The sequence below is a fragment of the Ranitomeya imitator genome, chromosome 3 (genome assembly GCF_032444005.1).
Source record: "Ranitomeya imitator isolate aRanImi1 chromosome 3, aRanImi1.pri, whole genome shotgun sequence".
NCBI lineage: Eukaryota > Metazoa > Chordata > Amphibia > Anura > Dendrobatidae > Ranitomeya > Ranitomeya imitator.
Window position 1 is genome coordinate 119,192,518 of NC_091284.1, and position 72,089 is coordinate 119,264,606.

At 44.7% G+C, this 72,089-nt stretch overlaps 1 protein-coding gene across 1 annotated transcript; it reads right to left on the reverse strand.

The window, feature by feature from the left end:
• Positions 1-25,130: 25,130 nt before the first annotated feature.
• LOC138672908 (uncharacterized) lies at positions 25,131-28,589 on the reverse strand. Its single transcript, XM_069761353.1, has 3 exons — positions 28,498-28,589; positions 28,261-28,417; positions 25,131-28,145 (listed from the first exon to the last, which is right to left on the reverse strand). Exons 2-3 carry the CDS (start codon positions 28,350-28,352, stop codon positions 26,957-26,959), a joined length of 1,281 nt encoding a protein of 426 aa, XP_069617454.1. The 5' UTR covers positions 28,353-28,417; positions 28,498-28,589; the 3' UTR covers positions 25,131-26,956.
• Between the last annotated feature and the right edge of the window lie 43,500 nt (positions 28,590-72,089).

The following is a 72,089-nucleotide window of genomic DNA, read 5'->3' on the forward strand; positions in this document are numbered from 1 at the left end:
CCAAGCTCTCTTGCAATAATGTCCTACAGACAAAAATTACGGCGCGCGGTTTGGTGATGCTTTCGAAGCAGCTGGTCCCGGCTGTACCCAACGATCTTCTAGCTTAGGGAGACTTCGCTTCTCCCAGAAGGCACCTGGAATATGCAAATTAGCCTCCTGAAGCTTGAATCCCTGGTTTGGTGATGCTTTCGAAGCAGCTGGTCCCGGCTGTACCCAACGATCTTCTAGCTTAGGGAGACTTCGCTTCTCCCAGAAGGCACCTGGAATATGCAAATTAGCCTCCTGAAGCTTGAATCCCTGGTTTGGTGATGCTTTCGAAGCAGCTGGTCCCGGCTGTACCCAACGATCTTCTAGCTTAGGGAGACTTCGCTTCTCCCAGAAGGCACCTGGAATATGCAAATTAGCCTCCTGAAGCTTGAATCCCTGGTTTGGTGATGCTTTCGAAGCAGCTGGTCCCGGCTGTACCCAACGATCTTCTAGCTTAGGGAGACTTCGCTTCTCCCAGAAGGCACCTGGAATATGCAAATTAGCCTCCTGAAGCTTGAATCCCTGGTTTGGTGATGCTTTCGAAGCAGCTGGTCCCGGCTGTACCCAACGATCTTCTAGCTTAGGGAGACTTCGCTTCTCCCAGAAGGCACCTGGAATATGCAAATTAGCCTCCTGAAGCTTGAATCCCTGGTTTGGTGATGCTTTCGAAGCAGCTGGTCCCGGCTGTACCCAACGATCTTCTAGCTTAGGGAGACTTCGCTTCTCCCAGAAGGCACCTGGAATATGCAAATATTCAAACTATATACTGTACACTGTGTACCGAGATCCTGTGTATAATGTCACCGGTGGTCACTATATTACCTGTTCACTGACACTATGTACAAAGCTCATGTGTATAATGGCACTGGTGATCACTGTATTATTTGTACACTGACACTATATACAGAGCTCCTGTGTATAATGCCACTGGTGATCACTGTATTATCTGTACACTGACACTATATACAGAGCTCCTGTGTATAAAGTCACTGCTGATAACTATATTACCTGTATACTATATACACAGCTCTTGTGTATAATGTCAATGGTGATCCCTATATTACCTGTACATGGACACTATATGCAGAGCTCCTGTGTATAATGTCACTGGTGAGTTACTGTGTTACCTGTGCACTGAAACTACAGTTAGGTCCATATATATTTGGACAGAGACAACATTTTTCTAATTTTGGTTATAGACATTACCACAATGAATTTTAAACAAAACAATTCAGATGCAGTTGAAGATCAGACTTTCAGCTTTCATTTGAGGGTATCCACATTAAAATTGGATGAAGGGTTTAGGAGTTTCAGCTCCTTAACATGTGCCACCCTGTTTTTAAAGGGACCAAAAGTAATTGGACAATTGACTCCAAGGCTATTTCATGGACAGGTGTGGGCAATCCCTTCGCTATGTCATTCTCAATTAAGCAGATAAAAGGCCTGGAGTTGATTTGAGGTGTGGTGCTTGCATTTGGAAGGTTTTGCTGTGAAGTAAACATGCTGTCAAAGGAGCTCTCCATGCAGGTGAAACAAGCCATCCTTAAGCTGCGAAAACTGAAAAAGCCCATCCGAGAAATTGCTACAATATTAGGAGTGGAAAAATCTACAGTTTAGTACATCCTGAGAAAGAAAGAAAGCACTGGTGAACTCATCAATGCAAAAAGACCTGGGCGCCCACGGAAGACAACAGTGGTGGATCATCGCAGAATTATCTCCATGGTGAAGAGAAACCCCTTCACAACAGCCAACCAAGTGAACAACACTCTCCAGGAGGTCGGCGTATCAATATCCAAATCTACCATAAAGAGAAGACTGCATGAAAGTAAATACAGAGGGTTCACTGCACGGTGCAAGCCACTCATCAGCATCAAGAATAAAAAGACTAGACTGGACTTTGCTAAAAAGCATCTAATAAAGCCAGCACAGTTCTGGAAGAACATTCTTTGGACAGATGAAGCCAAGATCAACCTCTACCAGAATGATGGAAAGAGAAAAGTATGGCGAAGGCGTGGTACAGCTCATAATCCAAAGCATAACACATCATCTGTAAAACACGACGGAATCAGTGTGATGGCTTGGGCATGCATGGCTGCCAGTGGCACTGGGTCACTAGTGTTTATTGATGATGTGACACAGGACAGAAGCAGCCGAATGAATTCTGAGGTATTCAGAGCCATACTGTGTGCTCAGATCCAGCCAAATGCAGCCAAACTGATTGGTCGTCGTTTCATACTACAGATGGACAATGACCCAAAACATAAAGACAAAGCAATCCAGGAGTTTATTATAGCAAAGAAGTGGAATATTTTTGAATGGCCAAGTCAGTCACCTGATCTCAACCCAATTGAGCATGCATTTCATTTGTTAAAGACTAAACTTCAGACAGAAAGGCCCACAAACAAACAGCAACTGAAAACCACCATAGTGAAAGCCTGGCAGAGCATCAAAAAGGAGGAAACACAGCGTCTGGTGATGTCCATGAGTTCAAGACTTCAGGCAGTCATTGCCAACAAAGGGTATTCAACCAAGTACTAAAAATGAATATTTTATTTAAAATTATTGAATCTGCCCAATTACTTTTGGTCCCTTTTAAAACAGGGTGGCACATGTTAAGGAGCTGAAATTCCTAAACCCTTCATCCAATTTTAATGTGGATACCCTCAAATGAAAGCTGAAAGTCTGAACTTCAACTGCACCAGAATTGTTTATGTACAGAGTTCCTGTGTATAATGTCACTGGTGATTACTGCATTATCTATGCACTGAAACTATATACAGATCTCCCGTGTATAATGTCTCCAGTGGTAATATTAGTGTTGTTAGTATTGTGTTTTTTATTAATCATCAGTATTGTAGTACTTGATCACTATGTGGTGGTAATATGTGATCCGGTCATGATGTGGTGGTATTTATCACTTGCATGTGGTATTATTTGATCACTATGTAGTCTGGTCATGGTGTGACTGTATTTGGTCCCTATATGTGGTATTATTCGATCATTATGTAGTGGTAACATGTGGCCTGGTCATGGTGTGGTGGTATTTGTCCCCTGTATGTGATATTGTTTGGTCACTATGTGGTGATAATATGTGGTCTGGAAACAGTGTGGCAGTATTTGTTGCTTGTATGTGGTATTATTCAGTCACTATGTGGTGGTAATATGTGATCTAGTCATGGTGTGGTGGTATTTGTTCCTTTTATGTGGTATTATTGGTCTTGGTATAGGGGATTGTGTTGTGTATGGAGGTCACTTGCTCTCTCTGATATCAATAAGGGGAAGATTCTTGATTTCCAACAGAGATTAAATGCTTGGACATTTAACCCCTCCCTGACCTGTGACTATTACACAGTAGCAAATATGCACTTACAGGGGTTCTACGGTGAAAACAAGTAATCATCTATCCTAAAGCCATGGTCACACATTCAGTATTTGGTCAGTATTTTGCGTAAGTATTTATAAGCCAAAATCAAGTGTAGGTGATAAATTCAGAAGTAGTATTTCTATTATACTTTTCCTCTGATTGTTCCACTCCTGGTTTTACCTTGCAAATACTGATATAAAATGCTGACCAAATACTGAACGTGTGAACGTGGCCAAAGGATAAGTGATAAGTGATTATAGATTGGTGGGGGGTCCGACTGCTGGGACCTGCACCGATCTGCAGAATGTCAACTTTTATCCCCATTAATATGGAGCGTCATATACGACTCGACAACTAATCCATTCATTCCCTAAGGGGTTTCACTTTGCTTTTAATTGCAGCCCCCTTAACTATTATCACCTACCTAACCTGTGGATCGATGATAACTTGTTTTCATCAAAGAACAACTTTACTGCAAACTATCGTAATTGTACATCCCAGTTATGGTGGTGCACAGTAGATGTACAGGAGCCACCTGTGTTTTACAATCGACGCTCTACTATATCGGGGATAACGGCTAAATGATATTTGCAGATAGCTGTAGGGTGGGCCCCTAGAGTCAATTCCCCCTGTGGGCACCAGACACCTCAGTCCGACTCTGGCTACATGCACATATAAATAGTTTAGAGCAGGGGTCTCAAACTCGGCTGGGTATATGGACCACATATATAAAAAAATTTAATTTGGGGAGTCGCATTTTTTGAAGGATAAAGTGACATTTTTACTGATACCATTTTTTTATATACACCACAGTATTAAATAAGGTCTCTGTTGTAGGTTAAAGTAGGTAACGTTTTGACCCCGTGGTGGGTCTTTATCAAACCTCACTTTAGAAGAGATAAGAGTATAAAAAGGGAGCTGCAGTGGAGAAAAATCTTAAAGTTTCCCAGTATGGGCTATAAGAGATACATGTAGGGTTCGGGTATGGTCACCACAGGCACCGCTACTGCCTTCACAGTGCTCTCAGGGACCTACCCCCTCCGTGACACCATATAAAGTTCTTTAAAGGTTTATGTTCGTGACGCCACCTCTGGTATTGTGTGTACCCCCAAAATGTCTCGCCTTAAGGTGATACATTCAGTTTTATTGCTAAGGGAGGAGATTGAGTGGAACCCATTCCTTCACCAGAACATTTCTTGATGAAGAAGTAGCTAGCTGCTGCTGTATTAATCTTCAGGACTCCATTAAGATAAAATGTACAGATGACTGCTAATTTGGAAATGGTATGGTGGTGTCAATTATATTCATGGTATTTGGGAACTGTATGCCACTCAGATTTGGATGCTGTATACAATCATTACTTGGTCACAGTAAAGCACTGTTGTTAGGTTAATTAATTTATGATTTGTGGTGATTGACTGCCAAGACCCCAGTAGATCCTGAGAATGTTGGGTTTATGACTGCCAGCACAACTGTCAAATGACAAAACTACTGGGTCTAACTAGGGAACGCCACATGCATCTAGGAGACTGGAGCGCCCCCAAGGGCTGTGGGGTACTCGGATCCGGGCCCTTCTGTTCTCAGTGGGGATGTCACGGTGGCTGACCCGGTCCATGGCCCTCGGGAGGTCCATTGATGAAATGGGGGAAATTTCTTTAAAGGGATAATGTTTGTGATGCCACCTGTGGTATTCGGTCAGGGTGACCGACGCTGCTTAGGGGTCTGCTGGGGTGATGTTATGGCAGCTAGATGGTATACCTTCCCACAGGTGAAGTATATCCCCAGGGCTTCCCGGTGTGTAGATGGTGAATGATGAATGGCGCAATGAAGAACGAGGACACAAGGTTGCAGTCTCTTTACCTTTAGTGAAGACTTCAGTATCCACAGTCCAGGGCAGCAGATCACAGGGCAGGCAGAGTCTGGCCGGTTTGGAGGCAAGTCCAGAGTCCCATTGTCCAGGTGGAAATCAGTAGCCTTTCCTTGCGCTGCAGTGGTGTAGTCCTTTACTGCCTATGGCTTCACATAAGGATCTCACAGATGTGGTGTTTTGTTCTCTCTGTCCCCCATATAGGATAGGACAAAACCTGTATGACTGGTGACTTGAGCCTGTTTATAGGGTCTCTTAGATAACCCGGCTCTGTAGGTGTCACCGTGCCTCCTGGGTGTAGGTGCGAACAGGTAACCTGCAATTAGCTGTCCTGCTGGTCTCTGAAATAAGGCGTAGAGGTCCTTACTCCCTCAGTGTTCCGGTTACCAGGATGTTGCGCCTCAGAAGGAGACAGCTTGAGCGGAGCTGGTCCCCTTCTGGTATCCTCTCCTTTGCTTCAACTTCTGGCTTTCAATGTCTCTTTCCGGGAGCTGCAGGTCTGAGGGCATGCACAGCTCCGTTAACCTTGTGTCCTTCTCAGACTCTGGTCTGAAACTAACTGAGCTGAGCCCAGCCAGCAACTGACTAACTTTCCCTACAGACTACGAGTTATTCCTATGTATGGAGTGACCTAATAAATAGGAGCAGAAGCTCCCCCTGGTGGTCTGAAGTGTGAACTGTGTGGCATGTTTGTGATACCTGGATGCAGTTATCCTTCTTTGCCTCCAAACGTAGCATCACTCTCCCCGAGAGGAAAGCAATACCACTGTGACGACCTGGACCCTGGGGCGCCGCATTTGCAAGAAGTAGCAACAAAAAGTGGACCCCATGGTTTGTTACCCACTTTCTAGTGTAGGTGGGTTTGTTTGAACAAACATCAGGGCTTCGTACGGAAGCAGCAATATTTGGATTTTGGAAAACAAATTGGCTGAAATAGATTGTGGCATGTTACATTTGCAGAGCCCCTAAGGTGCTTAAACATCAAAAACCCCTCAGAACTGATGCCATTTTGGAAACTACCTCCATGAAGTTTTTTATCCAGTGAGGATTTTGATAACATTAGGTCATCATATTGAATATATCGTCATAATTTTTTTACATTTTGAAAAAACCTCAACCCTATATCCAATCCTAATTCTAACCCTAAGCCCAGCACTAAATATAAGCCCAACCATAACTTTAAGCCTAAGCCCAACCCTAACCCTAAGCCCAATCCTAACCCTAAACCCAAATCTAACCAAAGCCTAACCTTCATGGCAAAAAATGAAAGAAAAATTATAAAATAAAAAAAAATAATCTAACTAAGGGGGTGATACAGGGGTGATTAATTACTAATTGTTGGTTTTTGATCACTATGATAGGCTCTATCACAGTGATCAAAAGGTCAGGAACCAATAAGAAAAATCCCTGCTGTTGCTGGGTGCCAGAGGCAGATTTCGACAGGCACACTGCACACTGCGCATGCGCCCACCATTTTTGTATTTTTCTTCATGAAGACTCAGCTGAGTGCTGGGGGATGGAGCAGGCGGGTCGTGGGATGGCTGAGGTACATGGTCGCCGTTACTCATTTAAAAATAGGGATTGCCGTTATTCATTGAATAACACCAATCACGTGTTCGGGGACTGGAAAAACCACTTGACCTTGTGTTCTCCACGGTCTCAGATACCCCCGCTAGTATTAATCACTTATTCCCCATCACCATTTTAAAATGACGATGAGGGAACAAGGTCCCTTAGTGGCTGCTGTTTGAATGTGTATCGGCATTTAAGGGGGTAAAGAACTTACTGGTTCATTCCATCTGCCTTCTCCAGCCATACTATATGTTACCATCATTGAAATGTAGCTCCCTGACATCAGCAGCACTCATGCAGGCCCACATAAGGACACTGCCATCACCACGTTTTACTGTAGTCACCATGCATTTTTGTAAATTCATTTTTTCAAATACATGCTGCCTATAGTGACAAATGGTGGTGGCAGTATTCTTATGTAGGGTTGCATGAGTGCTGCTGGTGTCGGGGAGCTACATTTCATTCATGTTATTATGAATTCACAGATGTATTGCTCTATACCGAAAGATAAGATACTACTATCACTCCATGCCCTTGGTAGACGTGCACTTTTCCAACATGACAATGTTTTAAAACACACATCTGTTGCATTTCTGAAGAAGAACAGGGTGAAAGTGATTCAGTGGCCAAATATGTTTCCTGATTTAAACCCAATCGAACACCTATGGGGAATTCTGAAGAGAAAAGTTGAGCATCACTCTCCATCTAGCATCCAGGCACTAAACAAGGGCGTTCTTTAAGAATGGAAAAAGATGTTGGGCGTGTCCTTAAAAATTATGGAAGTTATATAAAATACTAGATGCAATAGTTTTGGTGTGGGGTGTATTAATTTTTGCCTCCGCTAATTTGAGTAAAGCTAAAGATGAATGTTATTTTATGGGTTAGAAAATGTTCTATGAAACTGTCATGTCAAAATTTTGGAAATTGTGTTCATTGATATATTAATCAAAATCTTACTTTTCAAAAGGAGTGTACTCATTTATGCTGATCTCTGTAGCAGGGAAGGTGCACTGAGGTGCTAAGCTGAGAAAAGGGAGCACCAAGCACCTGTGCTATTCATTTTGTTCTGACAGACTCCCTTTAAATTTGGCAATATAGTATGATTACAGATTTATCAGGTCAAAGGTGTCCTTATTTTATTCCATCTGCTCCCCTGAACATTCCGTGTTTTGTTGTTGTCTTTTTTTCTCTTTTCAATCCACCATTGAATTTCATAAATATCATAATTTTTATATAGTGCAATTTTTTTGGTCTTTATAAGAGGTCATAAAACTTTATGGGGGAGTGTCTTTAGGCTGCGCTGTATTATTTCCCTGTGAGTACTGTCCTCTTGGTAAAGACCATGCAAAGAAGTGCTAAATAAAAAGACCCACATCACTGGAGCCATATGACAGATTCTAAAAGAAAATTAAAAACGGAATATTCAGGGGAGCAGCGGGAATAAAATAAGAGGAAACACTGGACACTTTTGACCTGACGACAGGTCTATTTTAGGGGAGTTTAAGTGTCTAATATGTGACTGCTGAGAGCACCACTAAAGAGATGCCAATGATCACTGTTACTGGGGTCCCGTATCCACCCTTTCTCCTCACCTGCTTAAGTACTTTGAGGGCAAGAGTTAATGGCAGAGCAGTTGAGAACTCTATGGGTGTCATAAAGATAAAAATTAAATGCCAGCTGCGGAGAGGGGACATATCACTCGCAAATTGAACATATGGGATTAATTATAACTGGGGAAGTGAGAAAGAGCTGATGCTTCCACCTCTATTGAAGTAGAACCTCTTGCAGAGATCTGCTCTGAGAACTAGTCACCAAGACTAGGATTTGTGTATTCAGAGGCTGAGAAGTACAATTTTGAGGCAAGAGCATCCTCTGCTCAAAGGACAGGTCTCAAACTTTATGGAGCTATGGGTCAATGATGAATAATGGAGGATTGCATCGATCTTATATTTATAGGAGATATATTTTCAGTATTGTAGCAAAGGGATGAACATAACACATTAACTCAACTCACATCACCGCAAGGCCAGCCAAATACCTCCCACGTAATATCGGTAAGAGGAATGATGCTAGCCATGCCATGTTTCATCTCTTTAGAAAGGTAAAATCGTGTTAAGAAACATGACATCAATATCTCCTGCCTGGGACCTCCAGGGGCGAAGATATCCTGATAGTTGGGGATCATATAATCTTTGAAAGGCCTAGCACATCCCACGACCATATGAGCTCACCAAGGAAAGGTATGTGGGCATAACTTTGATCTAATAAAAATCAAGAGTTTGGGTTTCTGTCAATGTTCATTTCCTGAAAAGCACAGTTTGCTGTGACTGTGTTCTTTTTTCTAATTAGAGCGCTTCCCTCCACAAAGTTAACCCCTCTGTGACCTTAGACGTACTATCCCGTCGAGGTGCCCTGGGCTTATCTGACCCTGGACGGGATAGTACGTCATAGCCGATCGGCCGCGCTCACAGGGGGAGCGCGGCCGATCGCGGCCGGGTGTCAGCTGCTTATCGCAGCTGACATCCGGCACTATGTGCCAGGAGCGGTCACGGACCGCCCCCGGCACATTAACCCCTGGCACACCGCGATCAAAGATGATCGCGATGTGCCGGCGGTGCAGGGAAGCACCGCGCAGGGAGGGGGCTCCCTGCGGGCTTCCCTGAGACCCCCGGAGCAACGCGATATGATCGCGTTGCTGCGAGGGTCTCACCTCCCTCCCTGCTCCCTCCAGCCCCGGATCCAAGATGGCCGCGGATCCGGGTCCTGCAGGGAGGGAGGTGGCTTCACAGAGCCTGCTCAGAGCAGGCACTGTGAAGGCTGCAGCGCTGCATGTCAGATCAGTGATCTGACAGAGTGCTGTGCACACTGTCAGATCACTGATCTGTGATGTCCCCCCCTGGGACAAAGTAAAAAAGTAAAAAAAAATTTTTCCAAATGTGTAAAAAAAAAAAAAAATATTCCAAAATAATGAAAAAAAAAAAATATTATTCCCATAAATACATTTCTTCATCTAAATAAAAAAAAAAACAATAAAAGTACACATATTTAGTATCGCCGTGTCCGTAACGACCCGACCTATAAAACTGTCCCACTAGTTAACCCCTTCAGTAAACACCGTAAGAAAAAAAAAAAAAAAACGAGGCAAAAAACAACGCTTTATTATCATACCGCCAAACAAAAAGTGGAATAACACGCGATCAAAAGGACAGATATAAATAACCATGGTACCGCTGAAAGCGTCATATTGTCCCGCAAAAAACGAGCCGCCATACAGCATCATCAGCAAAAAAATAAAAAAGTTATAGTCCTGAGAATAAAGCGATGCAAAAATAATTATTTTTTCTGTAAAATAGTTTTTATCGTATAAAAGCGCCAAAACATAAAAAAATGATATAAATGAGGTGTTGCTGTAATCTTACTGACCCGAAGAATAAAACTGCTTTGTCAATTTTACCAAACGCGGAATGGTATAAACGCCTCCCCCAATAGAAATTCATGAATAGCTGGTTTTTGGTCATTCTTCCTCACAAAAATCGGAATAAAAAGCGATCAAAAAATGTCACGTGCTCGAAAATGTTTTCAATAAAAACGTCAACTCGTCCCGCAAAAAACAAGACCTCACATGACTCTGTGGACCAAAATATGGAAAAATTATAGCTCTCAAAATGTGGTATTGCAAAAAATATTTTTTGCAATAAAAAGGGTCTTTCAGTGTGTGACGGCTGCCAATCATAAAAATCCGCTAAAAAACTCGCTATAAAAGTAAATCAAACCCCCCTTCATCACCCCCTTAGTTAGGGAAAAATAAAAAAAAATGTATTTATTTCCATTTTCCCATTAGGGCTAGGGCTAGGGTTAGGGCTAGGGTTAGGGTTAGGGCTAGGGTTAGGGCTAGGGCTAGGGTTAGGGCTAGGGTTAGGGCTAGGGCTAGGGTTAGGGCTAGGGTTAGGGCTAGGGTTAGGGTTAGGGCTAGGGCTAGGGTTAGGGTTAGGGCTAGGGTTAGGGCTAGGGCTAGGGTTAGGGCTAGGGTTAGGGCTAGGGTTAGGGCTAGGGTTAGGGTTAGGGCTAGGGTTAGGGCTAGGGTTAGGGCTAGGGTTAGGGTTGGGGCTACAGTTAGGGTTGGGGCTAAAGTTAGGGTTAGGGTTTAGATTACATTTACAGTTGGGAATAGGGTTGGGATTAGGGTTAGGGGTGTGTCAGGGTTAGAGGTGTGGTTAGGGTTACCGTTGGAATTAGGGTTAGGGGTGTGTTTAGATTAGGGTTTCAGTTATAATTGGGGGGTTTCCACTGTTTCGGCACATCAGGGGCTCTCCAAACACGACATGGCGTCCGATCTAAATTCCAGCCAATTCTGCGTTGAAAAAGTAAAACAGTGCTCCTTCCCTTCCGAGCTCTCCTGTGTGCCCAAACAGGGGTTTACCCTCACATATGGGGTATCAGCGTACTCAGGACAAATTGGACAACAACTTTTGTGGACCAATTTCTCCTGTTACCCGTGGGAAAATACAGAACTGGGGGCTAAAAAATCATTTTTGTGGGAAAACAAAAAGATTTTTTATTTTCACGGCTCTGCGTTATAAACTGTAGTGAAACACTTGGGGGTTCAAAGTTCTCACAACACATCTAGATAAGTTCATTGAGGGGTCTAGTTTCCAATATGGGGTCACTTGTGGGGGGTTTCTACTGTTTAGGTACATTAGGGGCTCTGCAAACGCAATGTGACGCCTGCAGACCAATCCATCTAAGTCTGCATTCCAAATGATGCTCCTTCCCTTCCGAGCCCTCCCATGCGCCCAAACGGTGGTTCCCCCCCCACATATCGGGTATCAGCGTACTCAGGACAAATTGGACAACAACATTTAGGGTCCAATTTCTCCTGCTAACCTTGGAAAAATACAAAACTGGGGGCTAAAATATAATTTTTGTGGAAAAAAAAATATTTTTTATTTGCACGGCTCTGCGTTATAAACTGTAGTGAAATACTTGGGGGTTCAAAGCTCTCACAACACATCAAGATGAGTTCCTTAGGGGGTCTACTTTCCAAAATGGTGTCACTTGTGGGGGGTTTCTACTTTTTAGGTACATTAGGGGCTCTGCAAACGCAATGTGACGCCTGCAGACCATTCCATCTAAGTCTGCATTCCAAATGGCGCTCCTTCCCTTCCGAGCCCTCCCATGCGCCCAAACGGTGGTTCCCCCCCACATATGGGGTATCAGCGTACTCAGGACAAATTGGACAACAACTTTTGGGGTCCAATTTCTCCTGTTACCCTAGGGAAAATACAAAACTGGGGGCTAAAAATTTTGTTTTATTTTTATGGCTCTGCATTATAAACTTCTGTGAAGCCCTTGATGGGTCAAAGTGCGCACCACACATCCAGATAAGTTCCTTAGGGGGTCTACTTTCCAAAATGGTGTCACTTGTGGGGGGTTTCAATGTTTAGGCACATCAGTGGCTCTCCAAACGCAACATGGCGTCCCATCTCAATTCCTGTCAATTTTGCATTGAAAAGTCAAACGGCGCTCCTTCCCTTCCGAGCTCTCCCATGCGCCCAAACAGTGGTTTACTGCCACATATGGGGTATCAGCGTACTCAGGACAAATTGGACAACAACTTTTGAGGTCCAATTTCTTCTCTTACCCTTGGAAAAATAAAAAATTGGGGGCAAAAATATAATTTTTGTGAAAAAATATGATTTTTTATTTTTACGGTTCTGCATTATAAACTTCTGTGAAGCACTTGGTGGGTCAAAGTGCTCACCACACCTCTAGATAAGTTCCTTAGGGGGTCTACTTTCCAAAATGGTGTCACTTGTGGGGGGTTTCAATGTTTAGGCACATCAGTGGCTCTCCAAACGCAACATGGCGTCCCATCTCAATTTCTGTCAATTTTGCATTGAAAAGTCAAACGGCGCTCCTTCCCTTCCGAGCTCTCCCATGCGCCCAAACAGTGGTTTACTGCCACATATGGGGTATCAGCGTACTCAGGACAAATTGGACAACAACTTTTGAGGTCCAATTTCTTCTCTTACCCTTGGAAAAATAAAAAATTGGGGGCAAAAATATAATTTTTGTGAAAAAATATGATTTTTTATTTTTACGGTTCTGCATTATAAACTTCTGTGAAGCACTTGGTGGGTCAAAGTGCTCACCACACATCCAGATAAGTTCCTTAGGGGGTCTACTTTCCAAAATTGTGTCACTTGTGGGGGGTTTCAATGTTTAGGCACATCAGGGGCTCTCCAAACGCAACATGGCGTCCCATCTCAATTCCTGTCAATTTTGCATTGAAAAGTCAAACGGCGCTCCTTCCCTTCCGAGCTCTCCCATGCGCCCAAACAGTGGTTTACTGCCACATATGGGGTATCAGCATACTCAGGACAAATTGGACAACAACTTTTGGGGTCCATTTTCTCCTGTTACCCTTGGTAAAATAAAACAAATTACAGCTGAAGTAAATTTTTTGTGTAAAAAAGTTAAATGTTCATTTTTATTTAAACATTCCAAAAATTCCTTTTAAACACCTGAAGGGTTAATAAACTTCATGAATGTGGTTTTGAGCACCTTGAGGGGTGCAGTTTTTAGAATGGTGTCACACTTGGGCATTTTCTATCATATAGACCCCTCAAAATGACTTCAAATGAGACGTGGTCCCTAAAAAAAAATGGTGTTGTAAAAGTGAGAAATTGCTGGTCAACTTTTAACCCTTATAACTCCCTAACAAAAAAAAAAATTGGTTCCAAAATTATGCTGATGTAAAGGAGACATGTGGGAAATGTTACTTATTAAGTATTTTGTGTGACATATATCTGTGATTTAATTGCATAAAAATTCAAAGTTTGAAAATTGCGAAATTTTCAAAATTTTTGCCAAATTTCCGTTTTTTTCACAAATAAACGCAGGTACTATCAAAGAAATTTTACCACTATCATGAAGTACAATATGTCATGAGAAAACAATGTCAGAATCACCAGGATCCGTTGAAGCGTTTCGGAGTTATAACCTCATAAAGGGACAGTGGTCAGAATTGTAAAAATTGGCCTGGTCATTGACGTGCAAACCACCCTTGGGGGTAAAGGGGTTAAAAGCCATCCCTATAACATCAGGTATAGTATTTCTCTTTTGTTATCCTTTTTATTTTATGTAATTGTATATACTGTTTTTTTATTTTTTTATTTTATAAATGCTGCCTACCTTTCAAGAATAAATACATAAAATGTAATAGCTCTATTCCTCTTGCTCTCTAAACTGCACCCCTGAAGCCATATGCTACCTGTAACAGGTGTCCAATCGGCCTGTATAAATGATTGGTGTATACTGTATATATATTTTATATATACATTCCACGTGTTGAAATCGAAGGTGGATATATCATACGTTCACTGTGAGTTCCCCAATAACTGACCTACTTGGGAAAACAGCAACAGCCTCGTTCATCACTTGCCAGTCAATTGTGTAATTGTCTGTTATGAACTGGTGATTCAGAAACACAATGGACCTGGTGGTTAAGAGCACACAAAGTGACCTGATAGTTACTAATAACATAGGACGAGCTCTGAGACGTGGGAACTCTGCTGACCGCAATCCCTAATCCTATCACACCACATTAGAGGTAGCCGTGGAGCGCTCCTGACCAGACCTAGGCGCCTCGGGCACAGCCTGAGAAACTAGCAAGCCCTGAAGATAGAAAAATAAGCCTACCTTGCCTCAGAGAAACTCCCCAAAGGAAAAGGTAGCCCCCCACATATAATGACTGTGAGTAAAGATGAAAATACAAACACAGAGATGAAATAGGTTTTAGCAAAGTGAGGCCCGACTTACTGAATAGACCGAGGATAGTAAAGATAGCTTTGCGGTCAGCACAAAAACCTACAAACAACCACGCAGAGGGCGCAAAAAGACCCTCCGTACCGACTAACGGCACGGAGGTGCTCCCTCTGCGTCCCAGAGCTTCCAGCAAGCAAGAAAAACCAATAAAGCAAGCTGGACAGAAAAAATAGCAAACAAAAGTAACACAAGCAGAACTTAGCTTATGCAGGGCAGACAGGCCACAAGACGATCCAGGAGAGAGCAAGACCAATACTGGAACATTGACTGGAGGCCAGGAACAAAGAACTAGGTGGAGTTAAATAGAGCAGCACCTAACGACTTGACCTCGTCACCTGAGGAAGGAAACTCAGAAGCTGCAGCCCCACTCACATCCACCAGAGGAAGCTCATAGACAGAACCAGCCGAAGTACCACTCATGACCACAGGAGGGAGCTTGACCACAGAATTCACAAAAGTACCCCCCCCCCCCTTGAGTAGGGGTCACCGAACTCTCACCAGAGCCCCCAGGCCGACCAGGATGAGCCAAATGAAAGGCACGAACCAGATCGGCAGCATGAACATCAGAGGCAAAGACCCAGGAATTATCCCCCTGACCATAACCCTTCCACTTAACCAGGTACTGGAGTTTCCGTCTCGAAATACGAGAATCCAAAATCTTCTCCACTATATACTCCAACTCCCCCTCAACCAAAACCGGGGCAGGAGGATCAACGGATGGAACCACAGGTGCCACGTATCTCCGCAACAATGACCTATGGAATACATTATGGATGGAAAAAGAAGCTGGAAGGGTCAAACGAAAAGACACAGGATTAAGAACCTCAGAAATCCTATACAGACCAATGAAACGAGGCTTAAACTTAGGAGAGGAAACTTTCATAGGAATATAACGAGACGACAACCAAACCAAATCCCCAACACAAAGTCGGGGACCCACACATCGCCTACGGTTAGCGAAACGTTGAGCCTTCTGGGACAATGTCAAATTGTCCACTACATGAGTCCAAATCTGATGCAACCTATCCACCACAGTATCCACACCAGGACAGTCCGAAGACTCAACCTGCCCTGAAGAGAAACGAGGATGGAAACCAGAATTGCAGAAAAACGGCGAAACCAAAGTAGCCGAGCTGGCCCGATTATTAAGGGCGAACTCAGCCAAAGGCAAAAAGGACACCCAATCATCCTGATCAGCAGAAACAAAACATCTCAGATATGTTTCCAAGGTCTGATTGGTTCGTTCAGTTTGGCCATTTGTTTGAGGATGGAAAGCCGAGGAAAAAGACAAATCAATGCCCATCCTAGCACAAAAGGCTCGCCAAAACCTCGAAACAAACTGGGAACCTCTGTCAGAAACGATGTTCTCCGGAATGCCATGTAAACGAACCACATACTGGAAAAACAATGGCACCAAATCAGAGGAGGAAGGCAATTTAGACAAGGGTACCAAAATGGACCATCTTAGAGAAGCGATCACAAACCACCCAAATGACCGACATCTTTTGAGAGACGGGGAGATCCGAAATAAAATCCATAGAGATATGTGTCCAGGGCCTCTTCGGGACCGGCAAGGGCAAAAGCAACCCACTGGCACGAGAACAGCAGGGCTTAGCCCGAGCACAAATCCCACAGGACTGCACAAACGAACGCACATCCCGCGACAGAGACGGCCACCAAAAGGATCTAGCCACCAAATCTCTGGTACCAAAGATTCCAGGATGACCAGCCAACACCGAACAATGAACCTCAGAGATAACTCTACTCGTCCATTTATCAGGGACAAACAGTTTCTCCGCTGGGCAACGGTCAGGTCTATTAGACTGAAATTTTTGCAGCACCCGCCGCAAATCAGGGGAGATGGCAGACAAAATTACCCCCTCTTTGAGAATACCCTCCGGCTCAGGCAAACCCGGAGAGTCGGGCACAAAACTCCTAGACAGGGCATCCGCCTTCACATTCTTAGAGCCCGGAAGGTACGAAACCACAAAGTCAAAACGGGAGAAAAACAGCGACAAACGAGCCTGTCTAGGATTCAACCGTTTGGCAGACTCGAGATAAGTCAAGTTCTTGTGATCAGTCAAGACCACCACGCGATGCTTAGCTCCTTCAAGCCAATGATGCCACTCCTCGAATGCCCACTTCATGGCCAACAACTCTCGATTGCCAACATCATAATTACGCTCAGCAGGCGAAAACTTCCTGGAAAAGAAGGCACATGGTTTCATCACCGAGCCATCAGAACTTCTTTGCGACAAAACAGCCCCTGCTCCAATCTCAGAAGCATCAACCTCAACCTGGAACGGGAGCGAAACATCTGGCTGGCATAACACAGGGGCAGGAGAAAAACGACGCTTCAACTCCTGAAAAGCTTCTACAGCAGCAGAAGACCAATTGACCACATCAGCACCCTTCTTGGTTAAATCAGTCAACGGTTTAGCAATACTAGAAAAATTATTGATGAAGCGACGATAAAAATTAGCAAAGCCCAGGAAATTTTGCAGACTCTTCAGAGATGTCGGCTGAGTCCAATCATAAATGGCCTGAACTTTTACAGGGTCCATCTCGATAGTAGAAGGGGAAAAAATGAAACCCAAAAATGAATCCTTCTGAACACCAAAGAGACACTTTGACCCCTTCACAAACAAAGAATTCGCACGCAGGACCTGGAACACCATTCTAACCTGCTTCACGTGAGACTCCCAATCATCCGAGAAGACCAAAATATCATCCAAGTATACAATCAGGAATTTATCCAGGTACTCTCGGAAGATGTCATGCATAAAGGACTGAAATACTGATGGAGCATTGGAAAGCCCGAATGGCATAACCAGGTACTCAAAATGGCCCTCGGGCATATTAAATGCTGTTTTCCATTCATCGCCCTGTTTAATACGCACAAGATTATACGCACCACGAAGATCTATCTTGGTGAACCAACTAGCCCCCTTAATCCGAGCAAACAAATCAGACAGCAGCGGCAAGGGGTACTGAAATTTGACTGTGAATTTATTTAGAAGGCGGTAATCAATACAAGGTCTCAACGAACCATCCTTCTTGGCCACAAAAAAGAACCCTGCTCCCAATGGCGACGACGACGGGCGAATATGACCCTTCTCCAAGGATTCCTTTACGTAACTCGGCATAGCGGCGTGCTCAGGCACAGACAAATTAAACAGTCGACCCTTAGGGAACTTACTACCAGGAATCAAATCGATAGCACAATCGCAATCCCTATGCGGAGGTAGGGCACTGGACTTGGGCTCATCAAATACATCCCGGTAATCCGACAAGAACTCTGGGACCTCAGAAGGGGTGGATGATGAAATAGACAGAACTGGAACATCACCATGTACCCCCTGACAACCCCAGCTGGACACAGACATAGATTTCCAATCCAATACTGGGTTATGGACTTGTAGCCATGGCAACCCCAACACGACCACATCATGCAGATTATGCAACACCAAAAAGCGAATATCCTCCTGATGCGCAGGAGCCATGCACATGGTCAGTTGGGTCCAGTACTGAGGCTTATTGTTGGCCAAAGGCGTAGCATCAATTCCTCTCAATGAAATAGGATACTGCAAGGGCTCCAAGAAAAACCCACAGCGCCTAGCAAAGTCCAAGTCCATCAAATTCAGGGCAGCGCCTGAATCCACAAATGCCATGACAGAATAGGATGACAAAGAGCAGATCAAAGTAACGGACAAAATAAATTTCGACTGTACCGTACCAATGGTGGCAGACCTAGCGAACCGCTTAGTGCGCTTAGGACAATCGGAGATAGCATGAGTGGAATCACCACAATAAAAACACAGCCCATTCCGACGTCTGTGTTCTTGCCGTTCAGCTCTGGTCAAAGTCCTATCACATTGCATAGGCTCAGGTTTATGCTCAGATAATACCGCCAAATGGTGCACATTTTTATGCTCACGTAAGCGTCGATCGATCTGAATGGCCAAAGACATAGACTCATTCAGACCAGCAGGCATAGGAAATCCCACCATGACATCCTTAAGGGCTTCAGAGAGACCCTTTCTGAAAATTGCTGCCAGCGCACATTCATTCCATTGAGTGAGCACAGACCACTTCCTAAACTTCTGACAATATATCTCTACCTCATCCTGACCCTGACACAGAGCCAGCAAATTTTTCTCTGCCTGATCCACTGAATTAGGTTCATCATACAGCAATCCGAGCGCCAGAAAAAACGCATCAATATCGCATAATGCAGGATCTCCTGGCACAAGGGAAAATGCTCAGTCTTGAGGGTCGCCACGTAATAAAGAAATAATGATCTTAACTTGTTGAACTGGGTCACCAGAGGAGCGGGGTTTCAAAGCCAGAAACAGTTTAAAATTATTTTTGAAATTCAGAAACTTAGCTCTATCTCCAGAAAATAAGTCAGGAATAGGAATTCTAGGTTCTAACATAGATTTCTGAACCACAATGTCTTGAATATTTTGTACTCTTGCAGCGAGATAATCCACACAAGAAAACAGACCTTTAATGTCCAGCACTACACCTGTGTCCTGAACCACCCAAATGTCTAGGGGAAAAGAAAGACAAAACACAGTGCAGAGAAAAAAAAATGGTCTCAGAACTTCTCTTTTCCCTCTATTGAGAAGCATTAGTACTTTGGGCCTCCAGTACTGTTATGAACTGGTGATTCAGAAACACAATGGACCTGGTGGTTAAGAGCACACAAAGTGACCTGATACTTACTAATAACATAGGACGAGCTCTGAGACGTGGGAACTCTGCTGACCGCAATCCCTAATCCTATCACACCACACTAGAGGTAGCCGTGGAGCGCTCCTGACCAGACCTAGGCGCCTCGGGCACAGCCTGAGAAACTAGCAAGCCCTGAAGATAGAAAAATAAGCCTACCTTGCCTCAGAGAAACTCCCCAAAGGAAAAGGCAGCCCCCCACATATAATGACTGTGAGTAAAGATGAAAATACAAACACAGAGATGAAATAGGTTTTAGCAAAGTGAGGCCCGACTTACTGAATAGACCGAGGATAGTAAAGATAGCTTTGCGGTCAGCACAAAAACCTACAAACAACCACGCAGAGGGCGCAAAAAGACCCTCCGTACTGACTAACGGCACGGAGGTGCTCCCTCTGCGTCCCAGAGCTTCCAGCAAGCAAGAAAAACCAATAAAGCAAGCTGGACAGAAAAAATAGCAAACAAAAGTAACACAAGCAGAACTTAGCTTATGCAGGGCAGACAGGCCACAAGACGATCCAGGAGAGAGCAAGACCAATACTGGAACATTGACTGGAGGCCAGGAACAAAGAACTAGGTGGAGTTAAATAGAGCAGCACCTAACGACTTGACCTCGTCACCTGAGGAAGGAAACTCAGAAGCCGCAGCCCCACTCACATCCACCAGAGGAAGCTCATAGACAGAACCAGCCGAAGTACCACTCATGACCACAGGAGGGAGCTTGACCACAGAATTCACAACAATTGTCCAGACGATTGAAGGCAGCAGAATTGCGTTCCCTGACAAATTGGTGGCAGCGGTGGGATCTGCGTGATCTCTCCAGTGTCCTCCTTGACAATGGGCATTTTTGAAAAAGATCACAGGGCTGTGCTAGTGCGGCGCCCCAGGATCTTGGTCGTCGCAGTGGTATTGCTTTCCTCTCGGGGAGAGTGATGCTACGTTTGGAGGCTAAGAAGGATAACCGCATCCAGGTATCACAAACATGCAACACATTTCACACTCCAGGCCACCATGGGGAGCTCTTACTCCTATTTATTAGGTGACTCCCCACATAGGTAAAACTGGTCGCCTGTAGGGAAAGTTAGTTAGTTGCTGGCTGAGCTCCGCTCCGTTAGTTGGTCCCTGACAGGGGTGGGATCCTGTCAGAGAATGAAGGAGAAGGACACGGAGCTGTGCATGCCCTCAGAGCTGCAGCTCCTAGGAAGAGACTCGAAGGCAGAATTGTATTGCAGCGAGCGTGCAAGGAAGTCATAGCAAAGGAGTGGATACCAGAAGGGGACCAGCCCTACACAGGCTGCCTCCTTCTGAGGTGCAGAATCCCGGTAGCCGGAACACCGAGGGAGTAAGGACCTTTATGCTTTGCTCCAGAGATCGGCAGGACAGCTAATTTCATGTTACCTGTCTGCCCCTACACCCAGGAGGTACGGTGGCACCCCTTAGAGGCTGGGGCATGATAGAGTCCCTATAAACCACCTCAAGCCACCAGTCATACGGGTTTGTCCTATCCTATCCGGGGGACAGAGAAAGACAGAACATCTACAACAGTTGTGAGGACCTTATGAGAAGCTTAGCAGTAAGGGACTACAACACCACGGTGCTAGAGGAAGGTTTTTATTTCCACCTGGACAAGGGGACTCTGGACTTGCCTCCAAACCAGCTGGACTCTGCCTGCCCTGTGATCTGGTGCACTGGACTGTGGATGCTGAAGTCTTCAGTAAAGGTAAAAAGATTGCAACCCCGTGTCCTTGTTCTTCACTGCGCCATTCATCATTCACAATCTACACACTGGGAAGCCCTGGGGTTGCACTTCACCTGTGGGAAGTTATACTATCTAGCTGCCATAACATCACCCCAGCGGACGCCTTAAAGCAGCGTCGGTCACCCTGACAGAATAGCACAGGTGGCATCATGAACATAAACTCTATCCCTTTAAAGACCTTTCCCTTTTACACAGACGTCCCAGGGCCACGGACCCGGTCAGCCACTATGACATCCCCCTGTGAACCTCATGACCCAGTACTGAGTACCCCATGGCCCCATGGGGGCGATCCAAACTTTGGAGTCACGAACAGGATCTACTAAAGCCTGAAAATCGGGTAATGTGCGCCTAAGAGACTGTGCCTAACTGATTTGTGCTAAAAGACTGTGTGACTAATGAACAGTGATTTACCGCCAAAAATTCCCGCCAAACCCGCCGCCATTACAGCGCGACAAGGAGCGCTGGAGAACAAGGGGGCGTGCCATCATGGGAGGAGACTACCCAATCGGCGCCAAAGGTGATGAACGCCCCCTCCGACTGCTGCTATGTGAGGGGGACGTGCCCATCAGCCAGGGGGGTCCGCCTCCTGATTTGCAATGGCGGGAACTAGAAGAAGGAGCCCCGCACCCAGGAAATGGAGGAGCAGCGTGCATGTGCCGCAGACCGAGGAGCAGGGATGGCGACCAGTGGGTACCTGAACGACGACGAAGTGACCCAGGAACATCCCAGGCGACCGGAGGCGAACCCGGACTCGTCGCTACAGGAGGAACCAAACTTCTTGGAACCGCAGGTGGAGGAGCTGAGCCACCAACTCCTGGATGCAGAACTGACCGCGGTGAAGAAATGGAAGTCGGCCCTGTGCAGGAAGATCGCGCTGGAAGAATCGTGGTCCGGGCAGCAGTGGACTGCAGCGTCCTCATCAGCGGAGCCGACCGGCATCGGTGAAACCACATCAGACGCATGTACAGAAAACGACTCTGCCCCGGTGACCGATCCTGCTCCAGTGACAGTTCCTCTCCCAGACTGTGACCGGACTCCCATCTTTGCTCCTGCTCCAGTGACTACCCACACCACTGACGAGACACTACTCCCTCTCCTAGCATCCGTGGGCATGCCGCTGGACGTGAACCCTGAGGGGGTGATCTTTTGATGGGACACTCTGGGAGACAGTTTGAACGGATCCATAGGAGAGGCCCAAAAGGGAGGATCCTATATCGGAGCCCTCACCTGGGAGCACTATAGACGATGCCTGATCTTACAGTGGAAAGAAAGGAACAGGAAGCCCAACATAAAGTGCAGAATCATAAAACCAAATGCTGTAATAGGAGTCCAGTGAAGCGGGGGATAGTAGTAGCCTTTTACCCGAAAAGGTGTTGGGGCTTCATTCAGGAATCGGGACTGCTGGCAGAAGTCTCTGTCACCAGCTGTGACGTGGAATCCCATCTCCGGGAAGGACATCCTGACCGAGATTTGTGCCGAAGGGATCATGTGAACTACACCCGCCACTGGAGGGAAAAAGGCTGGTACGCCAAGAACGTTAAACGATGTGCACCAACAGGGGTGCCACCTGGTGCCAAAACTAAGACCTACAGCGCTATGCCTCAAGCCACCAGTCATACGGGTTTGTCCTATCCGGGGGACAGAGAAAGACAGAACATCTACAACAGTTGTGAGGACCTTATGAGAAGCTTAGCAGTAAGGGACTACAACACCACGGCACTAGAGGAAGGCTTTTATTTCCACCTGGACAAGGGGACTCTGGACTTGCCTCCAAACCGCCTGGACTCTGCCTGCCCTGTGATCTGGTGTCCTGGACTGTGGATGCTGAAGTCTTCAGTAAAGGTAAAGAGACTGCAACCCTGTGTCCTCGTTCTTCACTGCACCATTCATCATTCACCATCTACACACTGGGAAGCCCTGGGGATACACTTCACCTGTGGGAAGGTATACCATCTAGCTGCCATAACATCACCCCAGTGGACCCCTTAAAGCAGCGTTGCTCACCCTGACCGAATACCACAGGTCGCGTCACGAACATAAACGCTATCCCTTTAAAGACCTTTCCCTTTTACACGGACACCCCAGGGCCACGGACTGGGTCAGCCACTGTGACATCCCCCTGTGAACCGCAGGACCCAGTATCAAGTACCCCAGGGCCCCATGGGGGCGATCCAAACTAGTACCTTGCATGCCTGTCAGTTAGAATTACTATTGTAGTTGATTAGTAGGGTATGGACTGCTGAAACCTAACCATTTTCAATTCTAACAAACGGTCCACATTCTCAGTGTAAATGAAATGACAGGCCATAACCCATATCGATTCAAGCTAATCAAGCATATGGAAACAGGTAAATAAGTGCCAATGAATCAATACATTATTAATTCAATGACAAGAAAATTGCCGTAAAATCCATGCGACTTTAGCATTTGACAGGTATGTCTGTAATGATTATAAGGTGTAATCCAGCACATTTTTGGTGTATAATAAATTGTCACTTCTGATTTGCAGCCTTTGTAACTAAAAAGAATCTTTGGATATTTTACCACTGCCAAGTCCTCCCACTCTTTATAAATCCAAAGGTCAGGTGTTAAGTAACCAAGGCCCATTGCACAAGAACCATTGCATAATTCTAAACTTGGAGCAAGGAAAGACCTTGTAGCTGGAACATAGCAATGATCCAGCAAAAAATCATACTTTGTAATGGATACTATCTGTGTCATCCTAGAGGGTGGCATGCTCACTCAGGGTAATTTCATGGTGGTTGTTACAATGGAAACAATGAGTCATTCGCGGAGGCATCAAATATTGTTAATAAAGCATCTGTTTCCTAAAGGCCTTCAGAATGTGGAACACTAAAGATGATAGTCTTGGAGAAACGAATTGGATACTTCTCAGGGATTTTAACTGTGATAATACAAGGTTTAGTTCCTTCGTGGAAATAATGATTTGACCCTTCTGTAATAATCAGTCACAGTCTGCAGAGCAGGAACTTGGAAGTCCATGGTGAATGAATAAAATGTTGACCCTTATTACCCTTGCATAGCTTTCATAAATGTAGTTTTGGGATTTCCTGGGATCTGGAAAAATTACCGTAGGTCTAAAATAACAGATACTATTAAATAATTGATCAGCTGCTACAACTTTGCTCTGGTGGTCTTCTCCAGCCTCTGCTTCCCTAAAGCAAAAATGTGTAATTCCACAGCGCTTTACAGACATCATTGGCACTGTCCCTATTGGGGCTCATAATCTAGATTCCCTATTAGTATGTCTTTGGAGTGTGGGAGGATACTGTAGAACCTGTAGGAACGAACCCAAGCAAACATAAGGAGAAAATACAAACACCTCTTACAGATGTTGACTTTGGTTGGATTTGAACCCAGGATCAGAGCGCTGCAAGGCTACAGTATTAACCACTGAGCCACCGTGCTGCTTTCACCCTAAGCTCCCTGCCCGTCTTACACTCACCCTCTGGCATTTTGACTTTTTTTTTTCAGCCCACACTGATTCTACAGCACCATCTTGTGACTATAACTTCTGAATGGCCGGAAGTCAGAAGCTACGTCACAAGCTCTCAATGCAAGTTTATGAACGGCAGAAAAAGGCTTGTTCTGAACAAGACTTGTATTGAAGAGTGATTACCAGTTCATTCCATGAAATACTTGAGCAATCGGTACATCACAAATTTCCGGAGACCGATAGGAGTGGTGGCGATAATAGATGAATATGCTGGAAGGTGAGTATAACACAGGTGGTAGGGGACTTAGATTTGAAGCACCACTCCTGCAGTAAAATAAAAAAGTGGCGATTTAGAGAATCTCTCCCATCAAAGTTTTTATCCTCTTAGGCTGCTTTCACACATCAGGTTTTTTGCCGGATGCCGGATGCGGCGTCGCGCCGCATCACCGGATCCGTTTTTTTTAAAGAAACCGGATGCAACCGGACGAGCCGGATCCGGTTTTTTAGCCGGATCCGTTGTCCGGATCCGGCAAAAAACCTGATCCGGCTCGTCCGGTCGCATCCGTTTCGTCCGTTTTTCTTTCCGGTTTTTTACGGATCCGGCTTTAAAAAACGCCCCCTGAAAGGCTAAAAAGGTGATTGGCCGGCTGAAAACTATATATACAGTGTTCTTAACATCTGTGACGGGTTGGAGAGGAGCAAGCTACAGAGCAAGATGGAGGGCATTATTGCAAAGATTCTGCAGAACAACGTGGATTTCATCACAGAGGCGAATCGATTAAAAGCTATTGTGATTGAGAAAGAGGAAGAGAGACAGCGTGTCATGCGTCTGCGACGACGCCGTTTGTGGATCCACCCCATCACGGCACAGAGAATGACCCGGGGAGTCTTTTCAACGTTGTATATGGAGCTTCGAGGTGACCCTGAAAAGTTTTTCTGCTATGTTCGGATGAAAGCGGAGAACTTTGATATATTGGTGGAGCGGGTTCAACATCTGATAAGAAGGAGTGATACCTATTGCCGATTCTCCATTACCCCAGCTGAGCGTCTGATGGTGACTCTTCGGTAAGCATTCTTTTTGCATCAACTTTTGTTGTGGACTCTTTATTTGATATTTTGAATTTGTAGTAATTTCTTCCTTCCTTTTCTTCACAGATTCCTAGCAACCGGTGAATCCCTGTCTTCCCTACATTTTCAATTCAGACTGGGCATTTCCACAATATCAGGAATAGTGAGGCACACTTGCCGTGCACTGTGGGACTGTTTGCATGAAGAATACATTCCACATCCCACAATGCAGACATGGTTGGAAGTAGCTGACAGATTCCTGGAAGTGTGCCAGTTTCCCAATTGCTTGGGTGCGGTGGACGGGAAACACATCCGTATCGTGAAACCGGATGGTTCTGGATCTCAGTATTTCAACTACAAGAAGTACTTTTCCATCGTGCTGATGGCCATCACCGATGCGGATTACAAATTTGTAGCGGTGGACATTGGGGCGTATGGTCGTTCTAATGATTCGCAAGTTTTCAAACTGTCTTCTATGGGGCGGCATTTATATGGAAAAACCTTTCAATTTCCCCCCCCCAAGACCACTGCCTCAAACTTCCGATCCACCAATGCCATTTGTATGTGTTGGGGATGAAGCTTTTCAGCTTTCAGAGCATCTTTTGAAACCCTACTCCAGCCGTGGTTTAACCAATACCAAAAAAATTTTCAACTACAGACTCACACGTGCAAGGAGAATGGTGGAGTGTGCGTTTGGGATCCTAACCGCCAAATGGAGAGTTCTCTTGACATCCATAAACTTAAACACAAACACTGTGGATGAGGTGGTGAAAGCGTGTGTTGTCCTCCACAATTATGTTATATCCAAGGAACAACTTTCCATTGAGGACCATTCTGCCGAAACCACCTTGATGGATTACAGCATCCATACATACAGAAGTTCTGCCACAGTGTCCAGAATACGGGATCACTTTGCAGAATATTTTATTTCACCCCAAGGAAGAATACACTGGCAGGATGATATAGTTTAAACACTTTGTGTATACCTAGTAATAACTTTAACCTTTACCCATGTTGCGTACCTGTTGTTTTTACCTTACCCATGTTGTATACCAGTTTGGTTTTTACCCTCATGTTGCGTACCTGTTTGGGTTTACCTTTTAACCATGTTGGGTACCTGTTTGAGTTTATTTTTAAATCAAGATGTGCATACCCAAAGTTCTACTGTTACCAATAAACCTTTTTTTTACAAAAGTGTTATTTGTTCCTAATGAATAAATACAAGAGATTTTTCAACCAAAAACTTTTATTAACAATGTAAACACACAAAAAAATGGGGTACTAAATGTTTTCATACGTCGGGGTGGAGATACTATCGGAGGCACTGTCTGATAGGGACACTTCGACAGTGGGAGTGTGGAGAGAGGAATGTGATGGTGGTGGAGAATGTTCATCGGTTAGGGGTGAAGGAGTGGAGAAAGCTATTGAGCGGGTGGACAAGAAAGTGGGATTGGGGTTAGAAATTTGGTAGGGTGGAGGGGTGTACGAAATGTTTTGGGAGGACTGGGTGGCAGAATGAGTGATGTGTGTAGAAGATGTTTGGGAAGAGGGTGATACAGTCTGTTGGAAGTGGGCAGGGAGAGGAGGTGAGGATGAAGTAGATGGGAAGTTGTATGGGTCTGGATCATCATATGGGTGTGAAGTGGCACGGGAGGGATGCTGATAGTGTGGATGGTGGGAAGGGGCACGGGGCTGGTGGTGTGGCTGGTGGGACGGGGCACGATGTGGATGATGGCGAGTTGGGCGTGATGGGGCAATGTCTGTTTGGCGATACGGGTCAGGAGGATGGTACTGGCTGTAGTGGTGGACAGTGGAGGAAGGGGGGCAAGTTGGAGGATGGTTGGAAGAACTATCTGCTCTAGAGGCAATTAGCGCTAGAGTAGACTGGCAGGATTCCATTACTTGCATCTGCTGAGAAGTAGATAGCGTCTCCATTTGCTCAAGCACCGACTGAAAAAAAGTGTTGTTCGGGGACTGTTTTGCCTCTGAACGCATCGTTACCAGAAGTGTATGCATCTCGAGCATACTTTTATTTATGAAATTGAATCCTGCAGCCATTTGCTCGGACAAAACTTTCAGACAGTTCTGGAACGATGCGTTCAGGTGCAAGAACTCGGGAGCATAACTATGTATCTGACCCCTCTGGCGAAACCGCCCCGATGCTACAGGTGTACTAGAGGTGGCTGCAGCAGAAGGGTGGGGTACAGGAAACGCTATGTTCTCACCAGCAGCTACATGCAATGGAACCGGCCAGGATGCTCCAGTGCTCGTGGATGGGAAAGAGGGATCGGTAGAGTGGGAAGGTGCAGAGTGGAAAGGTGCAGAGTGGGAAAATGCAGAGTGGGAAGGTGCAGAGTGGGAAGGTGCAGAGGGTTCCTCACTGTCAAAGTGTCCCTCGGTGGCGGCCTCTTGAGGGATCGCCCCAGAAGTGTTCAATTGTGCTGCAGGCTCCAGAGTGCTCCCAACGGTACTGTGGAAAAAGAGAGAAACAAACAATTAATATACTGTCATTGCATGGCCCTGGCTGAAAGAGCAAAAGAGGTTAGACATGTAAAACATTAGTGCATGTGGTGGGTAATATTTACCTTCGGGTGACCATCGTTGACCTGAGGAACGACAGGGCCCTTGCGTATTTGTACGTGCTCCTGCGTCCTCCAGATCCACTCCGGGCCTGCATCTCTTTATTGAACTCCTTCTTAAAGCGATCCCTGATTGACCGCCACCTTTTCACAATCCGCTCACCTGTTAAAATAGGAGAAAGACAACTTGGTTAGAAACAGCATTTTAGAATGCATCACCAAAACTGAACTGAGGATACTTACGTTCTTGAATCTGGGCCTGAACATCTAGGTCCTCCCACCTCGGAATCAGTTCACAGCAGATTTGCTCCCAGAGTCGACGGGTCACTGAGAGATCAGCATGGCGGTGGTCACCCATATTCCACAACGGCTCCCTGTCTCTGACAAGATCGATGAGGAGGTCAATATCAAGGCCGACCTCCTCACCGTCCGAATCTGGAGCACGCTGTGAAACCTGTTTGAAAAGGGGGAAAAAATTAACACCAAATTTGAAACATTGCTAACCTGCACCCAAAAAATAACAAAAAACCTACATGACGACGGCCGCCACGTGAATGTCGCCGACGACCCCGGGAGCCACTGGAAGGACCTATTGCTTGGGCACCAGATTCAGAACTCTAGAATACAAAAATAAAAAATTATGGGGTTGTTGGTAGCCATTCTATGTGTTGTGTGCCATGTGATATATATGTTTTGTATGTGTTGTGTGTGGTTTGAAAGTATCAGTTTCTATGTATTTTGTTGTAAGCATCTAGTGTTATGTTTTGTGTGTAGTGTAGGGTGTGTTTCCGCAATACATCACAGATACATACCAATTGTGAGCCCTCTCCGTGGGTTTCTCCACCCCTTCCCTCATCTTCGGGGACCACCTCTTCTCCGGGGGACTCAGCCTCATCAGCTTCCTACGATGAAACATAAAAGAATAGATGATACACACACACACACACACCTTTGGTTCATACTAACCTCTGTGCGTGGACGGCGAGGCGGAGGAGGCCTCCCCGGAGACATGGCTCTCAGCTCTGTGGAAGTCTCTCGGCTCTCGGCTCTGTGGCAGGCTCTCGGCTCCCGGCTCTGTGGCAGGCTCTCAGCTCTGTGGCAGGCTCTCAGCTCTGTGGCAGGCTCTCAGCTCTGTGGCAGGCTCTCAGCTCTGTGGCAGGCTCTTGGCTCTGTGGCAGGCTCTCGGCTCCCGGCTCTGTGGCAGGCTCTCAGCTCTGTGGCAGGCTCTCAGCTCTGTGGCAGGCTCTCGGCTCTGTGGCAGGCTCTCGGCTCCCGGCTCTGTGGCAGGCTCTCAGCTCTGTGGCAGGCTCTCAGCTCTGTGGCAGGCTCTCGGCTCTGTGGCAGGCTCTCGGCTCCCGGCTCTGTGGCAGGCTCTCAGCTCTGTGGCAGGCTCTCAGCTCTGTGGAAGGCTCTCAGCTCTGTGGCAGGCTCTCGGCTCCCGGCTCTGTGGCAGGCTCTCAGCTCTGTGGAAGTCTCTCGGCTCCCGGCTCTGTGGAAGGCTCCCGGCTCTGTGGCAGGCTCTCAGGTCTGAAGCAGGCTCTAGCTCTGTGGCAGGCTCTCAGCTCTGTGGCAGGCTCTCTGGCTCCTTCCGTCTTGGCAGGGTGTTGGCTCTTCTGCTTTTGGGCTGGAAATGGCTGAAGGCCTCATGGCCCTGCTTTATATATAGTCCAGGGGGCTGATCAAAGTTTTTTGAGCATGCTCAGTGTAAAAAGCCGGATACGGCCGCCGGATCCGATTTTTTCCGGATCCGGCGCTTTCCGGCATCCATAGACATGCATTGTTGTAAAAAGCCGGAAAGACCGGATCCGGCCTTTCCGGCTTTTTCGCCGGAGACAAAAAACGTTACAGTACACGTTTTTTCCAGACGCCGGAATCGACTTGACGCCGGATCCGGCATCAAACCGGAAGGAACGCTGGGCTATCAGGCGCCATCCGGCACCAATAATATTCAATGGGGGAAATGCCGGATCCGGCTTCTCCGGTTTTCTATTCCGTTTTTTGTCGGAAGAGCCGGAATTCGCCTGAAACAAAAAACCTGATGTGTGAAAGCAGCCTTAATATATTGCAACCATCATATTATATGTATTATATGGCACTGTGTACTTACAATTGCTCATTTTTGTCTTCTACCCAGATAATTCTCTTTTCCATTACGTCCATGACATCACATGAGCTAAAAACAGACTAGCTGAATCCTTCTAAGCTCCATGTAGAAACAGGAGGTCTCTTCTCTCTGCATGACCCATCATTAAAACTACAATACCACATCACTACAAAGTCCCTGGCAGAGAGGGAGGAGTGGATCAGCTGGGTCAAGCTCGAGAGTTGAAGAGTTGGTGGAGCTGGGCTGCCAGGGACTTTACTGTTATGTAGTATTGTAGTTCCAATGATGACTTGTGCAGGAAAAAGAGACTTCCTGTTTCTAAATAAAGTTTAGAAGGATTCAGCTAATCTGTTTCAGTTGCAGAGATTGGATCCAGCCAAGACTGGACCCATTCGATCCCCCTCTTCACAATCAGAGTAACAGTAAAAAACAAGCTAGAGGTCTATGGCACATTTATCTCATAAAAGGGATGAGAAAGGAGTGCAAGTTCTGTGCATTTCTTAGAAGTGTCAGAGCATAAATGAAAGGCTTTGTCCCCTACTTACATATTGATGAAGTGAATATGAGGTGAGCTGCAGTACCTTAGAACGTCCACTTCACAGTGAATGGAGCTGCTCTGTTCAGCAACATACATTTTTTACATTCAGAAGCCACTTGGGCAACAAAACAACCGATTTGTAGGAGAATCAGGTTTCAGACCCCCACCAATCTGATAGGCCATCTCTATCTTAACTCCTTTACGACCTATGACGTATACGTACCTCATAGGTCACCTCCCCATTTGATGCATGCTCCATTGATGAGCCCGCAACTTTTCCAGCACGTCAGCTGATTTCATCAGCTGACACGTGCCCCTGCCAGCCATGGGTGGACTCGTGAGCCACCCACGGCTGTTAACATGTTAAATGCTGCTGTCAATCTCTAACAGCAGCATTTAACATGATTGCGTTGGAAGCACATCACAAACGCCTCCCATCGGCACAAGGTGTCACATGACCGTAGGTCGCTGATGAGTTGGCATGACAACCTGGGGTCTGCAGGAGACCCCTGTGGTTGTCATGCTGTATCGCTCAGGGCGGCGCTCATAGCAGATGAGCATTTTAGCTACAAATAGCAGGGCTTCCATGGAGACTATTGAAGTCAGTAAAAAGTCAAAACAAAAGTTTTTAAAAATCTAAAAAAACTGTAAAAGTTTAAATCACTCTCTATTCAAAATAAAACAAAAAAAATCACCCCCAAAAACTCATATTTGTTATCGCCGCATTCAGAATCGCCTGATCTATCAGTATATTAAAATAGTTATCCAATCGGTAAATGGCGTAACAAAAAAAAATCAAAATGCAAGAATTAGTGATGAGCGAATAGCATTGTTGCTCGGGTGATCTCTGAGTATTTGTTAGTGCTCAGACATTTAGTTTTCGTCCCCACAGCTGCATGATTTACGGCTGCTGGACAGCCAGAATACATGTGAGAATTTCCTAACAAACAGGCATTCCCCACATGTATTCAGCCTGGCTAGCAGCCGTAAATCATGGAGCTGAGGAGAAAACTAAATGTCCAAGCACTACAAAATACTCGGAGATCACCCGAGCATGCTCAGGGAGACCCGAGCAACAATGCTATTCGCTCATCACTAGTAAGAATTACATTTTTTTGGTTACCACAACATTGCAATAATATGCAATAATGAGCGATCAAAAGATTGTATCTACACCAACATGGTATAAATAAATAAGCCCTCGCCCCATACAAGATCATGAAAAATAGGTCTTGGAAAATTGCGACTTTTTTTTTAAACCTCTTTGATAAAAAAAAACGTATACATGTTTGGTATATATGACTTCATAATGACCTGGAGAAGCCTAATGGCAGGTCAGTTTTAGCATTTAGAGAACATGGTAAAAGGAAACAAAAAAAAATTGTGGAATTGCACTTTTTTTGCAATTTCACTGTGCTTTAATTATTTTTTCCCATTTTACAGTACACGATATGGTAAAACCAATGGTGTCATTCAAATGTACTACTCGTCCCACAAGAAACAAGCCCTCACATGGCCATAGTGACGGAAAAAATAAAAAAAGTTATTGCTTTGGGAAGAAGGCGAGAAAAAAACGAAAATGCAAAAACAGAAAAAAACAAGGTGGTGAAGGGGTTTTCCCAAACAAAATACATTTTAATCAACATTTTAATCATTAGATCTCTCGGAATAATAATTTCCACAATTGGATGTGATTAAATAAAATGTCCCTGTGCCGAGATAATCTTATAAATGTGCCCCTGCTGTGTACTGTGTAATGGCTGTGTCTGACCGTGCAGGAACATGGTCTGATCGTACCGCAGCCCTGAGCACGGGGAGGAGAGAAAGATTCCATCTGCTCTATGCATGCTCTTACCTCATTGGATACTGCCAACCCTATAGGTATGGGCTACATGGTTTTATGAATTTGGTCTTCTAATAAAATGTAAACAAAAATTGAGAAGCTTTTATTCCAGAATATTATATAATGCCAGAGAATCTCTTCAGTATGTTTTGCTTTAGCAGGCGGAAGGTTTTAAGGATAACATATAGCATTCACCCTTTGCACACCCATACAGAAAACTCCCTTCTAATATTTGGAATTTCATGCATGTTATTCATTGCCTAAGACAGACTGAGAGGTTGCTCAAAAAGTATAACGTCCTGTCTCCACCCTAGAATTTCTGTAATCTGCGGAGACCAATACTTACTGTCTATAATGCAGTGATTACAGTTAGTGGCTGGATTCATTACAAGTTATGTTTGCTGCTGATCATCAAATGTTTCAGGTACTTTTTTTGCTTTTATTTAAGAGAGCTGAAAACACTAATAATAAGATTAATTCATTCTGAGCTTAGGACCGCTCAGTTTGCTCCTATCGGTGAATGACTACTATTGATAGTAATCAATGAGCGCAGGACCACTGACTGGACTCCAAAGCCCAGACTGAAGAGGGGTTTAAATTATTCAAATAAAAAAATGATACATTAAACTGAATATATCAGTCTGCTCACTTATGTAAGCTACATCAATTGCTGCTTCCAGATCAGAATGCCTGTTCAAACGTCAGATCTGTGTTTACAGCAAGCAAATAATTCGATAATTATTGCACCATGGGAAAGATATCTAATTCTATGACGAGTTTGTGGGGGAAAATGATAATTTCTCCTATCAACCTTGGCTAAAATAACTTACGAACACTGTATGCGACTCTCCTACTTGTGTTAGCAGCATTAAGTGAGATATACATAAGATATGAGTGAATCTCATCCTATGTGTATCAACATATCGGTTGGTAAAATAGGGACAATTAAAGGGGTATTACTATCTACAAGATCATATCTCAATACATATTAGGAATCATAATAATATTAGCAAATATCTACAATTAGAAATGCAGTACAGTTCTTCTGATAAGCTATGTCGCTTACCCCATGTGCAGTGCATTGTAGTAGATTATGTATCTATGGTTATGACCACTAACAACTAACTAATTAACTGTCACTGAATGAGTGGTTGTAGCCATGAACGCCTAAGCTACTGCAACGCCCTGCATATAAGGTAAGCGACATAGCTAGTCAGAACTATCATTTATAATTGGAAGTATTTGCTAATATTATTACACCTGCTACATAATGGGATAGGATCTTGGAGATGGGCATACCTCTTTAAGTCCTGCCCCCCGAACCGCCCATGGAAACACCAAAACTGGACAAGAATACATAGTTTTAGGATGTGTTTACGTAAACCCCACTGCTTTTTAAACTGAGATAGGCCAAATTTGCCATGGTTGTAATACAAAGTTAAGACTGGGTTATAAACCGTGACAGAGCTCATTCTGACCTTAATGACCAGGCCAAATTTTAGAAATCTCACCAGCGTCACTTTAACCCCTTTCTGACATGTGACGTACTATGCCGTCGAGGTGGGGTGGGCCTGTATGCCTACCGACGGGATAGTACGTCATAGCGATCGGCTGCGCTCACGGGGGGAGTGCGGCCGATCGCGGACGGGTGCCAGCTGGCTATCGCAGCTGACATCTGGCACTATGTGCCAGGAGCGGTCTGTGACCACTCCTGGCACATTAACCCCCAAAACACTGCGATCAAACATGATCACAGTGTTCCAGGGCAAAGGGAAGCATCGCCCAGGGAGGGGGCTGTTATGGCTGGCAATCAGGCAACACAGCGTGCAGTAATCAGCGCACATACAGAGATCTGGCAATAACCCAAAACAATAGGACGAGCTCTGAGACGTGGAATCTCTGTAGACTGCAGTACCTGATCTATCCTCACACAACTGGAAGCAGCAGTGGATTGCGCCTATCCACTACCTATGCAACTCGGCACTGCCTGAGGAGCTGACTAGCCTGAAGATAGAAATACAAGCCTGACTTACCTCAGAGAAATACCCCAAAGGAATAGGCAGCCCCCACACATAATGACTGTTAGCAAGATGAAAAGACAAACGTAGGAATGAAATAGATTCAGCAAAGTGAGGCCCGATATTCTAGACAGAGCGAGGATAGCAAAGAGAACTATGCAGTCTACAAAAAACCCTAAAACGAAAACCACGCAAAGGGGCAAAAAGACCCACCGTGCCGAACTAACAGCACGGCGGTGCACCCCTTTGCTTCTCAGAGCTTCCAGCAAAAGATAATAACAAGCTGGACAGAAAAAACAGAAAACAAACTAGAAGCACTTATCTAGCAGAGCAGCAGGCCCAAGGAAAGATGCAGTAGCTCAGATCCAACACTGGAACATTGACAAGGAGCAAGGAAGACAGACTCAGGTGGAGCTAAATAGCAAGGCAGCCAACGAGCTCACCAAAACACCTGAGGGAGGAAGCCCAGAGACTGCAATACCACTTGTGACCACAGAAGTGAACTCAGCCACAGAATTCACAACAGTACCCCCCCCTTGAGGAGGGGTCACCGAACCCTCACCAGAACCCCCAGGCCGACCAGGATGAGCCACATGAAAGGCACGAACAAGATCTGGGGCATGGACATCAGAGGCAAAAACCCAGGAATTATCTTCCTGAGCATAACCCTTCCATTTGACCAGATACTGGAGTTTCCGTCTAGAGACACGAGAATCCAAAATCTTCTCCACAATATACTCCAATTCCCCCTCCACCAAAACAGGGGCAGGAGGCTCGACAGATGGAACCATAGGTGCCACGTATCTCCTCAACAACGACCTATGGAATACATTATGTATGGAAAAGGAGTCTGGGAGGGTCAGACGAAAAGACACCGGATTGAGAATCTCAGAAATCCTATACGGACCAATAAAACGAGGTTTAAATTTAGGAGAGGAAACCTTCATAGGTATATGACGAGAAGATAACCAAACCAGATCCCCAACACGAAGTCGGGGTCCCACACGGCGTCTGCGATTAGCGAAAAGCTGAGCCTTCTCCTGGGACAAGGTCAAATTGTCCACTACCTGAGTCCAGATCTGCTGCAACCTGTCCACCACATTATCCACACCAGGACAGTCCGAAGACTCAACCTGTCCTGAAGAGAAACGAGGATGGAACCCAGAATTGCAGAAAAATGGAGAGACCAAGGTAGCCGAGCTGGCCCGATTATTAAGGGCGAACTCAGCCAACGGCAAAAATGACACCCAATCATCCTGGTCAGCGGAAACAAAACATCTCAGATATGTTTCCAAGGTCTGATTGGTTCGTTCGGTCTGGCCATTAGTCTGAGGATGGAAGGCCGAGGAAAAAGATAGGTCAATGCCCATCCTACCACAAAAGGCTCGCCAGAACCTCGAGACAAACTGGGAACCTCTGTCAGAAACAATATTCTCAGGAATGCCATGTAAACGAACCACATGCTGGAAGAACAAAGGCACCAAATCAGAGGAGGAAGGCAATTTAACCAAGGGCACCAGATGGACCATTTTAGAAAAGCGATCACAGACCACCCAAATGACAGACATCTTTTGAGAAACGGGAAGGTCAGAAATGAAATCCATCGAAATATGTGTCCAAGGCCTCTTCGGGACCGGCAAGGGCAAAAGCAACCCACTGGCACGTGAACAGCAGGGCTTAGCCCTAGCACAAATTCCACAGGACTGCACAAAAGCACGCACATCCCGTGACAGAGATGGCCACCAGAAGGATCTAGCAACCAACTCCCTGGTACCAAAGATTCCTGGATGACCGGCCAGCACCGAACAATGAAGTTCAGAGATAACTTTACTAGTCCACCTATCAGGGACGAACAGTTTCTCGGCCGGACAACGATCAGGTTTATTAGCCTGAAATTTCTGCAACACTCTCCGCAAATCAGGGGAGATGGCAGACACAATGACTCCTTCCTTGAGGATACTCGCCGGCTCAGATAACCCCGGAGAGTCGGGCACAAAACTCCTAGACAGAGCATCCGCCTTCACATTTTTAGAGCCCGGAAGGTATGAAATCACAAAATCAAAACGAGCAAAAAACAACGACCAACGGGCCTGTCTAGGATTCAAGCGCTTGGCATACTCAAGATAAGTAAGGTTCTTATGATCAGTCAAAACCACCACGCGATGCTTAGCACCCTCAAGCCAATGACGCCACTCCTCGAATGCCCACTTCATGGCCAGCAACTCTCGGTTGCCCACATCATAATTACGCTCAGCAGCAGAAAATTTCCTGGAAAAGAAAGCACATGGTTTGAACACTGAGCAACCAGAACCTCTCTGTGACAAAACCGCCCCTGCACCAATCTCAGAAGCATCAACCTCGACCTGGAACGGAAGAGAAACATCAGGTTGACACAACACAGGGGCACAGCAAAAACGACGCTTCAACTCCTGAAAAGCTTCCACGGCAGCAGAAGACCAATTAACCAAATCAGCACCCTTCTTGGTCAAATCGGTCAATGGTCTGGCAATGCTAGAAAAATTACAGATGAAGCGACGATAAAAATTAGCAAAGCCCAGGAATTTCTGCAAACTCTTTAGAGATGTCGGCTGAGTCCAATCCTGGATGGCCTGAACCTTAACCGGATCCATCTCGATAGTAGAAGGGGAAAAGATGAACCCCAAAAATGAAACTTTCTGCACACCGAAGAGACACTTTGATCCCTTCACGAACAAGGAATTAGCACGCAGTACCTGGAAAACCATTCTGACTTGCTTCACATGAGACTCCCAATCATCTGAGAAGATCAAAATGTCATCCAAGTAAACAATCAAGAATTTATCCAGATACTCACGGAAAATGTCATGCATAAAAGACTGAAAAACAGATGGAGCATTGGCAAGTCCGAACGGCATCACCAGATACTCAAAATGACCCTCGGGCGTATTAAATGCCGTTTTCCATTCATCTCCCTGCCTGATTCTCACCAGATTATACGCACCACGAAGATCAATCTTAGTAAACCAACTAGCCCCCTTAATCCGAGCAAACAAGTCAGAAATCAATGGCAAGGGATACTGAAACTTAACAGTGATCTTATTAAGAAGGCGGTAATCAATACACGGTCTTAGCGAACCATCCTTCTTGGCTACAAAAAAGAACCCTGCTCCCAATGGTGACGACGATGGGCGAATATGTCCCTTCTCCAGGGACTCCTTCACATAACTGCGCATAGCGGTGTGTTCAGGTACGGACAAATTAAATAAACGACCCTTAGGGAATTTACTACCAGGAATCAAATCGATAGCACAATCACAATTCCTATGCGGAGGAAGGGCATCAGACTTGGACTCTTCAAATACATCCTGAAAGTCCGACAAGAACTCTGGGATGTCAGAAGGAATGGATGACGAAATAGACAAAAATGGAACATCACCATGTACTCCCTGACAACCCCAGCTGGTTACCGACATAGAGTTCCAATCCAATACTGGATTATGGGTTTGTAGCCATGGCAACCCCAACACGACCACATCATGCAAATTATGCAGTACCAAAAAGCGAATAACTTCCTGATGTGCAGGAGCCATGCACATGGTCAGCTGGGCCCAGTACTGAGGCTTATTCTTGGCCAGAGGTGTAGCATCAATTCCTCTCAACGGAATAGGACACCGCAAAGGCTCCAAGAAAAATCCACAACGTTTAGCATAATCCAAATCCATCAGATTCAGGGCAGCGCCTGAATCCACAAACGCCATGACAGAATATGATGACAAAGAGCACATTAAGGTAATGGACAAAAGGAATTTGGACTGTACAGTACCAATAACGGCAGAGCTATCGAACCGCCTAGTGCGTTTAGGACAATTAGAAATAGCATGAGTAGAATCACCACAATAGAAACACAGTCTGTTCAGACGTCTGTGTTCGTGCCGTTCTACTTTAGTCATAGTCCTGTCGCACTGCATAGGCTCAGGTTTACTCTCAGACAATACCGCCAGATGGTGCACAGATTTACGCTCGCGCAAGCGACGACCGATCTGAATGGCCAAGGACATAGACTCATTCAAACCAGCAGGCATAGGAAATCCCACCATTACATCCTTAAGAGCTTCAGAGAGACCCTTTCTGAACAAAGCCGCTAGTGCAGATTCATTCCACAGAGTGAGTACTGACCATTTTCTAAATTTCTGACAATATACTTCTACATCATCCTGACCCTGGCATAAAGCCAGCAGATTTTTCTCAGCTTGATCCACTGAATTAGGCTCATCGTAAAGCAATCCCAGCGCCTGGAAAAATGCATCAACATTACTCAATGCAGAATCTCCTGGTGCAAGAGAAAACGCCCAGTCCTGTGGGTCGCCGCGCAAAAAAGAAATAATAATCAAAACCTGTTGAATAGGATTACCAGAAGAATGAGGTTTCAAGGCCAAAAATAGCTTACAATTATTTCTGAAGCTCAGGAACTTAGTTCTGTCACCAAAAAACAAATCAGGAATCGGAATTCTTGGTTCTAGCATCGATTTCTGATCAATAGTATCTTGAATCTTTTGTACATTTACAACGAGATTATCCATTGAGGAGCACAGAGCCTGAATATCCATGTCCACAGCTGTGTCCTGAAGCACTCTAATGTCTAGGGGAAAAAAAAGACTGAAGACAGAGCTAAGAAAAAAAAAATGATGTCAGGATTTCTTTTTTCCCTCTATTGGAAATCATTGAATGGCTCCTTGTACTGTTATGGCTGGCAATCAGGCAACACAGCGTGCAGTAATCAGCGCACATACAGAGATCTGGCAATAACCCAAAACAATAGGACGAGCTCTGAGACGTGGAATCTCTGTAGACTGCAGTACCTGATCTATCCTCACACAACTGGAAGCAGCAGTGGATTGCGCCTATCCACTACCTATGCAACTCGGCACTGCCTGAGGAGCTGACTAGCCTGAAGATAGAAATACAAGCCTGACTTACCTCAGAGAAATACCCCAAAGGAATAGGCAGCCCCCACACATAATGACTGTTAGCAAGATGAAAAGACAAACGTAGGAATGAAATAGATTCAGCAAAGTGAGGCCCGATATTCTAGACAGAGCGAGGATAGCAAAGAGAACTATGCAGTCTACAAAAAACCCTAAAACGAAAACCACGCAAAGGGGCAAAAAGACCCACCGTGCCGAACTAACAGCACGGCGGTGCACCCCTTTGCTTCTCAGAGCTTCCAGCAAAAGATAATAACAAGCTGGACAGAAAAAACAGAAAACAAACTAGAAGCACTTATCTAGCAGAGCAGCAGGCCCAAGGAAAGATGCAGTAGCTCAGATCCAACACTGGAACATTGACAAGGAGCAAGGAAGACAGACTCAGGTGGAGCTAAATAGCAAGGCAGCCAACGAGCTCACCAAAACACCTGAGGGAGGAAGCCCAGAGACTGCAATACCACTTGTGACCACAGAAGTGAACTCAGCCACAGAATTCACAACAGGGGGCTCCCTGCGGGCTTCCCTGAGACCCTCGATACAACGCGATGTGCTCGCGTTGTACCGAGCATCTCCCTGCAGGCCCCGGATTCAAAATGGCCATGGGGCTGCATCGGGTCCTGCAGGGAGGTGGCTTACCAGCGCCTGCTCAGAGCAGGTGCCGAGAAGCTTCTCTGCAGTGCACGTCAGATCGCTGATCTGACACAGTGCTCTGCAAAGTGTCAGATCAGCGATCTTACACTATAACATGATGCCCCCCCCCCTTGCAATGTTATAGTGTAAAAAAAAAATTTCAGATGTGTAAAAAAAAATTAAAAAAAATTCCTAAATAAAAAAAACACATATATATATATTGTTCCCATAAATACATTTCTTTATTTAAATAATAAAAAACAATAAAAGTACACATATTTAGTATCGCTGCATCCATAACGACCCGACCTATAAAACTAGTTAACCGCTTCAGTGAACACCGTAAAAAAAAAAAAATGAGGCAAAAAACAACGCTTTATTATCATACCGCCGAACAAAAAGTGGAATAACACACGATCAAAAAGACGGATATAAATAACCATGGTACCGCTGAAAATGTCATCTTGTCCCGCAAAAAACGAGCCACCATTCAGCATCATCAGCGAAAAAATAAAAAAGTTATAGTCCTCCAACTCGTCCTGCAAAAAAAAAGACCTCACATGACTCTGTGGACCAAAATATGGAAAAATTATAGCTCTCAAAATGTAGTAACGCAAAAAATATTTTTTGCAATAAAAAGCGTCTTTTAGTGTGTGACAGCTGCCAGTCATAAAAATCCGATAAAAACCCGCTATAAATAGTAAATCAAACTCCCCTTCATCACCCCCTTAGTTAGGGAAAAATTAAAAAAATGTATTTCCATTTTCCCATTAGGGTTAGGGCTAGGGCTATGGTTAGTGCTAGGGTTAGGGCTAGGGTTAGGGTTGGGGCTAGGGTTAGGGTTTGGATCACATTTATGGTTGGGATTTTGGTTAGGGGTGTGTCAGGGTTAGGGTTGGGATTAGGGTTGGGGTGTGGTTAGGGTTGGGATTAGGGTTAGGGGTGTGTTGGGGTTAGGGGTGTGGTTGGGGTTAGGGGTGTGGTTGGGATTAGAGTTAGGGGTGTGTTTGGGTTAGGGTTTCAGTTAGAATTGGGGGTTTCCACTGTTTAGGCACATCAGGGGCTCTCCAAATGGCGTCCTATCTCAATTCCAGTCAATTTTGCATTGAAAAAGTCAAATGGCACTACTTCCCTTCCGAGCTCTACCATGCGCCCAAACAGTAGTTTACCCCCACATATGGTGTATCGGCGTAATCAGGATAAATTGTACAACAACTTTTGGCATCCAATTTCTCCTGTTACCCTTGGTAAAATAAAACAAATTGGAGCTGAAGTAAATTTTTTGTGAAAAAAAGTTAAATGTTCATTTTTTTAAACATTCCAAAAATTCCTGTGAAACACCTGAAGGGTTAATAAACGTCGTGAATGTGGTTTTGAGCACCTTGAGGGGTGCAGTTTTTAGAATGGTGTCACATATAGTGTCAATCATATAGACCACTCAAAATGACTTCAAATGTGATGTGGTCCCTAAAAAAAATGGTGTTGTAAAAATGAGAAATTGCTGGTCAACTTTTAACCCTTATAACTCCCTAACAAAAAAAATTTTGGTTCCAAAATTGTGCTGATGTAAAGTAGACATGTGGTAAATGTTACTTATTAAGTATTTTGTGTGACATATCTCTGCATAAAAATTCAAATTTGGAAAATTGCGAAATTTTCAAAATTTTTGCCAAATTTCCATTTTTTTCACAAATAAACACAGGTAATATCAAAGAAATTTTACCACTATCATGAAGTACAATATGTCATGAGAAAACAATGTCAGAATCACCAGGATTCATTAAAGTGTTCCAGAGTTATAACCTCATAAAGGGACAATGGTCAGAAATGTAAAAATTGGCCCGGTCATTAACGTGCAAACCACCCTTGGGAGTAAAGGGGTTAAGTGGTAATAACTCTGGAACGCTTCAACATATTGCAGTGATTCTGAGACTGTTTTTTCGTGACACATTGAACTTCATGATAGTGGTAAAATTTGTTTGATATGACTTGCTTTATTTCAGAAAATATCACAATTTTGGTGAATTTTATCTCTTTTTTAAAAATCGCAAATTTCAAACTTTCAATCTTTATAACCTTATGCTGCCCAAAATAATTAATAAATAACATTTCCCATGTGTTACTTTACATCTGCATCATTTTCCAAACGTCATTTTATTTTGTTAGGATGGTAGAAGAGTTAAAAGACCTATTCAGATTTAAATAGACTTTGAGGAGCCTAAATATTGCATGCTCCCCAAAAGTGATACCTTTTTAAAAACTGAACCCCTCCAGTACTTTAAAACTGTTTTTTAACACTTCAGGTGCTTCACAAGAATTAATGCAAAGTGAAATGAAAAAAAATAAATAAAATTTTACCTCTAAATTATTGCTCTAGCCACAATTTTTTAACTTTTGCAAGAGGTAACAACAAAAAGTCGATCCCACAGTTTGTTACCCACTTTCTTATGAGCACATGTAGTGAAAAAGTTCTGTTTGGGAAAGCGGCAGAGCTTGGAGTGGAAGGTGTAATATTTCAATTTTGGAACAGAAATTTGGCTGAAAGAGATGTCGGGTGCTATGTTGAATTTTCAGGGCCTTGAGGAAGCCACAAATTGGTGGCGATACGTGTAGGGCCTCTTTTTCCATTTCCTTTGCCTCTTTTATCTTTCGTGGACAGTCCAGTATTTGCTGTACCTTTAGGGTTGTCTGTCACATAGCGCTGGTAGTATACATGTCTTTTGTGATTTCAATTGTGGCTTATAGACCTTTTCGGCATTATCATGTATGTTTACATAGGATTATTCGATTTTGCATTTACACTTTGTGTGTCTGGTATACACTTGTACACAGGTGCTCTTAAAAATTATATTTACAATTGATATCTTTTATATGCACATGGTTGTATTGTAAAATATATTTTCCTTCAATATTGCTAGGCACTTTAGGCTATACCTTTTGACATATTTTGTACTGTCCCAAATAGGTACTGGACGTTTGTGACTTTTTGCTTTATTGTAAGCAGGTCATAGATTGTGATTGTGATTCCCAACTTTTGGGATTTTAATTGTTTTCAATAAGTTTGTGTTTGCTCTGTCTATTTTGATCACTAAATATTTTGTCTATCCCAGGTGTATTCCCATTCTAGCATGTTTTTTCTTTTTCTCTTTTATTCTGGATTAACTTTACATGCTTTGGGTTGATCCATGTTATATAATATGTGTTAATGCCCTATATGTCTCTATTTCATAATGTGTGCAAACTGTAAAGCGCTGCGGAATATGTTAGCGCTATATAAAAATAAAGATTATTATTATTATTTCATTCCATATGATTTTCCTGCTGCATAACCCAGGTGCTCTTCAGCTTGAGGTGACAAACAGATGGCCGGACATTCTTCTTCAGGATTTTGTGCTAGACAGCAGAATTCATGGTTCCACTTACCACATCAAGTCTTCTAGGTCCTGAAGCAGCAAAACAGGCCCAGATCATCACACTACCACCAACATATTTTACTGTTAGTATGATGTTCATTTTCTGAAATGTTTGTGTTACTTCTACACCAGATGTAATGGGATATACACCTTTCAAAAAGTTAAACTTTTGTCTCATCAGTCCACAGAGTAGTGTCAAAAAAGTCTTGGGGAGCATCCAGATGTTGTCTGGCAAAACTGAGACCAGCCTTAATGTTCTTATTGCTCAGCAGTGGTTTCATCTTGGAACTCTGCCATGCAGACCATTTTTGCCCAGTCTCTTTCTTGTGGTGAAGTCATGAACACAGACCTTAACTGAGGCAAGTGAGGCCTGTGGTTCTTTGGATGTTGTTGTGGGGTCTTTTGTGACCTCTTGGATGAGTTGTTGCTGTGCTATTCTTGTAATTTTGGTCATCCGGCCTCTCCTTGGAAGGTTCACCATTGCTTATTGTTTTTGTCATTTGTAGATAATAATAATAATAACAGTCATGAGTAACAACGTTAACAATACAATAATTAAAGCAAAATAAGACGACCCTGCTCGTGAGAGTGTACAATCTATAATGAGGTCCGGGAGATACAAAGTACAGGTGTGTATTTACAATGATGTATTTACAATGATGGTCCAGCCATCTTCAGGTGGTGGGGGATAGATGGAGATAGTAAATGGGCTACACACACAAACATAAAATGACTTTGATTACTGAACGTGGTAGGCGCGCTCTGAACAAATGTGTTTTGAGGGAGCTCCTAAAACTATACAAATTGTGGATGGTCCTAATATCTTGGGGTAGAGCATACCAGAGGATTGGCGCAGCACAGGAGAAGTCTTGGAGTTGGGAGTGGGAGGTACGGATTAGTGCAGAGGTTAGTCGAAAGTCATTTGCAGAGCGCAGTGGGTGGTTAGGAAGATAGACCGAAATGAGGGACGAGATGTATTGGGTTGCCGCACTGTGGAGAGCTTTATGGGTGAGAATAAGTACTTTGAATTGTGTCCTGTAATGAATGGGCGGCCAGTGTAATGACTGGTGAAGAACGGATGCGTCCGAGTAACGATTAGCTAGATGGACAACCCTGGCTGCTGCATTAAAGATAGACTGGAGACAAAAAAGTTGAGTAAGGGGGAGGCCAATTAATAGAGCATTGCAGTAGTCCAGGCGGGAGTGGATCAAGGCAACAGTGAGGGTTTTTGTTGTTTCCATGAGAAACGGGCGGATTCTAGAGATGTTCTTTAGGTGTAAGCCGCACGAGAGGGCAAGAGATTGTATATGGGAGGTGAAGGAGAGATCGGAGTCAAACATAACACCCAGACAGCGTGCCTGCTGCCGCGGTGTTATTATGGTGCCACCCACGGAGAGGGAAATGTCAGATTTAGGGAGGTTAGTAGATGGCAGGAGCAGAAGGAGTTCAGTTTTGGAGAGGTTGAGTTTCAGATAGAGAGTGGACATGATGTTGGAGCCTGCAGACAGACAGTCAGTGGCGTTCTGTAGTACAGCGGGGGTAAGGTCAGGGGATGATGTGTATAGTTGTCTGTCATCAGCATAAAGATGGTACTGACTCTCACTGTGGTTCGCTGGCGTCCCAAAGCTTTAGAAATGCCTTTAAAACTTTTTCCAGACTGATAGATCTCAGTTACTTTGTTTCTCATTTGTTTCAGAATTTCTTTGGATCGCGGCTTGATATCTAACTTTTGAGCATCTTTTGTCTACTTCACTTTGTTAGGCAGATCCTATTTAAGTGATTTCTTGATTGAGAACAAGTATGGCAGTAGTCCAGCTTAGGTGAGGCTAGGGAATTTGATCTTAACTTCCTAAGGATGTGATTAACCACAGTTAACTTATGTTTTAAGGGGGACAGGGGCAATCACTTTTTCACACAGGGCCATGTAGATTTTGAATTTTTTTCCCCTTAATAATAAAGACCTTAATTTAAAAAATGCATTTTGCGTTTACTTGTGTTATCTTTATCTAATATTTAAATTTGTTTGGTGATCTGAAACATTTAAGTGTGACAAACATGCAAAAGAATAGGAAATCGGGAAGGGGGCAAACACTTTTTCACACACCTAGAGCTGTGCACATTTATTTCTCTTGACTCTACTACCATAAGTGTAAATTCCCTCTACAGGTTTATTGCAACATATACTGTTTATCAGGGCTGCCACTAGGAATTTCGGGGCACCATACTGGCAAAATTTTCAGGGCCCTCCGAGACTCCGCCCAGGCTCCACCCCAGCCTCACCTCCACCCCTCGAACTGGCCACAGCCCCACCGCTCTCTCTTGGAAAGACTCCACTTCTCACCAATCACACATTAACAGTTCCCATCACCAGATCACACATATAGCCAAGAGCTTTTGTTTTAGCCAAAAGATTTTTTAAGCCGCCACCACGACAAGGTACACTCTTTTGGCCGAGGTCTACGCTACTCTATCCTATTAATCATTTGATAAAATATCCACTACAAGTTAGGTATTTTTCAATTTATTTTTCAATTTTAAAAATGACCAATAATATCATATACAAGGGACAAATACCGCCGCACCATGACCAGACACCATATTACCACCACAGTGACTGAATAATATCACATACAAGGGACAAATACCACAGCACCATGTCCAGATCACATATTACCAGCACATGGTGACCAATAATACCACATAAAAGGAACAAATACTACAGTGATCACTTGTGACATTGTACAGAGGACCGATGTATATAGTATACAGTGTATAGTGTAAGCGTACAGGTAACACACTGACTCACCAGTGACGTCTCTAGATGAAGTCCTTCATCTTTGCTTTTCATCTTCATCCAGCACAGACCGCCATCACTTCCAGCCAGGGCTCGTCTATGCAGGAAATAACACAGTTAGCTAAAGCACCGCTTGCACAACACATTACTTAATTTTTTCCCAACTTCTAAACTACACCAGATGAAGAAAAAAAGGTGATATAGTGTCACTCTGCACAGTAACAGGACCGCCTCCCGCGTGTAAAACAGTATCCTCCAAAAATAAAATAAATACATCACTGCAGTAATAATATCCCTTAATTAGCCCTTATGGTAATAATATCCCCCATCCTGGCCCTGTGTGTCTCATTCCTGGCTCCAGTCATATGTTATCCCATCCTGGCCCCATATGATCTCCCATTCTGCCCTCATGAGTATCCATTCTGCCCCATGTGATGTTTGATCCTGCCCCATCTGTCCCGTGATCCTGCCCCATCTGCCCCGTGATCTTGTCCCATCTGTCTCCATTGTATCCATCCTGCACCATGTGTCTCCATCCTGCCCCATGTCACCATCCTGCCCCATGATCCTGCCCCATCTGTCTCCATCCTGCCCCATGATCCTGCCCCATCTGTCTCCATCCTTCCCCATGATCCTGCCCCATCTGTCTCCATCCTGCCCCATCTGTTTCCATCCTGTCAATGATCCTGCCCCATCTGTCTCCATCCTGCCCTGTGTCTCCGTCCTGCTGTCGAAACATATTGTGGCTTGCCGCTTTCAATAAAAATAAAAAAAAACCTTTCTCCTTACCTGACCACACCATCTGTCTCCATCCTGCCCCATCTGTCTCCATTCTGCCCCCTGTGTCTCCCATTCTGCCCCGTGTCTGCCATCCTGCCCCGTCTCCCATACTGCCTCATATCTCCCATCCTGTCCCCTGTGTCTCCCATCCTGCCCCTGTGTCTCCTATCCTGCCCCCTGTGTCTCCATCCTGCTATCGAAACATATTGCGGCTTGCCACTTTCAATAAAAATAAAAAACCCTTTCTCCTTACCTGACCGCACCATCTGTCTCCATCCTGCCCCCTGTGTCTCCCGTCCTGCCCCCTGTGTCTCAGATCCTGCTCCCTGTGTCTCCATTCTTCCCCCTGTCTCCATTCATCCCCCTGTATCTCCATTCTTCTCCATGTCTCCATACTTCCCCCTGTGTCTCCATTCTGCCCCCTGTGTCTCCATACTTCCCCCTGTGTCTCTATTCAGCCCCTTGTGTCTCCATACTTCTCCCTGTGTCTCCATTCTGCCCCGTGTCTGCATACTTCCCCCTGTGTCTCCATACTTCCCCGTGTCTCCATATTTCCCCATGTCTCCATTCTTTCCCCGTATCTCAATTCTTCCCCCTGTGTCTCCCATCCTGCCCCCTGTGTTTCCATTCTGCCCCGTTTCTCCATTCTTCCCCCTGTATCTCCATTCTTCCCCGTGTCTCCATTCTCCATGATTCTGCAGTAAATCCAGAGTGAAATCTACAGTAGAATATGGATTTTAATAATATATATGTTCATTTTTTCCTCGTCTGAACTCGCCTTAAACAAATAATGCTTTATCCTAGAGAGACAGTCCTCTAATTTAGAATTAGGGGACCACATTTTAGCATTCTGTAAACTAAGAATGCAGACTTATAAGTTACACTTAGTAAATCATTGAGAACCATTTTAAAGTTTGAGAAAAGCAACTAATAACTTGGCGTTAGAGGAGTCCAAAAATATCTAATGATTTCTTAAAAAGGAGTTCCCTTCATCAGATCACTGCCTTCAGGAGTAGGAAGAAACATAAATTTGAAGGCAATTATATATGGTGGCTCCAAAGCAGAATTAAGTCGGTCTTCAAGCTGACAATCAACAAGGTTATCTATCCATAAAAATATTCAGGCCTGATGCCTAGGAATGCACTATCCAAAATCAAACCATCCACAAGACTCAAGAGGTGCATTATATGGATATTTAAAAAAGCACTCCCATCAAAGTTTTAATCCTCTTAATACTGTATATTGCAGTCATCATATTATATAGCACAGTGTGGAGACTTCATATATAATATGGTATAAGATAAAGAAAGCCAATTTTTGTATTACTCATGGATTCTGTGTCAAGGTACATTCAAATATTGGCTCTACCTATATATTGTATTCTGCAGTGTGAAGTTTGGAGAAGAACATTTCCAAGAATACCAAAAATATAGTATATTAAAGGACATTCACAATTTTACACTGATTTCTTAAACAGTTCATATGCTTCCTAAAATCCAAAATTTGTCTATTTTCTGAGCAGTGTTCATCAAAAATTTCCTACTGTTTTGTTATAGAGTCTGTGCAACTCCTTTATATATCTGGCAGTGCTGCTGCTTGTGACTGCTGTCCGCTTAAGGTACCGTTACACTAAACGACTTACCAACGATCACAACCAGCGATACGACCTGGCCGTGATCATTGGTAAGTCGTTGTGTGGTCGCTGGGGAGCTGTCACACAGACAGCTCTCTCCAGCGACCAATGATCAGGGGAACGACTTCGGCATCGTTGAAACTGTCTTCAACGATGCCGAAGTCCCCGGGTAACCAGGGTAAACATCGGGCTACTAAGTGCAGGGCCGCGCTTAGTAACCCGATATTTACCCTGGTTACCATTGTAAAAGTTAAAAAAAAAACCCACTACATACTCACATTCTGATGTCTGTCACGTCCCCCGCTGTCAGCTTCTCGCACTGACTGTATCAGCGCCGGCCGTAAAGCAGAGCACAGCGGTGACGTCACGTGTTTTTTTTTTACTTTTACAATGGTAACCAGGGTAAATATCGGGTTACTAAGCGTGGCCCTGCACTTAGTAACCCGATATTTACCCTGGTTACAGGTGAACACATCGCTAGATCGGCGTCACACACGCCGATCTAGCGATGACAATGGGGTGATCAGCGACCAAAAAAAGGTCCTGATCATTCCCCACGACCAACGATCTCCCAGCAGGGGCCTGATCGTTGGTCGCTGTCACACATAAAGATATCGTTAGCGGGATCGTTGCTACGTCACAAAAAGCGTGACGTTGCAACGATATCGTTAACAAAATCGTTATGTGTGAAGGTACCTTTACCTGCAACTTGGATACCCCGAATACAGTGTCTAGTTTTAGAGATACCACAAAGGGAGAAGAAGGAAATTGTACATAGACAAGCAAGCTTTATTAAAGAGAGAGAAGAAAACCTGCTGAATCTGCAATGAGAGGGAGGGGATCACACAAGCTGCATCAGCATATAGACAGAGCCTTTGGCAGAATTTTAAGAGGTAAGAAGTATTGATCGCATACAAACAAAGCATTAGTGTTGGCAAAGATTTTTCATGAATCAATTTATTCATCAATTTAGAGATATTTGGTGAATTTTAAAATATACAGGCCTAAGAATACTTGACCTTGTGGTTTAGATAAATATGAAAAGCAAATACAGATTTATAATGCTGATATCATGTGACCTAAACCCAAAATTCCCCCCATAGACTCTAGATAGCTCTGCCATATACAGGACTGCTCGATTTACCAAGCACCCCTGAGTTTTCTATAAAGCCGTCATGCATCTCTGGTGGCGGCTTATCTCTTAGGTAAAAAGAATCGATAGTCCGAAATCAGGCACGCCGCATCCTTATCTTCTACAACATCATCTGGTGGGGGAATGTTGGGGCGCTCATTAGACTATCGGTCGAACATGTCAATATGTGTTTGAAGGGAGAAGAAAACAGCGCGGTCTTGTGAGAAGCGCTAAGGCAGAAATTAAATCCAGGCAATGTAAGTTAAAAGGCACAAACCTTTATTATCCACTATTATCCACAACGCGTTTCGACAGCACTGCACTGTCTTCATCAGTTGACATACCAATATGTGTTTGAGGTCCTTAAGAGTACAGGTCCAAACATATTACTGCAGTTCAGAGCTGGTGAGATTTAGGCCAGAAATATTGTTGCATGGTTAAAGCATAAAATCGCATTAATAAATAAAGCTTTCAACATATGTATATATCAGTACTACGTGCTGTAAAACAAGAATCTCAACATTGTAAACTTTACAGCTGCTTGCCTGTGCTAAAAAAATGGAGGATCTTCTGCTACCAGGCAGACAGAATGCTGATCTATGAATGTCTGATGTGAGCAGACAAGGCCTTGAGTCAGCGCAGTGCCTGGGGAGCGCGTTAGGAAGCATGTGTCAGTCACAAATATTGGGTGAGGCTTTGGTCGGAGATTATGACTTACTCACAGTTTTCTAATTCTTTGCATTCATAGAAAAAAAATCAACGAGGCAAGTTTAGCCTAAGGAGAGAAAAGTGTAGAGGCTTCAAAATCTGCAAATACATAAATATAATTTCTTATAAGGAAGAACAACATGATTGAGTGTCGATTTATGAACAACTAAAGTATTTCTGTATATTGTACTCTCTTCCGAAAATAAGATTCTAAGGCATTGTACTACTCAAAAATTTTAGATAGGTGTAGACCGAATGCTGCAAAGTAAGAAAGCCTTAAAAAATAGAAGTGGTTAGAGGGAACCGGTCACCTGAAAAAACGGTGTTAATCTGGAGATATTGGGTTAATCTGCAGGTTAATAGCATTGTGAACCTGCCTGGCGCCCAAACTTAGACCCACGCTGCTGGGAGGAAATTAACTTTATTCCTCCCAGCAGTGTTTCAGTCAGGGGTTGGCATTGGCACGGGTTCAGTCACCGCTCTGTGTGCATGTAAGCATGGCACTGGATGCAGCACGCTGACAAGGCGGAAGTAACCAACTTAACTAATTATTCTCCGGGTGCTAATACAGGAAGCGGCATGGTTGGAACAAAGAATAACTCGTGAATAACAGGGTATTTACAGAGTAGAATATACAATATACAGTAATAGCACGGTTATAATTAACGCACTGTAACTCCTGCAACACAATTTCACTACTTTATACAGTGAAGAGCAAAAGGGTAACAATGTTTTAAACTTTTGACTTTCAGGCTCCATATCTTATCATCCACAACTGATTTGAACATGAGACTAGCATCATTTTATAGACAATCATCTTGGATATCTCATACTTAAACTTGACTTGCAACTATTTAGGATATGATTAGTTATGCAGATTCTTGTCATGTCACTGCATTGTTACTGTTTTGCTACTGGTGGTGGAAAAATATTTTTCTTCCTGAAAACTACAAAATGCTCTTCGCTGTATATATCTGGTTTCTAATGACAACAATATTCACAGTAGCAAGGGTGTAGCTATAACGATCCCCTTTATCTTCTGGACCCTAATGGGGGTCTAAGGTTCTTCATGCAAGGCTGCAAGCCCTTTTGACAAAGTCAATCAATGCTCTCTGAGTCTCCCACACTCTGGTAGGTCCCCATCCTCTCTGCTGCACCACCCCAGACTGCTTCCTGTACTGTACATCAATGTCTGTAGTAACGGTCCGATTCACTTGCGCCTCTTGGTCACTGCTGCAGTCGTTCCCTTCCGGATTACGGTCCTCGCTGCATCTTCAGGGCTTATCCTGCATTGGTCACCTGTAGAGTCTGGACGGATGAGGGCTGGGCTTTGGATCTTGCCTGGCTTAGTCTGGTCTCTGGATCTTGACTGACGCAAGGCTAGGCATCAGGTCTTAAATGGCGTGGTCTGTATGTCACTTGCAGGCATGCAGCAGCCGCTGGTCTGGTTTCTCGAGTGCATCCTGGTATATTGGCAGTGACGTCTCCCTGAAGCTACATCCTGCTACTCTCTCTAATTCGTGCCAAGTCTCTTCCCGCCTAGACACTCCGATTTTTTTTTGTCAGGGAACTGCGTCATGAAAGTCACCTGAGCTGGTGCTCCATCTAGACTTGTCCTTCTTAAAACACACCCCTGTGGTTCCGCAGGGTCATGGTTGGACAGTAGGTGACAGTCTCTGGTCAGAAATGCCACACAGCTCTGATGAATTTCATCTTTCACGGCACACCGTCCTAGATATAGTGAGCTGCGGCTATAACTTTGCCTCCGGTACTGACTGATGGCTGGGTCTAATGCTGAGCCGCTGTCAGTCAGTGCCAGTCGTGCAGGTACAGCCACCGCTCTTTATACACAGAGTGGTGACTGAACCCACATCATTGCCATTCCCATGACTGCAACCGGACCGCTGCTGGGGGGAATAAAGTTTATTTCGTTCCAGCAGCATGGATCTAATTGCAGGTGCTGGGCAGGTTCACAGCGCTATTAACCTGGAGATTAACCTCATATCTGCAGGTTATTAGCATTTTTAAGGTGACAGGTTACCTTTAATAGGTTAATTTTGTCAATTAATAAAATGCAAAGTGAATGAACAATAGATAAATCTAAATCAAATCAATATTTGCTGTGGCCGCACTTTGCCTTCAAACCAGCATCAATTCTAAGTACACTTGTACGTGCACACATCTTTTGAAGGATCTCAGCAGGGAGGTTGTTCCAAACATCTTGGAGAACTAACCACAGATGTTCTGTGGATGAAGGCTTGTGCAAATTCTTCTGTCTCTACAAGTAATCCCATATGATGCTGAGATCAGGGTTTTAAGGGGGACAAATCATCACTTCCACACTCTTTGTTCTTCTTTTCTCTGATGATAGTTCATAATGACATAAGCTGTATGTTTGGGATCCTTTTCCTGCTACAGAATAAATTTGGAGCCAATCAGTCAACTCCCTGATGCTATTGTATGAATACAATGTATTGTATTTGCTCGTTTATCTTACCAGCGAGAACATCATTAATCCTAAACATTCCCACTACCAAAATATCAGTACTTGGATTTAATTTTTCAAAAAAGTTATACAAGAGACACCAACATGGTCTTAGTGAATGGAGCTGGCAGGCACAACTCATGCTGTTTTTCACATTGCCCATTTGCAATGTAGTGTCTCTGCAAGTGATTTCTGCTCAGCTTGATGGCTGCATCTGGTTGCTAAGTAACAGGATGCTTCTTCTTTTCCTTCAGTGTCTGTTTTCCACAATGGCCTTGTTGGTTTGGATCATGGCTAGTTCTTTGTTTTGGCCTACTTGTTCCTCATTTAGGATCACTATGCATTGGCCTCTCTTCCTGACCTTGACCTTATTTCCTGACTAGGCATTTTCTTCAAACACCATGCCTGGTACTTGTAGCACTTCTGAGTTTGTCTCCTCTTTTGCCCACCATGCTTAGTTCCCATGATGCTACTGCTAGTCCTCACCTACAGTTTGATCTACATTTCGATCCTGACTTGTCCCTCGGTTTGTTGCATCCTGAATGCTATCGTGGAGACAAACCTTGAGTCTTTGGAGCTGACTTTGTCTTGTTCTGACAGTGTCGCCAATGGCAATCTGTTAGGCATTGTGCACATGTTGAATATTTTATGACATTTTTACCTCAGTATTTAAGCTAAAACCAGGAGTGGAACAGTCAGAAGAAAAATATAATAAAAGCACATTATCACTTCTGTATTTTATTCCCATTACCGGTTTTAGCTTACAAACACTGAGGTAAAAACTCACCAAACACTAAATGTGTGCATGTGGCCTTATTATTCATGGGACTAAAATTTGGGTATTTAAAAATTTAGGAATTTAAAGAAGCGCTCACTTATTTTATGCCGGAGTCACTTACCTCCTTATGCTCCTATCTTAAACCTTATCTATTCCCTCCCACTCCCAAGGAGGTGTGAGGCTGAAGTGTATAGGATAACACTAACCAGACAAGGGAAGACAGACAGGGATGAAAAACAACTGCAATCATACAAATATATTCAGGATAAGCATGCAAACCAACTCCATGCAGAAATCTCCTGACCAACTCTCCAACTGCCTACTCCAAACACTGAATTTCTCCTCCAACGCCTAACCAGCAAGTAGGAACTATTACTGGCAATTCCCAAGTGCCAGGGATGAGCATATACACTGGAGGAGAGTGGCCAAGACAGAACAGCAGAGGCAATTCAGGATGGAGAGCTCCAGGAGATCAAATGAACTGATTAAGCATTGCATTGAAAGAGCAAGGAAAACCTGCACTGTTTATTTGGATGGTGAAGCAGTTCTAATCATTGCAGGATTTCATGTGACCAGACGCTGCAATCTTCTGGCCCTTCTCTGTCGCGGTATCCCTGTAACTTAGTGTATTGTTATCTTGTTTTGTTATTGTGTTAATACAGTATACTCACTGCTGTCTTTTCTGTTATATGGAGCCGCTCTGGCCCTCTTCTGAATGATGTCGCCACTCTTCAGGTCACACTGCGCTCTGTGTGACCCAGAAGTGGCTTTTACAATATAAGTTTATGGAGCCTCATTCTGACACTCCATAGACTTACATTATAAAAGCCACTTCCTGGTCACACAGAGTGCAGTGTGACCCAAAGAGTCTGAAGAGTGGTGACATCACTGAGAAGAGGACTGTAACAGAACTCGATATTGGAGAAGACAGCAGAAGTTGAGTATAATAACACACTGGCAGTATACTACATGCACGTATACACAGGTTTAGGAGGAAAAAGTTAATGGTAGGGCTTATTTAAGCGGGAGTACTAAGGGATTCAGCTTAAAGTACAAAACAATACAGACCTGAAAAATGACAGCTCCATACACTGTATAGTGGCTGTTTATAGGTAATGCAACTCAGCTTCAATTGAAGTGAATGAAATCTGAGCTGCAGTACCAGAGAATGGCCACTAAACAGTGTATGGCGCTGTGGTGTTCCAACGCCGTACACTTGTGACTTAGGCTACTTTCACACTAGCATCGTACAACGCACGTCGCAATGCGTCGTTTTGCAGAAAAAACGCATCCTGCAAAGTTGTCTGCAGGATGCGTTTTTTCTCCATAGGCGATGCATTGCCACACGTCGCAACTGTCGTGCGACGGTTGCGTCATGTTGTGGTGGACCGTCGGCACCAAAAAAGTTGAATGTAAGGGGAAAGCAGGCACAAGAGCGGCGAAACGCGCGTCGGGGGTTGCGCCCAATCCAGGGACTCCGATAACAGGGTAAGATCCGGGTATGGTTTATGTCCGGAGGGAGGTCTCACACCGGCTGGCAATTTACTTATATCACCCCCTGAGACATTTCCCACATTCAGCCTCACTATGGACTAGTATTTATAGCCTGATCTGCAGCAGCACAGCTATTTTAGCGCCACTGGTACTGATTATACATAAAGGTGGATCTGACACTTTGGTCCTGTTCTGAGGTGGTGTGGGTGCCACGGACCTTTTCTTGTTTGCATCAATTTATGGTGACAAGGCTATATTGTAATACCGATTGTTATATATACAATACTCAAATTGATGTCAATTTTTTCTGGGTTTTCCCGGTGTTTTCTATTGGTGTCTTTTAGTATGTCATTTTTAATGTTTTGTCTAATAATAAAATTTATACTTTCCTATATACTCATGTTGTACTCCTGTGTTTATAACTAGTTTATTTGGAGTAGGTGCTAGAGGGGCCTGGATATTTTTCCTGGCCACCTTACATTATGAGTCTGGGTTTTTGTGTAGTGACATGACACCAGGCAGCGTGATCTGGAATTGTCTGTTATTTTTAATTTTGTTTTAGATGTTTAATGACTAATGAAACCATGATCATTCATTTACTATTAGAATGAAGGAAAAACTTTAAGAAATAAAGTAAAAACAGTAAAATGGAAAAAATATATATTTTGCAGTTCATTTTTTAGAGTTTTCGGTTTCAAGTCAATAGTAATAAAATATGTGGCGTTTTTCGAGAAGTGTGTCAATCAGTTCAGACTGATCTGTTTAACATGCCACTGTCCTTACTTCACTCCGGTCATAGGAGGGGCTGCCCTTTTAAAGTGCCTGCTTGACAATCACCAATTCAGCCTGTGACCTGCCAGAAATTCTTGTGACAAATCCCCAGGAAGGTGCTAAAACTAGGGGGATGGGGACATGAACTGTGGACTTTAAATAGCCACATCATTTCATTATGTCGTCAATATTTATTTCTTTTTATCAGAAGAAAATTCAAACACTAATTTCTGCCAAGTTTTGTTTGGGAAAATATTTTTTTACTATAAAAAATGAAGGGGGAAATGATTACGAATCACCAAAATAGTTGCTAGATAGACCATATGTAGAAGTAAAAAAAAAAAAACACAAAAAAACAAAACAAAACACACGGCATTCTTAGCTTGGAATTTCTAGGAAAAGAATCATCACAATTCCAAACATGGAGGGAATGATCTCAGATGAGACACTGAAACTAGGCACTGACACCCACTTCTATTACGTGTGTATAGCATAAGTTGTCAGAGGGAAGAACAATTGTTGAGAAATCATTTACCATTGAATAATCTATTCATCGTAACTAGTGACCACTGAGAACTAATATGCTCGAGTTCTCAGTATTTGAATTGAGCAGGTCGGATGCTAGGACGAGCTCAACTCGAGAAAGGAGTATAATGAAAGTCAATGAGAACCTCGAGCATTTATCTGGCTGACCCAACCAGTTAAATCACTGAAATGGATGGAAACAGTGCTCAATTGGAATGTTGTGAACAGCATGGGGAAGATACCTGGATGCTTCTCTGACTCCCAGGTCACTGCTTGGAACAATGTTGTCAGAGCATTACTCTACATTTACGGACTGACAATAAAACCAAAGATAGAATGGATTTTACAGGAAAAAATGTTAGGAAACATTCTTTCCTATATAATGACTTGTATATAAGGCAAAATTAAAAAGACCCTCTAAAAATTTGAAGCAAAGGCCACATGATGACCCTGTAAAAATCTGGAGTGAGGGTTGTATGATGAGTTGATGACCCTCTAAAAATTATGAGTGAGCGCCATCTGATGACACTTTAAAAAATTTTGAGCATGGGCCGCACTTCTTGCACATTTTAAATTAGGTATATAATAAATGCCTGCAAACTTTTCAGTACTAATAGGGAAAAGAAAATATGGAGCTCTGAAAAGGACTTTTATCTTTAGGTTGCATCAGCAGTATACCTTTAGAATGACTGTAAGGCAATACACCCTGCCTATGTGCCGCTAATCCAAAATTATCCCTCCTCTACCGGCTATCCCTACACTAAATGCATGTAAAGGACAGAGACAGGACTAGAGAAAGGACAATATGTAGCCCCGAAAAGGACTACTAGATCACCTCTTCCTGAACTGCTTCCAGAGGAGAGTGTGCCGAGCATAGAGTCTCCGGGTCTTATATAAGACCTGATGACGCGATACAGCCGGCTAATCTTAATAATGCCAGTAGCCAACATGGCTACGGCATTACCATGTATGGCAACCAATCCCTGCATGTTTATTGGTTGTCTAAGAGTCACAAAACATGCAGGGTGGGGACTCGAGCATGGTGCTTGTGCACCCGTGATACTTTATTGAATAACGAGCGTACCCGAGCACCCCGATGCTTGATCTAGTATCGAGAAGTGGTGACCACACTCGCTCATCACTAATTGTTACCCTAAATAAACTACTACTAATCCATCCATCAATGTCCAGATGCACTCTCCAACATATATAATTGTATGCTGGCCATGGCTTACGTGCAACTGCACATTAATATCATAATATAGGAGTGCTAGCCTTGTCCTATGTTTTTTCCTTAATTTATGGGGATGTGGCGGCCCTCTTGCACCCTTGGTGTATATGCACACCGTGTGTTTTTTCAGGTATTTTGTGAGCGGATATGTTCTGAAAAATGCCTATTGCTGTTGATACATTCAGGCTTTTGATTACTCTTTATCCACTTCAGGTTCCCAAAAAGGTTAAAATAAGTGAGCGGACTTTTTCCATGTGTTTTCAGCTATTAAATTGCTCTATACTTTACCATAAATGTTAAAGTGAAAGCAGTAGAAACACCTGGAAAACGTATGAGTATATTTTTGAGTTTTACGCTCACATTTTATTCATTACTTAAAAACTCTCAGTCTATAGCCTCTTTAGAGAGGAAAAGGACTTGAACTCTATCACCACTTATTGTGACTAGCAATCCTAAAAGTCAATATTGAGCATTTAAGGAGCCTTGCCACAGGATAAGAAGCTATTTCTAAACATATGTTTTGGGGTCTTTGCACCACATCAGTGTAAATCAGGAGTTATAGCTTGGCTACGTGAGAGGACTCTGACAGGTGGTATAACAAGAAAAGTTTGTAATGGTGGAGAGTGCCAAACTAGCATAAGGAGACTTAAAGACCATGCAATGCTTCCCAATAAGTGGAACTAAAGCTCCTGTACTTTTCCTCTCTGATATTTGTGCAGCGCCCCAGAGATCTGGTAGTTGCAGTATGACACTCTGCCGCTAAGGGGAGTGATGGTACGTCTGATGGCACTGAAGGAATTCTACTGACCAGGTATCACCAGCACACATTACACTTCACACTCCGGCCGCTAGAAGGAGAAAAAGGCTTTATTCATTGGGCCACTCCTCACACTGGTAAAACTAGTGGTTGGATAGGAAGTTAGTCAGAAGCTGACTGGGTTGGATTCAGGCAACATCCTGTGGCAGGGGTGTTGCAGGGAGAAGACACAGGGGGGTCCCTGTCGGGCGTGGGAACCAGGCAGGTGCCTAGCGAACAGAGCAGAATGTTATGGAACCGCGCCTGCACACCCCGCGGCGGTATCCTAAGAAAGTAGCACGAAGGGAAAGATATTGTGGAACAGTGAGAAACGAGATCAAGCACAAAGGAGAGCCAGTAGGAGTTGTGCCGTGAGACCGAGGCAACATCCTACTGAGGCGCGTAGCCGGTGGCCAGAACACCGCGGGAGTAACTGACTCTAGGCCTTACTTCGAACTCCGCAGGACAGTTAATTATAGGTTGGCTGTCTAGCTTAAATTTCCTACGAAGACATAGGGGGCAAGGCGTGGAGAGGGGTGTCACTAGGGTTCCGGAAGAGCTCCGAGCCTTCCCGTCATATGGGTGCGTCCTAGCCATAACATACCTGGGGGACGAGAAATTAGTAACATCTGGAACAAGAGAGAGAGAATTAGAAAGAACGAACGAACGAACGAGAACAGAAGTTGTGAAGACTATTCCGAATGCTCAGCAGGGTAGCACTACAACACACAGGCGCTAGTGCTAGGCACTGCTTTCCACCTACAAAGGGAACTCTGGATGTGCCCATCGGACTGGCCGGTCTCAGATAGCCCTGTTAAGCGTGCTCTGGATTGAGGATCCTGAAGTCTTCAGTAAAGAGGTAAAGAGACTGCAACCTTGTGTCCTCGTTATTGACTGCACCTCACACCATCACCATCTACCTTACTGGGAAGCCCTGGGGACATACTTCACCTGTGGGAAGGTATACCATCCAGCTGCCATTCCATCATCCCAGCGGACGCCACAGCAGCGTCGGTCACCCTGACCGAACACCACAGGTGGCGTCACGAATCCCTGACAAACTGTACCACCTTTATTGGACGCCCCTTAGCAGGGTCGCGGACCGGGTCTAGCGACCGTGACAGCCTCAGAACCGAACCAGAGAGGCCCGGTACCGAGAACTCATGGCCCTGTGTCTGGGGGCGCTCCACACTACCTTGCGGCGGTATCCTAAGAAAGAGACACGAAGCGAAGGATATTGTGGAACAGTGAGAAACGAGATCAGCACAAAGGAGATCCAGTAGGAGTCGCGCCCCGAGAACGGCAACATCCTACTGAGGCACGTAGCTGGTGGCCGGAACACCGAGGAAGTAACTGACTCTATGCCTTACTTCAAACTCTACAGGACAGTTAATTATAGGTTGGCTGTCTACCTTAAATTTCCTACGAAGACATAGGGGGCAACGCGTGGAGAGGGGTGTCTCTAGGGTCCCGGAAGAGCTCCGAGCCTTCCCGTCATACAGGTGCGTCCTAGCCATAACATACCTGGGGAACGAGAAACTAGTAACATCTGGAACAAAATAGAAAGAAAGAGAAAGAACTAGAAAGAACGAACGAACTAGAACAGAAGTTGTGAGGACTATACCGAATGCTCAGCAGGGTAGCACTACAACACACAGGCGCTATTGGTAGGCAACGATTTCCACCTGTAAAGGGAACTCTGGATGTGCCATCGGACCGGCCAATCTCAGACAGCCCTGTTAACTGTGCTCTGGATTGCGGATCCTGAAGTCTTCAGTAAAGAGGTAAAGAGACTGCAATCTTGTGTCCTCGTTATTGTCTGCACCTCACACCATCGCCATCTACATCACTGGGAAGCCCTGGGGACATACTTCACCTGTGGGAAGGTATACCATCTAGCTGCCATTCCATCACCCCAGCGGACCCCAAGCAGCGTCGGTCATCCTGATCGAACACCACAGGTGGTGTCACGAAACCTTGACAGACTCCTATCACCTTTTATTGGACGCCCCTTAGCAGGGTCACGGACCGGGTCCAGCCACCGTGACAACCCCAGAACTGAGACAGAAAGGACCGGTACCAAGTAACCTGTGGCCCTGTGTCTGGGGGCAATCCATCTTGGCGTCACGAACAGGATCGTACTTAAGCCTGAAGAATCAGGTCATGTGTGCCTTGGAACTGTGATTGAATTGTGCTTGAACCGTGATTTATTGCAAGGACTGTGTATTGCTGATTGTTGCATGATTCCCGACAAAACCGCCGCCATTGCCGCGCCACGAGGAGCGCAGGAGAAGAAGGAGGGCGTGTCATGGGAGGAGATCGAGAAAACGGCGCGAACAGCAGCAACCGCCCCCTCCGACTACAGCTGCTGGATGACGAGCTCAGGAATGGAGGAGCTCAGACCCCAGAAAATGGCGGAGCCTCGTGTGTGTGCCACTGCAGACCAGGAAGAAGAGCTGACGACCAGCGGGTACCTGGACGACGACGAAGTAACCCGGGATCACCGCAGCCCAGCGGGGCCGAACCAGGGCTTGCCGCCACAGGGGGATCCGGACTCCCTGGAGCTGCCGGAGGAGGCATCGAACCACCCGACTCCAGACGGGGGGTCAGCGACGGCGAGGGAATGGAAGTCGGAGCTGTGCTGGAAAATCGCACAAGGGGAGCCGTGGTCAGGGCTCCAGCGTCCTCGTCAGCGGAGCCGACCGACATCGGTGGAACCACATCAGACGCAGGTACCAAAAGCGACCCTTCCCCACCGACCGATCCAGCACCAGTGACCGCTCCCCAACTGTTGATGACTGGTCCCCCGCTACCGAGATTGTAGTGGCGGCCCTTTACACCATGAAGAGGATCCTGCCCCCGCTGCTGACACCTCTGAGTACACCGATAGACATGAGCCCCAGGGGGGTGGTCTTTGAGTGGAATGCTCCCCGGTTCCAACCAGACGGGTCCCGACAGGAGGGCTCCTACGTCATCAGGCTCACCTGGGACCAGTATAGGTGAAGCTTGATTTCACAATGGGAAGACCGGGAACGAATGGAGCAGACTGTCCGACCGGAGGAATGGGTGCCCCTCGTCAATTGCTGCCCTGAGAGTTTGGTGAAACAGGGGATTGTGCTGGCCTTCCACCGGGGAAGGGGTTGTGGCTTCATATTAGAGCCAGGGCTGCTGACCGAGGTCTTTGTGACTAGCTGCAACGTGGAACCCCAGTCCCGCAGTGTACCTCCACTCCGAACCTTGTACAGAGGGGACCATGTGACCTACACCCGCCACTGGAGTGAGCGAGGGTGGTATGCTAAGAGAGTCAAACGCTGTGCGCTAGTGGTCGCGCCATCTACGATCATGACTGAAACTGGTGGCGGTACTCCACTGACCCCTGACCCCACAGGACCCAGCACTACTACCCCGGCGGGTGGTGTCCCACCTGCAGAGTCTGCCACCGGCACCACCGTTCGTGCCCAGACCACTGCTGGTTTGATGAAGACGGGGCTGGACAACAACGCCGAGCCAGGCCCTCCCCAGCCGGGAAGTAGTCATTACCGGCTGATGTCTTGTCACCTGCTATAGAAATAAACCTCGGAAACCTAACAAATGTACATAGTTAACTGTCTGCTTTCCTTCCCCTTTTTTTCTACTTAAACCCGTCCAGACATGACGCAGAAGGTCTTGCTTTCATTAGACTTGCAGACAGAGAGAATCTGCACTACCTCAAAGAGACTTGGTTCCCTCTTAAAGGGAATGTTCACATGTTGCACTGAAGTTATAACGTTGCCTTAAGAAAAGTTGAAATGTTAATAATGTTGTGATTCAGAAAAGTTTGATAATGTTACTAGAGATTGAGGACAGGAAAGATTGAAAGTGAACCCGTAGGGGTTAGAGAGAGAGTCCTCCTGAGAACTGTAGAACGGTAGTTGGTTGCTGATAGAAAGACAATGACAGTAGGCCCAGCCAAGGAGCTAGGCGGTCCTGCATTGGTGAAGCTAGAAAGAAAAGAAAAAGTTGAGTTTGTCTTATAGTACTTTATAGTAGGTCTTTAGTGGGTTCAGCTTATACGCCCTTAAAGGAAAAGTTAAATTATTGTTCAGAATTTGCACTTAGTAGAATACCCGGCAGGGTACCAGAAGTTATTTATAGTCAAAATGTTATTTAAAAATATTTAACCTTGTTTTGTTGGTAACGTTCAAGTGTCCTCCCCTCACATAAAGGGAAGCCTTGTTATATTTTCTTGTTCCAAACATTCCTAAATTTTGTATGTCTTTTGCTGACATGTATTGTTGTTCTTCTTCTCAGTCCAGGAGTACTGGATTTAACCGGGGGGGAGTGCAGCGCCATCAGAGATCTGGTCATTGCAGTATGACACTCTGCCGCTAAGTGGAGTGATGGTACATCTGATGGCACTGAAGGAATTCTACTGACCAGGTATCACCAGCACACATTACACTTCACACTCCGGCCACTAGGGGGAGAAAAAGGCTTTATTTATTGGGCCACTCCTCACACTGGTAAAACTAGGGATTGGATAGGATGTTAGCCAGAAGCTGACTGGGTTGGATTCAGGCAACATCCCGTGGCAGGGGTGTTGCAGGGAGAAGATTCAGGGGGGTGCCTGTCAGGAGTGGGAACCTGGCAGGTACCTAGCGAACAGAACAGAACGTTACGGAACCGCGCCTGCACTACCTTGCGGCGGTATCCTAAGAAAGAGACACGAAGCGAAGGATATTGTGGAACAGTGAGAAACGAGATCAGCACAAAGGAGATTCAGTAGGAGTCGTGCCCCGAGAACGGCAACATCCTACTGAGGCACGTAGCCGGTGGCCGGAACACCGAGGAAGTAACTGACTCTATGCCTTACTTCAAGGTCCGCAGGACAGTTAATTATAGGTTGGCTGTCTACCTTAAATTTCCTACGAAGACATAGCGGGCAACACGTGGAGAGGGGCGTCTCTAGGGTCCTGGAAGAGCTCCGAGCCTTCCCGTCATACGGGTGCATCCTAGCCATAACATACCTGGGGGACGAGACACTAGTAACATCTGGAACGAAATAGAAAGAAAGAGAAAGAACTAGAAAGAACGAACGAACTAGAACAGAAGTTGTGAGGACTATACCGAATGCTCAGCAGGGTAGCACTACAACACACAGGCACTATGGGTAGGCAACGATTTCCACCTGTAAAGGGAAATTTTCCGAAATACTGCCTGTACCACGTGCCATGCCAGAGAGGCAACGGGAGATTAGGGAGGTTAATAAGTGGCTCAAGAATTGGTGTAGGAAGGAGGGGTTTGGGTTCCTTCAGAACTGGGCTGACTTCTCAGTTGGCTACAGGCTCTACGCTAGGGACGGGCTGCATCTCAATGGGGAAGGTGCAGCTGTGCTGGGGGAGAAAATGGCTAGAAGGTTGGAGGAGTGTTTAAACTAGGAATTGGGGGGGAGGGTATTCATTTTATAGGAGGGGAAGATAGTGCAGATAGAGACCTGGGCACAAATAAGGAAGTTGGGGGTGGCGGTGGCATGGGGGGTGGAGTTAGAACAGTTAATAATTTAAGAAATAGAGGTACAGAGAGGAACATCAAGTGCATGTATACTAATGCCAGAAGCCTCGCCAACAAAATGGACGAATTAGAACTAATGTTGTTGGAGCATAATTATGACATGGTGGGGATATCTGAAACATGGCTGGATGAGAGCCATGACTGGGCTGTTAACTTGCAGGGCTATAGCCTGTTCAGAAATGACCGTACAGATAAGCGAGAGGGAGGGGTGTGTCTATATGTAAAATCATCCTTAAAACCCATCCTGCGTGATAATATAAGTGAATTTAATGAAAATGTAGAATCCCTGTGGGTGGAGATAAGGGGAGGGGGAAAAAATAATAAATTACTGATAGGGGTTTGTTATAAATCTCCAAAAATAATGGAAGCAATGGAGAATATCCTTTTAAAGCAAATAGATGAAGCTGCAACTCAAGGGGAAGTCATTATTATGGGGGACTTAAACTACCCTGAAATAGATTGGGGAACAGAAACCTGCAGTTCCAGCAAAGGTAATCAGTTTTTGACAACTATCAGAGACAATTACCTTTCACAACTGGTTCAGGACCCAACAAGAAGGGGGGCACTGCTAGACCTAATATTAACCAACAGGCCAGACCGCATAACAAATGTAAGGGTTGGGAGTCACTTGGGAAATAGCGATCACAAAATAATAAGTTTTCATGTGTCCTTTAAAAAGATGTGTAATAGAGGGGTTACAAGGACACTAAACTTCAGGAGGGCAAATTTCCAACGGATGAGAGAGGATCTTGGTGCAATTAACTGGGACGATATCCTGAGACATAAAAATACACAAATAAAATGGGAGACTGTCATGATCCCAATGGCAGGGGATCACAAAAGGACAAGCACACAAAAAACAGAACAAGCTCTAGGGTGATGGAAACTGAGCTGACCGCGATCCTGAACCTAATTCACAACACTAGCAGTAGCCGGGGAACGTGCCTACGATGATTCTAGACGTCTCGCGCCAGCCGAAGGACTAGCTTCCCCTATTAGAAGAAACAAAGACCTCTCTTGCCTCCAGAGAAACACCCCACAGAAATAGCAGCCCCCCACATGTAATGACGGTGAAATGAGAGGAAAGCACATACGTAGTAATGAAAACAGATTCAGCAAAATGAGGCCCGTTAAAACTAGATAGCAGAGGATACAAAAGTGAACTGCGCGGTCAGCGAAAAACCCTACAAAAAACCATCCTGAAATTACCTGAACTCATGTGCCAACTCATGGAACATGAGGCGTAATATCAGCCCACTAGAGCAACCAGCAACAAGGAATCACATAACTGCAAGCTGGACTAAAACAAAAATAAAGCAAAACGTGGAACAGGAAAATCAAAAACTTAGCTTGTCCTGAAGATTACTGAAGCGGAAAGCAGAGGTAACAAGACACACTGATTACATTGATCGCCGGCGAGGAAATGACAAGAAAGCCAGGTTAAATAGGAAACTCCCATATCCTGATAGAACAGGTGGATACCAGAGACCGCAGAGAACACAAGTCACCCAGTACCATCTGTAACCACCAGAGGGAGCCCAAAAACAGAATCCACAACAGTACCCCCCCCTTGAGGAGGGGTCACCGAACCCTCACGAGAACCACCAGGGCGACCAGGATGAGCCCTATGAAATGCACGGACCAAATCAGCAGCATGAACATCAGAGGCAACCACCCAAGAATTATCCTCCTGACCATAACCCTTCCACTTGACCAAATACTGAAGTTTCCGTCTGGAAACACGAGAATCCAAGATCTTCTCCACAACATACTCCAATTCTCCCTCCACCAGCACCGGAGCAGGAGGCTCAAGCGAAGGAACAACAGGTACCTCATACCTCCGCAACAACGACCGATGGAACACATTATGAATAGCAAACGATGCCGGGAGATCCAAACGAAACGACACAGGGTTAAGAATTTCCAAGATCCTATAGGGACCGATGAACCGAGGCTTGAACTTAGGAGAAGAGACCTTCATAGGAACAAAACGAGAAGACAACCACACCAAGTCCCCAACACGAAGTCGAGGACCCACGCGGCGACGGCGATTAGCAAACTGCTGAGCCCTCTCCTGGGACAACTTCAAATTGTCCACCACATGACTCCAAATCTGATGCAACCTATCCACCACCATGTCCACTCCAGGACAATCAGAAGGCTCCACCTGACCAGAGGAAAAACGAGGATGACACCCCGAATTACAAAAGAAAGGAGAAACCAAGGTAGCAGAACTAGCCCGATTATTAAGGGCAAATTCGGCAAGCGGCAAAAAGGTAACCCAGTCATCTTGATCAGCAGAAACAAAACACCTTAAATAAGTTTCCAAGGTCTGATTAGTTCGTTCCGTCTGGCCATTCGTCTGAGGATGGAATGCAGACGAAAAGGACAAATCAATGCCCATCTTAGCACAGAACGTCCGCCAAAATCTAGACACAAACTGGGATCCCCTGTCAGAAACAATGTTCTCCGGAATCCCATGCAAACGAACCACGTTCTGAAAAAACAGAGGGACCAACTCAGAGGAGGAAGGTAACTTAGGCAAGGGTACCAGATGAACCATCTTAGAAAAGCGGTCACACACAACCCAGATGACGGACATTTTTTGAGAGACAGGGAGATCCGAAATAAAGTCCATGGAAATGTGCGTCCAAGGCCTCTTCGGGATAGGCAAAGGTGACAACAATCCACTGGCCCGAGAACAGCAAGGCTTAGCCCGAGTGCAAACTTCACAAGACTGCACAAAAGAACGCACATCCCTCGACAAGGAAGGCCACCAAAAAGACCTGGCCACCAAGTCTCTAGTACCAAATATTCCAGGATGACCTGCCAACGCAGAAGAATGGACCTCGGAGATGACTCTACTGGTCCAATTATCCGGAACAAACAGTCTTTCAGGCGGACAACGATCAGGTTTATCCGCCTGAAACTCCTGCAAAGCACGTCGCAAGTCTGGGAAGAGAGCCGACAAAATCACCCCATCCCTAAGGATACCAGTGGGCTCAGAATTTCCAGGGGAATCAGGCACAAAACTCCTAGAAAGAGCATCCGCCTTCACATTCTTTGAACCTGGCAGGTATGAAACCACAAAATCGAAACGGGAGAAAAACAGTGACCAACGAGCCTGTCTAGGATTCAGACGCTTGGCAGACTCAAGGTAAATCAGATTTTTGTGATCAGTCAAGACCACCACACGATGTCTAGCACCCTCAAGCCAATGACGCCACTCCTCAAATGCCCACTTCATGGCCAAAAGCTCCCGATTACCAACATCATAATTCCGTTCAGCGGGCGAAAATTTTCTAGAAAAGAACGCACATGGCTTCATCACTGAGCCATCGGAGCTTCTCTGTGACAAAACCGCCCCCGCTCCGATCTCGGAAGCATCAACCTCAACCTGAAAAGGAAGCGAAACATCTGGCTGACGCAACACAGGAGCAGAAGAAAACCGGCACTTAAGTTCCTGAAAGGCCTCCACAGCCGCAGGAGACCAATCAGCAACATCAGCACCCTTCTTAGTCAGATCCGTCAAAGGCTTAACAACACTAGAAAAATTAGTTATGAAACGACGATAAAAATTAGCAAAGCCCAAGAACTTCTGTAGACTCTTAAGAGATGTAGGCTGCGTCCAGTCACAAATAGCTTGAACCTTGACGGGATCCATCTCAATAGTAGAAGGGGAAAAAATATACCCCAAAAAAGAAATCTTCTGGACTCCAAAGAGACACTTTGAACCTTTTACAAACAAAGAATTGGCCCGCAGGACCTGAAACACCTTCCTGACCTGCTGAACATGAGACTCCCAGTCATCAGAAAAAACCAAAACATCATCCAAATACACAATCATAAATTTATCCAGATATTCACGGAAAATATCGTGCATAAAGGACTGGAAGACAGAAGGAGCATTAGAAAGTCCAAAAGGCATCACCAAATACTCAAAATGGCCCTCAGGCGTATTAAATGCGGTTTTCCACTCATCACCCTGCTTAATCCGCACAAGATTATACGCACCCCGAAGATCAATCTTAGTGAACCATTTAGCCCCCTTAATGTGAGCGAACAAATCAGTCAACAATGGCAAAGGATACTGATATTTGACCGTAATCTTATTCAAAAGACGGTAATCTATACAAGGCCTCAAGGAACCATCTTTTTTGGCCACGAAAAAAAAACCTGCTCCCAAAGGAGACGAAGATGGACGGATATGTCCCTTTTCCAAGGACTCCTTAACATAATCCCGCATAGCAGTATGCTCTGGCACTGACAGATTGAACAAACGACCTTTAGGAAATTTACTGCCAGGAATCAAATCTATAGCACAATCGCAATCCCTGTGAGGAGGAAGCGAATTGAGCTTAGGCTCCTCAAAAACATCCCGATAATCAGACAAAAATACAGGAACCTCAGAAGGAGTAGATGAAGCGATAGAAATCGGAGGTGCATCATCATGAACCCCCTGACATCCCCAGCTTAACACAGACATCGTTTTCCAGTCCAAGACTGGGTTATGAGTTTGTAACCATGGCAGACCAAGCACTAAGACATCATGTAAATTATACAGTACCAGGAAGCGAATCACCTCCTGATGAACGGGAGTCATACGCATGGTCACGTGTGTCCAGTACTGAGGTTTATTCATAGCCAAAGGTGTAGAGTCAATTCCTTTCAAAGGAACAGGGACTTCCAGAGGCTCCAGACTAAACCCACAGCGGTTGGCAAATGACCAATCCATAAGACTCAGGGCAGCGCCTGAATCCACATAGGCATCGACGGAAATGGCAGATAATGAACAAATCAGAGTCACAGACAGAATGAACTTAGACTGCAAAGTACTAATGGCAACAGACTTATCAACCTTTTTTGTGCGTTTAGAGCATGCTGATATAACATGAGCTGAATCACCACAATAAAAACACAACCCATTTTTCCGCCTATAGTTTTGCCGTTCACTTCTGGACTGAATTCTATCACATTGCATTGTCTCAGGTGCCTGTTCAAAAGACACCGCCAAATGGTGCACAGGTTTGCGCTCCCGTAAACGCCGATCAATCTGAATAGCCATAGTCATAGACTCATTCAGACCTGCAGGCGCAGGGAACCCCACCATAACATCTTTAATGGCCTCAGAAAGGCCATCTCTGAATCTTGCAGCCAGGGCGCACTCATTCCACTGAGTAAGCACCGACCATTTCCGAAATTTCTGACAATATAAATCTGCTTCATCTTGCCCCTGAGAGAGAGCCAATAAAGCTTTTTCAGCCTGAATCTCTAGGTTAGGTTCCTCATAGAGCAAACCCAATGCCAGAAAAAACGCATCCACATTGAGCAACGCAGGATCCCCTGGTGCCAATGCAAATGCCCAATTCTGAGGGTCACCCCGCAGGAAAGATATCACAATCTTGACTTGCTGAGCAGGGTCTCCAGAGGAGCGAGATTTCAAAGAAAGAAACAACTTGCAATTGTTCCTAAAATTCGGAAAACTAGATCTATCTCCAGAAAAAAACTCTGGGATAGGAATTCTAGGTTCAGACATAGGAGCATGTACAACAAAATCTTGTATATTTTGAACCTTAGCAGCAAGATTATTCAGGCTGGAAGCCAAACTCTGGACGTCCATGATAAACAGCTGAGGTCAGAGCCATTCAAGGATTAAGAGGAGGTAAGACGCAGCAAACTCTGAGGGAAGGAAAAAAAAAAAAAAAAACTTCCTCAGACTACTTTTCCTCCTACTTCATCCAATATGATTACCACTTTTCGTGCCGGCGATACTGTCATGATCCCAATTGCAGGGGATCACAAAAGGACAAGCACACAAAAAACAGAACAAGCTCTAGGGTGATGGAAACTGAGCTGACCGCGATCCTGAACCTAATTCACAACACTAGCAGTAGCCGGGGAACGTGCCTACGATGATTCTAGACGTCTCGCGCCAGCCGAAGGACTAGCTTCCCCTATTAGAAGAAACACAGACCTCACTTGCCTCCAGAGAAACACCCCACAGAAATAGCAGCCCCCCACATGTAATGACGGTGAAATGAGAGGAAAGCACATACGTAGTAATGAAAACAGATTCAGCAAAATGAGGCCCGCTAAAACTAGATAGCAGAGGATACAAAAGTGAACTGCGCGGTCAGCGAAAAACCCTACAAAAAACCATCCTGAAATTACCTGAACTCATGTGCCAACTCATGGAACATGAGGAGTAATATCAGCCCACTAGAGCAACCAGCAACAAGGAATCACATAACTGCAAGCTGGACTAAAACAAAAATAAAGCAAAACGTGGAACAGGAAAATCAAAAACTTAGCTTGTCCTGAAGATTACTGAAGCGGAAAGCAGAGGTAACAAGACACACTGATTACATTGAACGCCGGCGAGGAAATGACAAGAAAGCCAGGTTAAATAGGAAACTCCCATATCCTGATAGAACAGGTGGACACCAGAGACCGCAGAGAACACAAGTCACCCAGTACCATCTGTAACCACCAGAGGGAGCCCAAAAACAGAATCCACAACAGGAGACATTTATTAGCATCCTGGATAGGACCTGTGCACAGTATATACCGTATGGGAATAAACATACTAGAAATAGGAGGAAACTAATATGGCTAAATAGAGCTGTAAGGGGCGTAATAAGTGACAAAAAGAAAGCATTTAGAGAATTAAAGGAAGTAGGTAGTGAGGAGGCATTAAATAAATACAAAAAATTAAATTCTGTAAAAAGCAAATCAAGGCAGCAAAGATTGAGACAGAGAGACTCATTGCTAGAGGGAGTAAAAATAATCCTAAAATATTCTTTAACTACATAAATAGTAAGAAACTAAAAAATGATAGTGTTGGCCCCCTTAAAAATAGTCTGGGTGTTCTGTCTTCCTCCACGTAGGATGATGTGTGGATTCCAACATACGGCTAAACCTTCATCCACATCCCAGTAAACAGACTGTGTTGATGCTTAAGTCTTATTTATTAGGGTGATGATAACCAAAACTATAACGTTGAACAACAATGGTGGACAGCATTCATAGTAGATGATCGAATAGTGAATGATGTTGATGTACAAAGTGGATGTTCAGTGAATAATCATAGTGGATGACTGATCATAGTGGATGACTGGTGAAAAACTGTAAAGAATAACAGCATTTCAGTATATGCACATACAGGGTGCAATCACATAAATAACTGGGACATTACAGCAAGAATTATACAGAGTGCATTACACAGTAATTCTAACAGCACTGCCCTATTCTATACAAGAATGCATCTATCTACATGCAGAGTACACCTGAACCTAACTGCAAGCTGCAAAGCACATCTGCCTAACTATATCTGACTATAGGAGCTGCATAAGGCTTAAATACTAACACAAACATAAGATGCATTAAACCTTTATAAACGTACCGAGATCCGTTAGGACAGGGGTAAGAAAGTAAGCGAGACAGGAGCACGTGTGCCTCTCTGCAGATCTGAGGAAAAATAGCTACTGAAGCTTGTCTTCACAAGAAGAATGTGGGCGGAACTAACCCATAAGACATTGCTCTTAGGAGGGAAAGGTTGGTAAACAACATGAAAAGTAGGCAACTGATGACCTCCAGTGGCCACAACTTGAATAACATGATAATTAACTCTTTGCACATTAAGATGGGC

Excerpts from the sequence above, each read along its gene's own strand:
- LOC138672908 (XM_069761353.1), bottom strand. The coding sequence starts at position 28,352 with ATGCAGGCCCGGAGTGGATCTGGAGGACGCAGGAGCACGTACAAATAC. Across the intron at positions 28,146-28,260 it reads TCAACGATGGTCACCCGAAG|TACCGTTGGGAGCACTCTGG; the intron begins GTAAATATTACC and ends CTTTTTCCACAG.